The sequence below is a fragment of the Gossypium arboreum genome, chromosome 3 (genome assembly GCF_025698485.1).
Source record: "Gossypium arboreum isolate Shixiya-1 chromosome 3, ASM2569848v2, whole genome shotgun sequence".
In the NCBI taxonomy this organism is placed as follows: Eukaryota; Viridiplantae; Streptophyta; class Magnoliopsida; order Malvales; family Malvaceae; genus Gossypium; species Gossypium arboreum.
Genome location: NC_069072.1, coordinates 118,194,992 through 118,267,080, shown reverse-complemented (window position 1 = coordinate 118,267,080; position 72,089 = coordinate 118,194,992). Strand labels below are relative to the sequence as shown.

The following is a 72,089-nucleotide window of genomic DNA, read 5'->3' as shown; positions in this document are numbered from 1 at the left end:
TCCCATTGCAACCGAAATGTACACAAGATGTAACTAACCACATATATACATATATAAAGCAACATATGCCAAATCAAGTCATATTACATGACTAGTTACGTAACCAAACATATAGGCTTTCATTAGCCAAATGACCTATACATGCCATATAACCAAAATACACAAGTTCAAAAGTACCAAAATGACAACTTGATAGTGTGATGAGATCTCTGACAACTCCCAATCCGAGCAAGCATTGAAAATCACTATAAAACACGGAAAAGTAAACAAAGTAAGCTATAAAGCTTAGTAAGCTCGTATGGCTAATAAATAAAACTTACCATTCATTCATAAATTAAAGAAATAAACATAACATAATACAATCTAACTTGAATCCCAAAAGCCTAGCACATATTCTATAAAAAGGTTATAAATGAACTCAGAATTCTTATAGATTCAATGCTTATACAATTCATGAACATACTTGTACCGGTACATATGAATCTCATATTTTTTCATATTGTAACACCCCTTACCCGTATCTGACACCGGGACAGGGTCCGAGGCATTACCAGACTCAAACATCAACATTCATACAAAACTGGGCCATAGAATTTCGTTCAGTTTAAAACCATTCATAAACATGCATCTCTTCCCTTATACGGTCCCATGAGGCCTAAAACGTACATTGGGTGTGGTTTGAGACTAAACCGAGAACTTTGGAAACTTTTGGGAAACTTAAAAAATTTCCTTGTTTTGGAGAGTCACACGACAGTGTGGGTAGGCCGTGTAGTCACACACGCCCGTGTCTTCAACCCATGTAACTCTCTATTTATGACATCATCAACTAAATAGGGTCACACGGCCAAGTCACACGCCCGTGTGCTTAGGTCGTATGGCGAATTAAATTCCAAAAATCAGGTACAAACTTCACATGGCCTGGGCACATGCCCATGCCCTGAGACAGTGTCCTTCACACGGATGAGGCACACAGCCGTGTCTCTGTCCGTGTGTTTACTACTGGGCATTTTGTTTTACCTAATGAGGGTGCAGAGGACACACGACTGGATCACACATCCATGGAGCAGACTGTGTATCACACACGGTCTAGACGCATGCCCGTGTGCTTACCCGTATGGAAAATTTTGAGACTATTTTCCAAGCCTTTTGCCACCCTCAATAACACATGCACACCTACACATCTCAATGACATCCTACATAGCATAAATGAGCACTTACACATTCACAAACATGGTTCATCCATATCAACTTCTTATCAATTTATACCTGCTTAAGACTACATATTTTATTTAAACTAAGCTTACCAAATCACATGCAATATGAAACATCAATTTACTTCCATTTCATGCATTCATGCCTTAGTTGTTATTAGGTCATTTACTCACATTTCCATCATCAAACATCCATGCCAAATGAATTTAACCACAACATAAGTGACCATAGCACATGTATGCATGTATGAATAAGATTACATCCCCATAATTAATATGGGCCATATCTCATGGCTGTATACAAAATAAATCATTAAATCATTATAAGCCAACACATTTGGCTACATAAATATGACATATAACAAAAAGACCAAGTCCCTGTACATGTCATACTTAAAATACTTAAATTTTACTATACCCAAAAGATTAGTTTGATAGTGTGAATCGAGCTCCAACGTCTATCGATCCCCGAGCTAGCTTGGCAATACTATAAGGAAGTGGAAAAGAAAGGGGAGTAAGCATAAAGCTTAGTAAGTTTGCATGTAAATAATTAACAACATTAATCATGCATTATTATACACATAACACAATAATATTTATCACAAGGTCATCAAGTATCATAGGTACATTTTAAGTCATGCCATTTACATAATGTACAATAAAACTCATGATCATGATTCATTCATTCACTTCTTCCGAGGACTCATCGATTCATAATCTCAATGTTTATGAGCTTTGTGTACGTACCTGTACCCTTTCAACATGATCATACCTTGTCATGTCTTTGACATAATCATTGGATTACCCATTGAACCACTTGGAATACTAAAGGATACTCAGGAACTGTCATACACATGGTAGGATGCCAATGCCATATCCCAGATATGGTCTTACATGGGATCACATTTTGATGCCAATGCCATGTCCTAGACATGGTCTTGCATGGGATCGTAGATCGATGCCAATGCCATGTCCTAGACATGGTCTTACATGGGATCCCATATCGATGCCGATAGCTCAGCTATGGTCTTACACGAAATTACATATTGATGCCAAAGCCATGTCCCAGACATGGTCTTACATTGGATCGCACATAACCCAAATGTCATGACATTTGTATCTCTTAAGGTTGAAACGGGGTTTCGAGATATCAAACTTCGTCGAATTATCATCGAGTCATCATTAATTAAATCCACAAAGACAATTACACAATTCATGCAATATTAAAGCATTAAAAACATAATAATGTAATGTTGCATTATTTACACACGAACTTACCTCAGTACTAAAATATGGCTAACTATTTGATTTAGTCCACAACCTTGTTTTTTCCTCGGTTTAGGTCCGGACACTATTTTTCCTGACCTATAATAGAAAATTTCACTTATTTAATTATTACATTTTTCAAATCAGTCCATAAATCATTCTTTGGTAAAATTACAATTTTGCCCTTAAACTTTCACATAATTACAAATTAGCCCTTAGGCTCGTAAAATGAAATGTGTTCATTTTCTTTGTTATCCAAGCCTAATCGAACTTATAACATGCTCATAGCAGCCCACATTTCTCATTAAAACATATATCTTACTACTCATTTTGCATCTTTTACAACTAGGTCATTTTCATGCATTTCCATAAAAAATAACTTAGTAAAAGATATTAAAAACACATCAAGCTTTCGTATTCCTCCATTAAACATCAAAATACATGCATGACACACATCGGTAAGTTTTTGAACATGAATCCTAACTCAAAATAATGGTAGAAATAGCTAGATCGGTTGATGAGAACTTCAAAAATGTAAAGAACATTAAAAACGAGGCTCTTACAATCAAGCTTGGCAAGTGAAGAAACCCTAGCTATAGAGAGCTTCAAAGTTTCGGACCTAGCTTGAAGAAGATGAGCAAATTTTTGCTTCATTTTTCCCTTTTTTATTCTTTTATTAACCAAATGACCAAAATGCCCTTAAGGCCTTTCTTTTAAATTTTTCCTATTCATGCCCATTTTTGTCTATAATTATAGAAATTGGGCAAATTGCTATTTAAGGACCTTTAATTAATAATCCACTTTCATGCTTAAAGCTTCTAGAACTCACATTTTGCAACTTTTGCAATTTAGTCTTAAATGTCAAATTGGACACTTTATCAATAGAATTTCTTCATGAAACTTTCACACAAGCATGCAATCATATCATAGACCTCATAAGAATCATAAAATAATTATTTCTACTTCGAATTTGTGGTCTCAAAACCACTATTCCAACTAGGCCCTAATTCAGAATGTTACACATATCATCAATATACCCACTGAACCATTTGGAATAATATCGGATACTCGAGAATCTAGAACCCTAAGTGCCAATACATGGTCAAAACCATCTCAATCTCAAATCCTATATAATGTTCACTCTCAAGCTATCACCAGGTCTACTCACACAAGCTGACGGTCAAGATGTAACTACATGATGCTACTCACACAAGCTGACGAGAATTCTCAACACATGTCAGAAAACTCAACCACCGGTAGAACGTATGGACTAGCACCCAAAACACAATAACCTCTAATAACATGTCATTTGTATCCTATCTATTCCTAAGGCTCAACCGGGATTTCACATTGTCAAATCTTCATCGAACATTTTCGTAAGGTCATTTTCATTAACAATACAATTATAAAGTATTTAAAACACAATTACATTAATGCTTATTAACATACGAACTTACCTCGATAACAAAAACATCAGAACAAGATCAACTAGTCCAATACTTTATTTTTCCCCCGATCTAGATCCGTACATTGCTTTTCTTCATCTATATAATCAAATTTAACTCATTCAAAACAAATTCTATTCAATTCAATCCAAAAATATGTTTTTGTAAAAATTACACTTTTCCCCTTAAATTTTGAATTCTTTACAATTTAGTCCCTAGTCCACAAAAATACAAATTCATGCAATTTAACCCACACCCATGCTAGCCGAATTATATATATATCCATAACAGCCCATATTTTTCATTATTTCCCACATTTCATCATGAATTTTTCACATTTTACAAATAAATACCTAATTTGTAATTTCAACCAAAATCACTTAACAAATGTTGTTTTTCTAACAAAACCTTCCATTTTCTCTCGTCAAACATCAAAACACACACATATTCATCAATGGTAAAACCCTATACTTTTAACAGTTTTGCAAATTAGTTCATGGGCTAGCTAGATTAAGTTACAACGACTCCAAAAACATAAAAATCATTAAAAACATGCATGAAAAATAGCTTAGCCGAATCTAAGTTCGGCTGAACATTGGTGAAATGAAGAAGATGACACCTTTTTTTAATTAATTTTACTTTTATTTACTAATTTACTTAATTAACCTTAACTTAAACCTTTGAAAATCACATAAATGATGTCCATATTTTTCCACTAATAATATTAATAGTCTATGTGACACCCCTAATTTGACCCTAGTCGAAAAGTGGTTTCGGGACCACAAAATCGAGTCAAAAAAATAATTAACTGTCATAGTTGATGCTTATTATCTGTATATATGCATGTGTAAAAATTTCATGTTTGAATTTTGTTAATTGTAAGTGAATTTTATTAAATAGGACTTATGTGAGAAAATTTAGAAATGTGCTAGGCAAATGTAAAGTGGCCTATTAATGCATGTTATGAAAATGATGGGTTTGCATGTCAAATTACCCAAAATTAGAGCTAGTGGCCGGCCATGCTATGGGGTGAAACATGTTGGAAACATGTTGTGATAGTGTGTTATGTTAGAAAGAATAAAATAAAAGGTTAGTAATAAAGTAATGAAAAGAGAGGGGTGATGAAAACAAAGTTGTCTCATCCATGCCCCCCCTCCATTGCCGTGAATTGAAGGAAGAAAACAAAAGAAAAGAAAAAAAATGTTCATCTTCTTCTCCTACCTCTCTCAAGCCGAAACTAACCAAGAAATGGAAGAAAGCACACCTAAGGCATTCGGCCATCTTGTGTGGGGAATTAAGGTATGATATCATGTGATTCTTTTGGAAATTTTGTGAAGTTGAGTTTGTTTTGGTGCTCATAACATGACCCATGTGTTAATTTTTGAGTTTTTGTTGCAAGAAACATTTGGTTATGTCCTTATATGTCAAATTGATGATAAATTTTTGATATTTGGTGAATGAATATGGGTTTCGGTCATGGTAGATAACAAAGAATGTGGTTGTTGTTCTTGTTAATTTGGATGAATTTTTGGTGGATAGGTGCTTGAATCAAACAAATGATCATGTGTGTACACTAGGTGCTAGTTGAGAAGAATCGGTCACTATATTGGAGGCCATTACCGAATATGAGTTTAGTTATTGAGAGTGATGAATGTGTTTTGAGTTGATGGAATAAAAGAATGCTTAAAGATGTGTCACAACAAATTATATGTTAAGCTAAGGCTGTTAAATTATCAATCTTTCTTCCTAGCCGAATATGTGTTTATAAAGTTGAGTTGTTAAATAGATTTTGAAGTTAGCCCATGTATTTATTTTTGAATTTAAGAAGAATGATACATTCGACTATGCTTTGATGTGCTTGAATTGTTGTTATGTGAATAAATATTTGTTTGATGATATATATATATATATATATATATATATATATGTATTCGGCAATGGGATAGAATGTGTATTAAGGTAAGTTTCATGGTGATTATGCTTGTGATGTTTGGTTAATATTCGGCATTGAGTAATGTGGGGTAAGGTGATTAATCGGCTATGAAATTAGCTAAATTGAATAGGTATGTTTAATGATATGCTTAGTATAATGTATGATCTTATAACTCGGTTTGGTATTGAGATAAAGGTTAGATGTATGATTGGATTTTGGTATGTGTTAAATTGGTTAATCAAAGATTAAATGATATGTGATTGCCAAATGTGATTATTAAGTGAATAATATTAGTTAAGTACTTAAGCAATCTATTGTTTTACTTAAGCTTAAGAGCAAAGAGGATCAAAGTCGGATAGGGGAAAAGAGAAAGTAAACGAATAGCCGTGGACATCTAATCGTCGACCACTTCCGAGGTAAGTTTTAAGTGATTAAAAGTTGAGTAAATTCAATCATAATAGGACATAATGAGTTGATTTAATAAGATATGATGTGGCCATGATATGTCTTAAACTCAAATGGTAAGTTCATAAGTGTTTGGACTTGAAATTTAAGAGCAAATTGTAATAATTTGCTTTGGACAGCAGAGCAGTAACGTGATTTTAGAAAATCACTATAAATTGTTGGTGTGGAATTATAGGCTGGATAAAATATGTAATCAAAGATTAGTTAGTCTAGTTTCTTATAAAAGAGACCGTGGAAGCAAAGAAATTTCCTATAAAGAGATATTTAAAGTTGTGTGGGATAGTGTCGAATGACTCCAAATCCCCTGCTCGCTTTTTGGAAAATCATTATAATTTGTACAAAAATGGTTATAAGATAACATTTATATTCTTAGACTCCTTAATGAGTCTAGTTTCAAATGAAATCAAATAGAACATTATAAATTCTGTACAATGAAAAATTTGATTCGTAGTGAAGAGTGGTCAGATTAGTCAAACAGTGAAACAGGGGAAACTTTAAGAAAAATCTGGTATTGATTGGCCAAACCTAAAATTCTGGAAATTTTATGGATGGAATATATACGAGTCTATATTCAGGTAAAATTAACGGAAAGTGATTTGGAGTTTTGTAGCTCCAGTTATAAATAATTTAGTGACTATTGCCCAGGAAAACAGCTCGTAGTGAATATGTGATTTTGTTGTAAACATGGATAAAACTTGTTTTAGTTGCTCATAAGCTATTGATTAAACCCATACGTGAATTCTAAATCGTGATATTGTAAAACGATATATGAGTGTTAGACGGATCTTTGATATTAAAATTTGTGAAATTGTAAGTTTATGAGTATTCGAATATGAAATGATAGTATGGCGTGAAATTGAATTATTCATTGGAAAATGATTGATGTAGATTCGGCCAAGACAAAGTGTATACATGATAGTATATGTGGTATGTGAAGTATATTTGGATAATTGTGATGTGAATACATGAAAATTTATATTTTGATTTAGGATTTTATGTGATGAATGTGAATGTGTATATATGAGATAAGGCCGAATGGCCAATGTGATGAATGTGAACATGCATATATGTGATAAGGCCGAATGGCCAATGTGATGAATGTGAGCATGCATATGTGTGATAAGGCCGAATGGCCAACGTGGTGAATATGAACATGCATATATGTGGTAAAGCCGAATGGTCAATGTGAAATATATATATAAGATATGTATATGTGGTAAAGCCGAATGGCTAGTGTGAAATATGTAGGCGATGTGCGTATATTGTGGTCGAACGACCAATGTGAAAGGTGTGTATTATTAGATATTTGATGAGGCAAATGAATTACAAATATGACAATGATGTGAATGTTGTAACATGTGATTAAATGTACATGAAACTTGAAATATATTCCGGTAAGACCCGATGACTACGTGTGGAGATTATGTTCGGGTAAGACCCGATGACTACGTGTGGAGATTTTGTCCGGTAAGACCCGATAACCGTGTGGAGATTTAAATCGAGCTAAAGGTCTCGCCGATAATCCGAGTAGAGGTTAAAGCTATAAGACTTCGTAATAAGAATTGCTTATAAATATATTCAATGCGAAAGGTTAAACAGTATGTACTCCAAGTTTATATGTGAGCTTGATTTGAACTAAATCATAAGGTAGTTATGTGATGCATACGAGAGCAATCTATGAGACTATTCCTATGATTATGTGACATCGGATCGGTGTGAGAGGTTATGTGAAATCATACAATATATTTATGTCACATGAGCTCACTTTTATGTGAAAGTTTATCGCCTATTGTATATGATGAGATGTGCATATTCGGTAAAGGGATGGTATGCAGAAGGAAGAGTGAAATAAAATATATGAACAACTATGTTATAATTTGATTGTTATCTGTTGACACTGCTTAAAACTTACTAAGCATTGTAATGCTTACTCCGCTTACTCTGTTTCCTCTATTTTATAGATCTCATTGCGGCTACTGTGCTCGGGGATAAATCAAGAACTAGTCACACTATCACTATCCACCGCTTGTTCTTGTTATGTTTAGAACTATTTTATGGCATGTATAGAATAGACTAGTGGCGGAAGAATATTTTTGGTTAATGTATATAAGCCATGCGAAAATGGCATCTTTTGAATGTTTACTTAGTGAAGTTTAAATTTTACCTCTGGTTGTGCTTAGTACTTATTTAAATGAACGATCTTTATTTCAAGAAAAAGTTCAAAATTTTACTGTTCTGACATGAGTTACAAGTCCGGTAATGCCCCTTACCTATTCTGGCGACGGTTACGGGATAGGGGTGTTACAGTCTAATTATCAATTAAGGACCTCTACTTTAAAGTTCTATAGCTATTAGACAGCTTTAGCTATTAGAACCCAACTTTTACACTTTATGCGATTTAGTCCTTTTTATCGAATTGAGCAGTCAAATAATAAAATTTCTTAACGTAAATTTTACACAATCATACTATCATGCTGTAGACATTAAAATAATAATAAAATAATTATTTCAACCTCATATTTATGGCCCCAAAACTATTGTTCTGATTTGACTAAAAACGGGCTGTTACATATGTCATCCACATACAATACCAAGAATGTGATAATGCTCCCACTAAATTTCTTGTAAACACATGGCTCATCTTCATTTTTGACAAAATGAAACTCTTTGATTGCATCATTAAAATGAAGATTCCAACTTCGAGAAGGTTGTTTTAATCCATAAATGGATCTTTGTAGCTTGCATATTTTTTAACATCTTTTGAATCTACAAAACCTTCAGGTTGTGTCATGTACACATCCTCTTCAAGTTTTCCATTAAAGAAAGTAGTTTTGACATCCATCTGCTAGATTTCATAATCATGAAATACAACTATTGTGAGAAAGATTCGGATTTATTTAAACATAACAGCAGGAGAAAAAGTTTCATCATAGCTGACACCATGAACTTGGCGAAAACATTTAGTGGCCAATCACCCTTTGTATGTTTGTATATTACCATCTATGTCAATTTTCTTTTTGAAAACCCACTTGCATCCTATGGGTTTAACCCTTTTAGGTGGGTCAACCAAGATCCATACTTGGTTTTCTGACATGTAATCCATTTTAGACCTTATGGCCTCTAACCATTTCTCAAAATCTGGGCTCGTCATCGCTTCTTGATAAGTCTTAGGCTCATATTGATCCATAAGCAGAACATCACCATGTGTTGTAATGAGAAATCCATATCTCTCAGGTGCTTTGCTTTCTCTTAAAGATCTACGTAGTGGTTATGTTTCTACAATAGTTACTAGTTCCTCAATTTCTTGTGGAACCTATTGTTGTTCTATCTCTGGTTCAGTAGTACTTTATGGTTCTCAAATTTTTTCAAGTTCAATATTTCTCTCACTTCCTTTTCTAGAAACAAATTCTGAGCAAAAGACACTTTGTTCTCAATAGGATTGAAGAAATAATATTATAACGCCCCGTACCCGAGACCGTTGCCGGAGTCGAACACGAGGTGTTAACGGACTTAATTCATTTACTTGCACAGTTCATTTTAAAATTTTCAGACAAGTTGGCTAACTGCATCACAGTTACTTTAAAAATCATATCTCGAGTTCCAAAACTCGAAAACCGATTCCATAAATTTTTCCTGAAACTAGACTCATATTTCAATCCACAAATTTTTTTCTAGAATTTTTGGTCGGGCCAATTAGTACATTTTATTAGTTAAATTCTCCCCTGTTTCAGGGTTCGACTACTCTGACCTTCATGCATTACGACTTAGATATCTCCCTGTACAGGGCTTCAATGCTTATGTCCTTTGTTTCTAATGAAATTAGACTCAAAAAGGAATCTGTACATATAAGACATGACTTCTAATTATCTCTAGTTAATTTATAGTGAATTTCCAAAGTCAGAATAGGGAATCCAGAAATCGCTCTGGCCCTATTTTACAAAAACTTAAACATCTCATAAAATATGGCTCATATGGTCGTTCTGTTTCTTTCATATGAAAATAGACTCATCAAAATTCTATTAAATAATTTATTCATTATTTAATTACATTTCTACTATTTTTAGTGATTTTTCAAACTCACATCACTGCTGCTGTTAGCATCTAGTTTAAGGTAAATTTCACCTATTTCATAGTTTTCCATGAGTCAACTAGCCATTTGTCATACATAGCACCAAAATGATTGTGATTAACCATTCCAATGGCTAATCATTACCAAGCATTTCCATACCACTCAATGAACAATATACAAAATGATTATAATGCTATGCTCAAAATATATATAAGCCATTTTCGCATGGCTATCCGAATATATACATTACCAAAAGGTACTTGATTAACAACAAAGGTCAGTCCTATACATGCCATTATCAAAGTTCAACTAAAAGAGTACCAAAAGGGATTTGATAGTGTGGATGACTTCAACTTTGACACTCCCGAGTCCGATAGCTGACGAACAAAATCTATAAAACAGAGAATCAAAGCAACGGAATAAGCATTTTAATGCTTAGTAAGTTTAAGTAATGAAATTATTTACGACTAAAGTATAGCGTTCATATGACTAAATGAATAATTGCATATACGCATATTCCCAAAATCACACTTACTTCACGCTTCAACCAGTATATTCATACACAAGGGATCAAACCTAAATAAGGCCGAAAGTTTGTTAATCAATTGAGCGAATACTATTTAAAAGAAAATCAACTTTCCGATGCATATACGAAACATACCTTATTGTTTGGATTTTATGAGTGTATTAATTGAAATTATTACAGCAAGATCGCTCATTTCCAAACCCAAGTACCTTCGGGATTTAACCGGATATAGCAAATCGCACAAATGCCTTCGGGACTTAGCCCGGATATAGTAACTCGCACAAATGCCTTCGGGACTTAGCCCAGATATAGTCACTAGCACAAAATGCCTTCGGGTCTTAGCCCGGATATCGTCACTAGCACAAATGCCTTCGGGACTTAACCCGGATATAGCCACTAGCAGAAAGTGCCTTCGGGTCTTAGCCTGGATATCATCCGAATAATCATGCACATATATCAATAAATCATAACACATCTATTTTTCATTTTCGTTACTAGAACTCAAACACAAGACACTTATCAACCATTACCATTTTCGGCTCAATAGCCACATACAAAGAGCATGATCTCTTTACACATTCGGCTACTAGTCATAGTATAAACTAATTACCTCGATATATAATTCAAGTAGAATCATTATATCGTCGTTTATTTGTTATGATTATATGTCATGGCTTAATCAAATCGTAAACTAAGTTCCATTACTCCAAAACTTACCTCGGATGTTGTCGAACGACTTCAACGGCTATTCAATTACTTTTTCCTTTCCCTTATCAGATCTAGATCCTCTTTGCTCTTGAGCTTAATTTAAAACAATTGAATTCATTTAATTTCAAATCAAATAGGCGATTTAATATAATACATGTATATTATAAGGTTGAGGTACATATGACTTAATGGTTAACTATCAAACACCATACGCATATATATATATATATATATATATATTTTCTCTAGTCATGCACAACCCAACATCTTACTTAGGCATTAACAATTTTTATAGATATATGCATATCTATGTTAAGGCCGATTATATATTTAATACATTCTACAAATATGGTTATTTGTATTGACTAAATACCATTTTGTCTCAAGTTATTCTTATAAGCACATCCATCCAAATACATTCGTATTTAAACATCATTGCATATACGTATATATACAAGAACCATTCTTAACATACTTACTACTCATTTACAAAACAAAATACTCATATCACATTTATAAAACTACAAGCCGAATATACCTATACTTACCTCACTTAAACATCAACCCTCAATTTCTTTGACAAAGCACATTTTCGAAAATGATAAGGCAATATAACAGCCTTTAATCCAACTTATAATTCATACATATCACATTCCAAGCATTCACTCTATTCTATCACTTAAAATACAAACATTACTCAATAATTTCCTAGTTCAAATTCGGCAATTACACCAATTCACTAGATGATTTATTATTATTATTGTTCATTTATTCAAACTACTTACAAATACCTTAAACTATCTTAATTAACAACCATTTGTAACTTATTCATTAAACATGAAAACAACCATATATCTCTTCCATTTCCTACCATGGCCGAATACTCAAGACACCACACCATTTCAAATTTGGTCATGGGTTAAGCAAAGATCTTAATGACTAACTCAAAAAAAATGCTAAAAATCCAAGAATCATCCTTGAACTTACCTTGATTTAGCTAACCACCATAGCTGAATTTCTCAAAGCTTTTTCTCTTCTAGTTACGGCAATGAGGAGCAAGGATGGAGAAACTTTGGTTTCTCCTCCCATTAACTAGTATTTTATTAACCTTATTCCTTATTTCATTTTGTAACATAAAATTATTAGCATAAAATATTAACACAAAATAATTATAATATATTTTAGTCCATAACATGGCCGGCCACCATCTAGAATTTGGCCAATTTGACATGCAAGTACAAGCATTTTCTAACATGCATCAATAGGCCACTTTAACATTTTCCTAGCACATTTCTAAATTTTCTCACACAAGTCCTATTTAATAAAATTCACTTACAATTAACAAAATTCAAACATGAAATTTTCACACATGCATATATACATATAATAAGCATCAAATATGACGGTTAATTATTTTTATGACTCGGTTTTGTGGTCCCGAAACCACTTTCCGACTAGGGTCACATTAAGGCTGTCACAACTCTCCCCTACTTTAAGAAATTTTCGTCCTCGAAAATCTTACCGATAAATAGGTTTGGGTATCGTTCTTTCATAGAGTTCTCGGTTTCCCAAGTAGCTTCTTCGATCCCGTGTTTGAGCCATAACACCTTTACTAACGGAACCCTTTTATTTCGCAACTCTTTCACTTCACGTGCTAGGATACGAATCGGTTCTTCTTCATAACTCATATCGGACTGAATTTCAACCTCTGATGGATTAATTATGTGCGATGGATCAGATCTATAATGTTGGAGCATCGAAACATGAAAGACATCGTGAATCTTTTCAAGTTCAGGGGGTAAAATCAATCTATACGCAACTGGACCAACTCGTTCGGATATTTCATATGGGCTGATGAACCTCGGACTCAATTTGCCCTTACGACCAAATCTGAGTATCTTTTTCCAAGGTGAAACTTTAAGAAACACTTTATCTCCCACCTGATACTCAATGTCTTTTCGTTTTAAATCCGCGTACGACTTCTGACGATCTGAGGCTGTCTTTAGACTTTCACGGATTACTTTTACTTTCTGTTCAGCATCTTTAATCAAATCAACCTCGAAGATTTTATTTTCACTAAGCTCGGTCCAAAACAACGGTGTACGGCATTTACGACCATACAAAGCCTCGTAGGGTGCCATCTTAATGCTTGACTGAAAACTATTGTTGTAAGCGAATTCAATCAAAGGTAAATACCGCTCCCATGAACCACTAAACTCAAGGATGCAACATCTCAACATATCCTCGAGTATCTGAATTATTCATTCAGATTGACCATCAGTCTGGGGATGGAAAGCGGTGCTAAAATGCAACTTGGTACCCAAAGCTTCTTGCAATTTCTTCCAAAATCGCGAGGTGAATGTCGGATCTCTATCCGACACAATAGAAATGGGTACCCCGTGCAATCTTACAATCTGAGAAACATACAATTCAGCTAGTTTATCCAATGAATAATCCGTACGTACGGGAATAAAATGAGCCGACTTAGTCAGTCTATCAATAACAACCCAAATCGTATCTTTCTTACTTGCCGACAATGGCAACCCAGATACAAAATCCATCATGACTCGATCCCATTTCCATTCAGGTATCATGATCGGCTGAAGTAAACCTGTAGGCACTTAATGTTCCGCTTTCACTTGTTGACATATTAAACACTTCGAAACAAAATTGGAAATGTCTCGTTTAATACCATGCTACCAAAACTGATGTCTCAGATCGTTGTACATTTTCGTACTCCCCGGGTGAATTGACATTCCGCTACAATGAGCTTCGTTCAGAATCATCAAAATAAGTTCTGAATTTCTTGGAACACACAAACGGCTTCTAAACCTCAAACAATCGTCATCGTCAATTTGAAACTCTGATTCCATATTCGAAACACATTCAGCCCGTTTTGCAACCAATTCATCATCAACTTTCTGAGCTTCATGAATTTGATGAATCAACAAGGGTTTGGCCTTTAATTCTGCTACTAACACATTGTCGGATAGAACAGACAAGTATACATTCATTTCTCGTAAAGCAAACAGTGATTTACGACTTAAAGCATCCGCAACCACATTAGCCTTTCCGGGTGATAGTCAATGACGAGCTCAACTCAAGCCAACGTCTTTGTCGCAGATTCAAATCTCTTTGAGTCATCAAATATTTGAGACTTTTGTGATCCGAAAATACATGGCACCTCTCACCAAATAAGTAATGTCGCCATATTTTCAAAGCAAAAACGATGGCAGCTAATTCGAGATCATGGGTTGGATAATTTTTCTCATGTGGCTTCAATTGCCTCGACGCATAAGCTACAACTCGACCTTCTTGCATCAATACACAACCCAACCCAAGTAAGGATGCGTCACTGTAAATGACAAACTCTTTGCTCGATTCAGTTGCACTAGTCTTCGAGCTTCATCAAATAAGCTTTTAGTTGATCGAAACTTTTCGACATTTTTCGTCCATTCAAACTTAACATCTTTCTGAAGTAGTTTCGTCATTGGTGTGGCTATCATCAAGAAACCCTTTACGAACCGTCTGTAGTAACCGGCAAGTCCCAAAAAGCTCCGAACCTCAGTAATATTTCTAGGAGGCTTCCAGTTAAGTATGGCTGAAATTTTGCTCGAATCAACTCGAATACCCGATGCAGATACCACATGACCCAAAAAGCTAACTTCTCTCAACCAGAACTCACATTTACTGAACTTGGCATATAACTGCTTATCTCGTAAAATCTGCAACACTAATCTCAGGTGCTCAGCATGTTCAGTTTCATCTCTTGAATAGACCAAGATGTCATCAATAAACACAACTACAAACCCATCCAAAAACGGTCTGAAGATCCGATTCATCAAATCCATAAATACCGCAGGGGCATTAGTGAGCCCAAACGGCATCACTAAGAACTCGTAGTGACCGTATCTCATTCTGAAAGCAGTTTTGGGTATATCCGAATCTCGAATTCGCAACTGATAATAGCCCGATATCAAATCTATCTTTGAAAACACTGAGGCTCCCTTTAGTTGATCAAACAAATCATCAATACGTGGTAACGAATATTTATTCTTTATTGTCACTTTATTCAGCTGACGATAGTCGATGCACAACCTCATGGTTCCGTCCTTCTTTTTCACAAACAATACTGGTACACCCCAAGGTGAGAAACTTGGTCGAGCGAAACCTCTATCCATCAACTCTTGCAACTGAGCTTTCAATTCCTTTAATTTCGTTGGTGCCATACGATACGGAGCTATCGAAATCGGTGTAGTCCTAGGTACAAGTTCGATACCAAACTCTACCTCCCGAACAGGTGGTAACCCTCGTAATTCTTCGGGAAAAACATTCGGATATTTACATACCACTGGTACCGATTCAAGTTTCTTTTCTGGTTCTTTATTATCAAATACGTATGCAAGATACGCTTCACACCCCTTTCTCACATATTTTTGAGCTAACATCGAGGATATTATTGTTGGCAATCCATTCAAAACAGTAGACTCGACTTGGATTATCTCATTACTTGCACACCTCAAATCAATAATCTTACTTTTGTAATTCACAATTGCATCATGTATGGTCAACCAATCCAAACCAAGAATAACATCAAATTCATCAAACGATAAAAGCATCAAGTCAGCCAGAAAACAGGAGCCTCAGATTATTAAGGGACATTTCTTACACACCTTGTCGACAAGCACATAACGACCCAAGGGATTCGACACTCGAATTACGAACTCGATGAGACTCAACAGTAAAGTCTTCTTTGGATGCTAAGGTCTCACATACATATGAATGAGTAGAACCAGGGTCAATCAATGCAATTACATTAGTATCAAAGAGAGTGAAAGTACCGGTAATAACATCTGGCGAGGAAGCATCCTCGCGTGCGCGTATAGCATAAGCTCTAGCAGGAGCACTAGCCTCAGATCTGGTTGTAGCATCTCTAGATCCTCTCTGACCGCCCCTAGCATTCCCCGTATTTCTGGATGGTCTACCCCGAGCAGTAGTAGCACCTGGTTTCCCACTCTGATTTACATTTCGTTCTAACAGTCTCGGGCAATCCTTGATAAAGTGGTCAGCTGATCCGCACTTATAACAGGAGCGATCATGGAATCTACAACTCCCCGAATGCCATTTACCACAATACTGGCACTCTGTTCTATCTCGACGATCATTTCCAACACTGGCAACCGAAGTGACTCGTGTACTCACAGGGGGTCAATCACGATCTCGTCTAGAAAAGCCCGAAGTGTCTTTAGACCGGCCTAAATCACCTCTAAATTTCTTCGATGACTGTTGAAAGGGCTTTCCCAAAGATCTCTTACGAAACTCCTTTGCTCCCATATCAGCTTTTCTTTTCTCCTTACTGAGCTCTTCGGCTTTGCAAGCTCGCTCGACAAGTACCACAAATTCTCTGATTTCTAAAATGCCAACATACAGTTTTATATCATCGTTCAGTCCATCTTCGAAACGTTTACACATTACAGCTTCTGAAGAAATGAATTCTCGAGCATACCGGCTAAGCCTTACTAACTTTCGTTCATAGTCAGTAACCGACATGGAACCTTGTTTAAGTTCAAGAAATTCTTTCCGTTTTTGATCCATGAATCTCTGGCTAATATACTTTTTTCGAAACTCGGTTTGGAAAACTCCCAAGTTACTTGCTCTCTGGGCACAACAGAAATCAACGTATTCCACCAATAGTAGGCAGAATCACGTAGCAAGGAGATAGTACACTTTAGGCATTCATCGGGTGTGCAAGATAGTTCATCAAGTACCCGAATAGTGTTGTCCAACCAAAATTCAGCTTGCTCGGCATCGTCGCTGTCTATAGCTTTAAATTCAGTAGCCCCGTGTTTTCGGATTCTGTCAACTGGGGGCTTATTTAACCTTATTTGGTCAGTTACCAGAGGTATCGCAGGTGTAGGGGTTGTATTAGTCGGGAATGGGGGTTGTGGAACAGCCGTATTAGTTCGAATATACTGATTGAACCAATCATTCATCACGCTATAAAAAGCATGTCTAGCTTCATCATTCTGATTACTAGCAATAGGTTGAGAGTCCACCGGCGCTGTCCCTTGTGCGGGAGTAGGTGCTACACTCTCAAGATCATCAGCTACCGCTCGGTTGGATCAGGATCCATTACTATAAATAAACACATTTTTAACTGTCAGAAATCACCACACTATCAAATAAACACATAATGGCATGTATAGCTAGACTCGGACGTATTACGGTAGTCCTAGAATCGACTAAACCGTAGCTCTGATACCAACAAAATTGTAACGCCCTGTACCCGAGACCGTTGCCGGAGTCGAACACGAGGTTTTAACGGACTTAATTCATTTACTTGCACAGTTCATTTTAAAATTTCCAGACAAGCTGGCTAACTGCATCACAGTTACTTTAAAAATCATATCTCAAGTTCCAAAACTCGAAAACTGATTCTGTAAATTTTTCCTGAAACTAGACTCATATGTCAATCCAAAAATTGTTTTCTAGAATTTTTGGTCAGGCCAATTAGTACAGTTTATTAGTTAAATTCTCCCCTATTTCAGGGTTCGACTACTCTGACCTTCATGCATTACGACTTATATATCTCCCTGTACAAGGCTTCACTGCTTATACCATTTGTTTCTAATGAAACTAGACTCAGAAAGGAATCTGTACATATAAGGCATGACTTCTACTTATCTCTGGTTAATTTATAGTGAATTTCCAAAGTCAGAACAGGGAATCCAGAAATCGCTCTGCCCCTATTTCACGAAAACTTAAACATCTCATAAAATACGGCTCATATGGTCATTCCGTTTCTTTCATATGAAAATAGACTCATCAAGATTCGATTACATAATTTATTCATTATTTAATTACATTTATACTATTTTTAGTGATTTTTCAAACTCACATTACTGCTTCTGTCAGCATCTAGTTTAAGGTAAATCTCACCTATTTCATAGTTTTCCATGAGTCAACTAGCCATTTGTCATACATAGCACCAAAATGATTGTGATTAACCATTCCAATGGCTAATCATTACCAAGCATTTCCATACCACTCAATGAACAATATACAAAATGATTATAATGCTATGCTCAAAATATGTATAAGCCATTTTCGCATGGCTATCCGAATATATACATTACCAAAAGGTACTTGATTAACAACAAAGGTCAGTCCTATACATGCCATTACCAAAGTTCAACTAAAAGAGTACCAAAAGGGCTTTGATAGTGTGGACGACTTCGACTTTGACACTCCCGAGTCCGATAGCTGACGAACAAAATCTATAAAACAGAGAATCAAAGCAACGGAATAAGCATTTTAATGCTTAGTAAGTTTAAGTAATGAAATTATTTACGACTAAAGTATAGCGTTCATATGACTAAATGAATAATTGCATATACGCATATTCCCAAAATCACACTTACTTCACGCTTCAACCAGTATATTCATACACAAGGGATCAAACCTAACTAAGGCCAGAAGTTTGTTAATCAATTGAGCGAATACTATTTAAAAGAAAATCAACTTTCCGATGCATATACAAAACATACCTTATTGTTTGGATTTTATGAGCGTATTAATTGAAATTATTACAGCAAGATCGCTCATTTCCAAACCCAAGTACCTTCGGGATTTAACCGGATATAGCAAATCGCACAAATGCCTTTGGGACCTAGCCCGAATATAGTAACTCGCACAAATGCCTTCGGGACTTAGCCCAGATATAGTCACTAGCACAAAATGCCTTCGGGTCTTAGCCTGGATATCGTCACTAGCACAAATGCCTTCGGGACTTAACCCGGATATAGCCACTAGCACAAAGTGCCTTCGGGTCTTAGCCCGAATATCATCCGAATAATCATGCACATATATCAATAAATCATAACAAATCTATTTTTCATTTTCGTTACTAGAACTCAAACACAAGACACTTATCAACCATTACCATTTTCGGTTCAATAGCCACATAAAAAGAGCATGATCTCTTTACACATTCGGCTACTAGTCATAGTATAAACTAATTACCTCGATATATAATTCAAGTAGAATTATTATATCGTTGTTTATTTGTTATGATTATATTTCATGGCTTAATCAAATCGTAAACTAAGTTCCATTACTCAAAGACTTACCTTGGATGTTGTCGAACGACTTCAACGGCTATTCGATTACTTTTTCCTTTCCCTTATCAGATCTAGATCCTCTTTGCTCTTGAGCTTAATTTAAAACAATTGAATTCATTTAATTTCAAATCAAATAGGCGATTTAATATAATACATGTATATTATAAGGTTGAGGTACATATGACTTAATGGTTAACTATCAAACACCATACGCATATATATATATATATATATATATATATTTTCTCTAGTCATGCACAACCCAACATCTTACTTAGGCATTAACAATTTTTATAGATATATGCATATCTATGTTAAGGCCGATTATATATTTAATACATTCTACAAATATGGCTATTTGTATTGACTAAATACCATTTTGTCTCAAGTTATTCTTATAAGCACATCCATCCAAATACATTCGTACTTAAACATCATTGCATATACGTATATATACAAGAACCATTCTTAACATACTTACTACTCATTTACAAAACAAAATACTCATATCACATTTATAAAACTACAAGCCGAATATACCTATACTTACCTCACTTAAACATCAACCCTCAATTTCTTTGACAAAGCACATTTCCGAAAATGATAAGGCAATATTACAGCCTTTAATCCAACTTATAATTCATACATATCACATTCCAAGCATTCACTCTATTCTATCACTTAAAATACAAACATTACTCAATAATTTCCTAGTTCAAATTCGGCAATTACACCAATTCACTAGATGATTTATTATTATTATTGTTCATTTATTCAAACTACTTACAAATACCTTAAACTATCTTAATTAACAACCATTTGTAACTTATTCATTAAACATGAAAACAACCATATATCTCTTCCATTTCCTACCATGGCCGAATACTCAAGACACCACACCATTTCAAATTTGGTCATGGGTTAAGCAAAGAACTTAATGACTAACTCAAAAAAAAATGCTAAAAATCCAAGAATCATCCTTGAACTTACCTTGATTTAGCTAACCACCATAGCTGAATTTCTCAAAGCTTTTCTCTTCTAGTTACTGACAATGAGGAGCAAGGATGGAGAAACTTTGGTTTCTCCTCCCATTAACTAGTATTTTATTAACCTTATTCCTTATTTCATTTTGTAACATAAAATTATTAGCATAAAATATTAACACAAAATAATTATAATATGTTTTAGTCCATAACATGGCCGGCTACCATCTAGAATTTGGCCAATTTGACATGCAAGTACAAGCATTTTCTAACATGCATCAATAGGCCACTTTAACATTTGCCTAGCACATTTCTAAATTTTCTCACACAAGTCCTATTTAATAAAATTCACTTACAATTAACAAAATTCAAACATGAAATTTTCACACATGCATATATACATATAATAAGCATCAAATATGACGGTTAATTATTTTTATGACTCGATTTTGTGGTCCCGAAACCACTTTCCGACTAGGGTCACATTAGGGCTGTCATAAATATCATTTAGTTTCCTTAGTATATCCCATAAAGATGCATTTTTCTGACTTGGGTTCAAGCTTAGTAAACGTCTGACATTTAACATATGCTTCACAACCCCAAATCTTCATAAAAGACATACTGAGACGTTTCACAGTCCACAACTCATATGGCATATTTTGCACCGATTTGGATGGAACATGATTCAATGTGAAAGCAATTATCTCAAGTGCATGTCCCTAAAAGGAAGTTGGTAGATCAGCATGACTCATCATTGATCGAATCATGTCTAACAGAGTTCAATTTCTTCTCTCAAAAACTCCATTCCATTGAGGAGTACCAGGAGGAGTAAGTTGTGAGACTATCCCACATTCCTTCGAAAGGTTATCAAACTCTAGGATAAAAATTCTCCACCTTGGTCAGATCAAAGTGTCTTGATAGTTTTTGCTAGTTAATTTTGTACTTCATTTTTTAATTCTTTGAACTTTTCAAGGGCTTCAGAGTTATGGTGCATGAGATAAACATGCCCATATCTACTAAAATCATCAGTGAAAGTAATGAAGTATTGAAATCCACCTCTGGCCTATGTATTCATTGGTCCACATACATCAGTATGTGTTAGGGTCAATAAATCACTAGCTCGCTCACTTTTACCAATAAAAGGAGCTTTAGTCATTTTTCCCAATAAGCAAGATTCACATAATTCAATTTGTTTAAAAACAAATGAATCCAAGAGACCATCTTTATAGAGTTTGGATATGCGTTTCTCACTTATGTGGCCCAAACGGTAATGCCAAAGATAAGTTTGATTTGAGTCATTTATTTTAGATCTTTTACTCTTTATGTTGTAAATGGGATTAACTTAATATAAAATACAGAGGTCGTTTACCAATTGTGCCGAAGCATAGAAAATATTATTGAGATAAAAGGAACAATAATTATTTTTAATTATTATCTCAAAACTAATTTTTTCTAAACAAGAAATTGAAATAATGTTCTTAGTCAAATTGGGCACAAAAAGAAAATCCTCTAAACATAAAACAAGTCTATTAGGGAAAGACAAAGGATATGCTCCTCCAAGTAATGCAGCAACTCTTTCTCCATTTCCAACTTATAGTTCCACATCTCCTCTAGCTAGAGTTTTACTCCTTTGCAGTCCCTGTATAGAAGTACAAATATGAGAACCACAACCAGTATCTAATACCCAAGAAGTAGTAGTTGATAAATCAATATCAATAACATAAATACCTAAAGCAGATGCTCCGTTTGTTTTGGCCTTCTTAACTTCCTCAAGATAGGCAAGGCAGTTCCTTTCCAATGTCTAGTCACACCACAATGGAAGCAATTTCCTTGCTTAGCCACCCCTCCTTTAGGCTTCAGTGCAGCTTTTCCATTTTCAGGTTTGGGCCTACCTTTGCCTTTGGGCTTTGGCTTAGCTTTAGCTTTGCCCTTTCCCTTGTTATTACGGGCTATCAAAATGGGCTTCAGTCCAGCCTTTTTCATGTTACATTCAGCAATTCACAACATGCTAAATAACTATGGCAGAGTTTTGTCAAGTTCATTCATATTGAAATTGAGGACAAACTGGCTACAACTATTAAGAAAAGATTGTAAAATAACATTAGTGGCCAACTTTTGGCTTAGTGGAAATCCAAGTTTAGATAAGCATTTAATATAGCCTATCATTTTAAGAAACATGAGGTCCTATTGGGCTTCCTTCTATCAGCTTACATTGGAAAATAGCCTTAGAGGTATCGAACCTCTCTTCCCATGCTTGTCTCTGATAAAGTTCTTTTAGGTGCTCGATCATATCATAAGCAACCATGTCCTCGTGTTGCTTTTGAAGCTTAGGATTCATAGTGGCAAGCATAAGACATACAAATTTACCATATCATCGAGATGCTTCTTGTAAACATCTCTATCAGCCTTCGAGGCATTACTAGATAGTTTATCAGGAAGCGATTGTTCAATGACATTAATTTTAGTTCTTATTTAAGGACAATTCTCAAGTTATGGAACCACTCAAGGAAGTTTAAACCATTCAATTTGTCCTTCTTAAGGACCAGTCGCAATAAAAGTGAATTTGTGTTTGTAGCCATAATATATCTATAATAATGAAATATGCGAGTGAGTAAATTTACCAAGTTTATACTAATCATTAAAAGGACTCTATTAAATGATGCTCTCACTATTTTATTAAAAATTAATAACCATCATATTTTAATTTTGAAAAGACTTTCTCGGAAGTTTTTTTGTGGGTAAAGATCCATATATCATCTCCTCTTAAGTCAACTTTGGCTTTGCTCTCAAGATTATGGTTATTTAGGTAAGGAAATCTTGCTAATTACATCATATTTAACTCCTAAATATTTGGTGAAAAGCTCTTGTTCTAATAATCTTATGATTTATCCAAATTACTTGCCTCTAGGTTTCTAATCCTATTAGAGTAACCTAGTTGAGTCACTAACCAATGTTTTAACTAGCAAATATCACTTGCTTATTCTTCATGTTTAACCAAGATAGACTTAATATTTTGATTGATGGAATTTTATTAAGGTTGCATCTCACTAATTACTGTCTACTTTAGTTCATTTAGTCCTTTAATTGATCTCATCAATTAATGTTGTTTATTGCTATCAAATTTTAACATACTTAAAATTTGGCATGTTTCAAACATTCATAGAATCTCATACATGAATAAGTAAAGCAATAAATAAATGCAATAGTTATTTCCCATAAACTAAGGTATTTCCTCCTAAGACAAAGGGAGAACCAAAAGGAATCCTAAAGGTGTAAGTTGCTTCACAAGCTTCTCATCCATTTTAGTTGGCCCATCTTTCTTCTCGTCTGGCCTGCAGCAACTAATGCAACTTACAATTTGTAGAAACTTGTTTTACATACGAGGGAGTAAGATGAGAAGAGAAATTCAAGAGAAATGTAGTAAGGCACGACATGCAAGTCGTATTTATAAAATTTACAACCTTCTCAAATGATTATTGGGCTATAACTATACATTTCAAAAACTGTGAATGTCCTACATAGCAAACAGAATACAACGTATTTTATCCAATTTTTTAAAAGTGAATCATTAAAAGTCCCTTCTACTTTTGTTACCTACAATTGAGGTACTTTTTTTCATCCAACCCGAAAAACTCGCGGTACGACCTGCTTGGTGGAAGAAATAATTTGAGAAAAAAAGGGGATTTGTGGTGGATGCGGAGGAAACGTGACAAATATATTGTAATTAAACAATTCCCCTAGAGTTGGAAATTAGAGGTTGTAAGCTTTTATTTTAATTTAAGGTTTCCGTTGTAAGAAGTATTTATTGTTATGTAATAAAGACAATCCTCAAAATTGTTAAGTATAAAAATTTGTGTTAGGTCCAAACCGGTCCATTTGTGGCACTCTATACCTGAATTCGATGATCAAGTTGGGTGAGGATGTTACACCATTCTATAGGATCACCGGTACACCCAATGGCATAGAAAAAAAATAAATATGATGATCACATCTTGGGATCCATGTGCAAGGAATGAACCAGGGTGAAAAGGGTATGATCGATTACCTTTAATCGTCTGAAAAATCAAAGAAATAGATTACGCTGTTGAATGTCGATTCAAAGCCACTACAAAAAGTTTCGACCTCTACATAATCGACTCGGTGTGACAGCAAACGGCAAGCACTCTATAAAACTTTTTTACAGAGAGAAAAATCTCTTGACGACTGCTAGACCTCACACACTTTATTTTTCAGGTATATAGGATTTTTCTTTAAAACCTTATATTTCCTAATTCAGAATAACTGATTTTTTATATGAATCAAATCAAAATAATTAACCGAATATAATAGTTATAATTAACATAATTAAAAAATGCTTGACCAAAAAAATACAATTACAATAATTATAATCATATTTGATCCTAAATTATAATTACAATAATTATAACAAAGATTTTGGTAAATTATTTTAGTTAACTTTTATGCGAATCAAATTCATATATTAATTTAACAATATTTTTCATTATGTGTACAACATACTTGTACATATAATTCCTTCAATATTGAACTGCCCAATTGAATTAATTCTATAATCAATTTAATTCACGTGACAACTAAACTCAATACCAACTATGTTTAGATTCCGTTCGTTTCAACCATAGGATGTGACCCTGTAAGTTGTTGTAACTTTACTAGTAACACTAGAACGATTCTAACATTACAAACAATGAGTTGCATCTAGCAATGCATCATTGCTACCTATGTTACAAGAAGTCATGATTCGATATAACCTCTCTATGATTAACCCTTCATGTATTAAATCCTTTTATCCTTTATATCTAGAGTAGACACAAGTCATGGAATAGTCACACTTGCATATCCCATCTAATGTTTCTTGATATCCTTAGTAGACTATGAAAAACAAGTAAGTATGATATCTCATATTAACTTATTCGAGCATGGTCTTGCATTTCTAGTCTCACTCAATCAAGGTGCCTAGGATATTACTCCCATTATGTAGGAGGGACAAATTCTATATTGATCAACCATATACCACTACATAGATTGTGTTATATCCAACATTAACCTTTATAGAACAACCAGTTATGGTGGACGTTTGGCTGTATCAAATATACGACTCACGATGTTCGGATAATGATGACCCCAAGACTGGGGATCGTATACATAGTAATCACTATGAGTACTATTGCGACTATTACATAATAATAATGATTAACTATTATGTAGGAGGGACAAATTCTATATTGATCAACCATACATAGATTGTGGTATATCCAACATTAGCCTTTATAGAACAACCAGTTATGGTGGACGTTTGGCTGTATCAAATATACGAGTCACGATGTTGGGATAATGATGATCCCAAGATTGGGGATATAGTAATCACTATGAGTACTATTACGACTATTACATAATAATCCAAGAAACATAGTCATAAGGGTTAGTCCAATATGTTGTTCTCTAACACACATACTCATGTATTGATTTTTACATCTCATGTTTATGACAACACTTTGTCATCAATGAACTACACGTTAGTCTTAATGCATTATTGTTGTCCAAACCATTAACAATACTCGACTAAAGACCTTTTAAGAATAATCATATTATTCTCAGGACATTGTTATAAAACAGTGTATTTATATACACAGAAAATAAATTAAAATAATAATGGCTATGCCTTATATTAATAAATGTGGTAAAATAAGTATGTTATTACAATCATCTCATGATTGGTCTTTTGGCATACACTAACACGTTCGCCCTAAGTTCTCTTAACTCCAGGGCCTAGACACGGACTTCTACCTCTCCATTTATCTTTTTTCCCGATCTTTTGTCTTGTTCCTTTCTTATATCATCATTTCCATCCTCTGAGCTTTACCCATCACATCATCCAAGTCCTAAATTTCAATTGTTGCTAACAATATACGAATCTTTTCATTTAAATCCCACTCAAATCGGACACAAAGGTCCTCCTCAATTGGTGCCAACTCTTGAGTGAACTTGCTTAGTCTAACAAATTCTCACTCGTATCCAAATACTTTCATCCGCCCTTACTTAAGGTTCAAGAACTCTCTTATCATCTGCTCAAGGAAAATTCGGTTGATATATTTTTCTCTAAACTTCCACAAAAAGAAATCCTAGTTAATTTGCATACCTGGGGAAATGTTGAGAAGGGTATGCCACCACTGATATGCCTCATTTTCGAGTAGAGACATTGCACAGGGAAAGCTATCAGATGATGTACATTACAATTCTTCGATAACTCATAACACTTAGGATAGCTAGTTTTATGCTACTACAGAATCATCATTCTTTCCTTCCCTAAATTCCTTGGCATTGCACTTCCTAATTTCCTTAACTAGATCACCACTCAATACTGCTGCAACTTGGACGGGAGGAGTAAGAGCTTGTGGTTGGGGCAGATTATTCTGTGGATGTGGTGGCGTTGGTGGTGCAACTTCCATAAAGCAGTCAAACCATTGCCCCATCATTGCTAAAAGAGCCTCCTACGCTTCAACACCTCTAGCCATTCAATTCCTTATAGCAACAAGGTTGCTGGATTGGGAAGGAGAATCGTTACTTTCCATCGTATATAAACTACACATCAAAATTTAGATTTAATAACATCGTGAAGGATTGAGCCAGAAAGATGTAACATGTATATATTGAATTCATGATTTCTAAAGATCGACTAAACTGAAGCTCTAATACCTCTAATTGTAACACACTCACCGATTGGTCAGACGGCCGACCAAGTCGAGGTGTTACTCTGATAGATTTCAGACTTGGTGAACAGTTTATCTAAGTTTTAGAACTTTTCACTCAATGTACTATTCACAGTGCTTCAAACCAAAACAAATACTATTCTTATAACTTTTTTCCTCATTCATATACCCAACATTAAATATATACACATCATAGTTGGCACAAGACTTTCATAAGCTAAGTATATAGATCGCCCCCAATATGTACATGTTTAAACTCAAAATTTTTTAAGCTCACGCAAGATACAAAAAATTCTGGCTTAGTCCCTCACTCTGAGCTCAAACTAGCTTTTGTTACCTGAAAACAAAATAAATCAAGGATCATAGTAAGTTCAAGCAAACTTAGTGAGTTTGCAAGATGCTTACTCGCCCACACATATAGCTTTCGAGGAATATAATTTCACATAAAGACAAATAATACATTAAATAGTTCATGTATGAGTATAAGTAACATGCATACACACACTTTGCTCATATAAATAAACCACCTTTATTTTTGACGGACATACATATTACGAAATATTTAGGTTGATTTGACCAATGCAACTTATACAAGGTGAAAAATCTCAGCGAAGTCATACTTGGCTAATATACACCAGACACATATGCGTGAATTCACATTTGTGGCTTCATGTCTGCGGACACATACTCTTCAGACTCAAGTTTGCGGATTCATACGTACACTTATATATACCAATTTATACTTACAAATATTTCTTGCAGACTCTTGCTCGATGAATATTTCTCGTGCAATCATGCTTGGATAACCTAGACCTGCAGACTTACACCAGGCGATTTCTTCACACGGACTTGTACTTGGCAAACTTATTTCCATTAACTTTCATATAACGGAGTCTCAGTGGACCGAAAGCTTGAAGACAAGACTTACCGACTATCTTACTTACAACATTATCCTTATGGACTTAAACTTGGATGATAATCCGTGAAGATTCAAGCTTGGCATATTATTATGTGTGCAAATTCATTCTAGAATGGTTGCACACTTATGAGCTTAAAGAAAGTGTGAATTATCATGACAGGTGCCAACTAGAATGATTTAAAACCTGAGGGCGTGTCCCTATGGACTGTCGTAATTTATAAACACGAGAACAAGTTTCTACAGACACTAGTCCTCCTGCATTAACATCTCGGCACAACACTAATGCTTTTTTCAATTACTCTTGCCACAACACCTGAACTTCTTTTACCAATCATCCCGCCACAACGCCAAAACTTCTTCTATCAATCATCCACCATAACACCAATACTTTTTCAATTAAATTTTTTCCACAACCCCTATACTTAATTCAATCAACATCCTGCCACAATGCTAGAACTTCATTAATAAATATCCCACCACAACGCCAATACGTCATAACATATCTCATTCTTGGACACAATATTTACTACCAAAATGACATTAGCATGCCTCCCATCCTAAGCTTTACAGCTCGCTAACACAATAGCAATTCATATACCAATCAATACCTTAATGGTTTGAGGTTTACATACATTTTCACATTCAATTATTCATGTGGACAACAATTATACATGTAAGAAAATTCCACTTTAAATCGCTTATTCACACTCAACAAAACAACATCAACAACAACATCAGTAACAACAAAGTTCAACATCACCAAATATTATAACAGAATTTACCAACAACATAATCGAACTATCACAACCCTATAACATGCAAGATGAAAATTGAGAGTTGGAGTTCAGAAACTCACCTAAAAAAAACCTAAATACTAAAACCCCATACATGATTAGCCTTTCCTTTGTTATACTGGCCTCCTCTTTGGCTAGCTAAACAAAATAATCATTCGTCAATCCAAATGGCAACATTCATAAGTGAAACAATCAAAATTCATTAACATGCAAAATATTTTTATAAGCAATCTAAGATTTTATGTTCACAGTCGTTAACTTTATCGTAAGTTTTTTACCTCTTTTCTTCAATCAAAAAGCTACATAAGGGTTAGAAAGATTGCCAGCTCACTAGATTCTTAATGTCTCAAGCTAATACGTCTATTTTTTTTCCTTTTAATCAATTATCAATTCACAAAATTATTGCAATGGCAAATGTGAAGAATATGATTGATATTGTTGTTAGTATCCAATTTCATCAACCATATGATAAAGCAGCAGCATAAGTCAAAAGATCATTAAGGTGTCATCTTCATAAATCTTGAGTGTTGGTTTATCTGATAATTGCCAAATAGCAGCAAAACTATGAGCACTTCACAAAGTCTACCATGGCAGATCACTCTTTTCACTCTAATTTTTTTAAAATATTAGTTAAGTTTTTTTATTTTCTATTTAAAAAAAATAAAAATATATCAATTAAATTCATTCGATAATATTAATTGTTAATAATTATTTTTATTTTGTCATGTATCATGTTAATGTATTGTTTCTTCAGTTTTCTTACTTATACCCCTCTCATTGTCACTCACCAATTCCAACATTCAATATAAAATATAAAATATTAATGCTATAATAATGTTGTTCCCCACTTATACTATCTAGTTCAAATGTAATGGAACTAGAACAGTAATCTAACTTGTCTACCAATTGGTTCACAAGATTCAATAATTCACACTAAATCCCTCATGAACTGAAAGTTTCTTAATTTGATACCTCTGCTTACCATGGAATATAATTCAATATAATCATTTTAATCAATGTCTTCCTTGCAATAAAGACCAATATTTAATTTTAATAGTTTCGGGTGTAACACAAACCTAAACATGTCTTAGTCTAATTAGAAATAAGCAAACTTATTGAAAGACTAGTATGTCATCTATCAAGGCCATTGGAGAGATTCTTTGTCTTGAGCATTGGAGCAGATGATGCTTAGAAGATAGAGATATAAATGTGATTGACTAGACTAACAGTAAATCAGATAGAACCCAAGAAGATAGATCTAAAAGTCATTTATGGATTTATTCACTTGTGATGTTATAGTGTGACATACCTAAATCCTGAGTGGATGACAGACTATGCATGTGTGACTCGTACACATTGATGTAAGTAAAAGCCTGGATTCAAATATATAAGGAATCGAAAGCTGGTGTGTTAGGTGTATAAATTCTGCAATATGTAGCATCATTCACAATAGAAGAATTCATAGCTCGAGAGATGGGTAAATGATATACTCTCATTGGCATTACACGCTAATGAAAAGTAAACGTGGCCATGAGTCGTTCATCTTTTTGATGAATGACTTGATTACTATTTGATAGTAATTGACTTTTCATGAAGGAAGATGTAATGGTTACCATGAGATAAAATAAGATCATATTGGGAGAGAAAATATTATCCGAAAGAGATTAAGGATATCTTATAAGGGTAACACACTTATGGCAAGGTCATTGGATGAATATTGAGTAGATCCTTTTGTAATGCTATGTCGTTAGGGAGAGCTCAGTCATGATACTATAGAAAAACAACTTTGTGACTAAATGAGATTATAATTAATAGGTGCAAAGTCGAAACTTAATTATAAATCAATTAAGTCCTAATTGCATATGTCTAGTTGGTCCCTCCGCTAGCTTGTTGAAACCAAAAATGAATTGTGTGTTTAAATCAAAATGAACAGAATGAATAGAAACAGAGAAATGTGAAACATTCAGGAATGGTTATGGTTTTATCTAAAATGGAGAAATGGAATCATTTGGAAAAGAACGTGGTTTTCTCAAAATGGAAATGAAAATGGGAAATGATACATTTGCAAATGTAAATGAATTAGTTAAAAATGATTGGGAAAATGAGTTTATGTTTTTGAGCTATTTTAAAGCTCTAAAATGAAAATAAATCATTCAATCATGGTGAACAAATTGAATTGTGAAATATAATATATATAAATTTTTTAGAAATTTTACTAAAGCGTAAAATTATTATAATTTTACTAGGGTAAAATTAGAATAAGAAAATTATTTAATATAAATATGTTGAAGTTTATTTTGGGAAATAGAAAAATAGAATTGAGTTGGTTCAAATTAAAAAGTACTGTGTCGAAAAGTCGGGGAAGTACTCATAATTGGACCTGATGTGAGAGAGGCCCAAAATCCCCTCAAGGAATATGAAGGGGAGGCAACCCTAGTAGGAATACTATGGGATGTCATCCACCCTACTCCTACTCTAAGTAGGAAGTTATTTTTCTAGTTGAAATAAACCTCTACAGTTCAACAAGGGTTCTACTCTTCCTATAAATAGATGATACCGGTATGGCTATTAACATGACTTTGAAAGATTGTTACTCTGCTGAAAAAATAGAGAGAATTTATTCTCAACTATTAAATATATTTTTCAAGAATAATGATTCTACCGATTTCTATTAAATATAGAGAGTTTTCATTTTCACCCAAAAATGAAAAGAAATTATTTTCTAGTTTTGTGTCTTGAATTCAATTGGTTCTCGAGCCCACACTCGAAGTAGTTCGTGGTACAGGAATTGTAGAGAAGATCATTTGGTTGAAAGCCAAAAAACATCATGAATCTGCTTTTTTGAAAATACATGTACGATTTCAATCTAAGTTTTATTGCTATAAAAATAACAAATCGGGTCAATTTTCAAAATTTTAATTTTTCATTGTCCAAGAAAACCATTTTCAAATAGAAATTTTTCCAACATTAACCTTGGGAGGCGACATCCACTATACTATTACACCGTTCGAGGTGAATTTTCTTCTGAGGCAGTGGTTCTTCCACGACACGATTGTTATTTCATTTATTTACACATGATTTATTTATCCAGTCAGTGCTAATGATTTTGTTTTGTAGTAGTATATTTCCTACAATTTAGAAGCAATTTTTTTACTACTATTAAACATGTTTGCCATGATGAACAAATACATTTGTAATCTCTCCGAGCACGAGCCTCTTGATAGAACCAACTACCGACACTAGTCTTAAAGGATGGTTATATTTTTCGAGCAACTTGAAGTTGAATACGTCCTCTTCAATCCACCTATAACTGAGGAAGCCGGAGATTCTACTACTGTTACCATATACTCATACATCGATGCCATAACGAAAGCCAAATTTGACACAGAAAACAGAATGGTAAGTTGTCACATGTTAATTCATATGGCTAACAACCTTTTCGATCTGTTTTTTAGGAATAAATCAACCAAGTCCATCTGGGAAACCTTGGAGAAGAAGTATTGAGTTGATGATGTTGGAACCATGAAGTATGTTATTGGAGAGTGGCTCAAATCCCATATAACTTTTGATCAGCCAGTAATGGATCAAGTACATGCCTACGACAAGTTAGTTTCTGAAACCCTAGCAAGAGGGATGCAGATGTGCGAAAATCCCTAAGCAAATGTCTTAATTGAAAAGTTGTCGAAGTCCTGGTCCGACTAGCGGGACATTTCGTTGGAGGAACTGATTTTCCATATGAAGATTGAAGAATCCAATCGTCTTAAAGATAAGGCTTTATTTACTTCAAGTGAATTCATTTAAAAGCTAATCAAGCAGAATATGGTTCTAGTTCCAAGTTTAATAGGTCAAAAATGATTGAAAACTTAAAAAAGATTGGAAAACCCTGGAACAAGAAGGCTATCAACTTCAAGAAATTAGGGATGAATAAAAAATCTAACAAATAAGTGAACTGCGACGTGTGTGGCAAAGTTGGACACAAAGCATACCAATGTTACCAACGCTCTGACAGCCAGAATAAGAACAAACCACAAGCACATCTACTTGAGAATCCATATGACACAATAGTCGAGGTGGTTTCTGAATTGAACCTAGTCGAGAATAATGTTGAATGGATTGTAGACACAGGCACTTCCAAATAGTTTTGCACCAATAGATAAATTTTGATCGAGTTTGGAAGTGTAGCTAAAGGTGAACAAGTCTATATGAGTAATTCTAGTTATTCAGAAGTACTCGGTAAAGGAAATATCTTACTTAAACTTACTTCTAGCAAAATATTAGCATTAAATAATGTTTTTTATGTACCTACCCAGCGTAGTAATTTGACCAGTGGTGGATTATTGAATAAGGCAATCACTAAACTAGTGGGAAAAGTTGTAACATCCCGAAATAGGGCTTAGTCGAAATAGTGGTTTCGGGACCACAAATCTGACATCAAAATATTTATTTTATGATTATTATGAAGCCTAGAATATGAGTGTGTGCATGTGTTAAAGTTTCATGAAGAAATTCTTTGAGTAAGGTGTTCAATTGGAAATTAAGGACTAAATTGAATAAATTGCAAAACTTGATTTCTAGAAGCAATTTGTATGAAATTGCTTTGGGTTATGAATTAGAAGGTATTGGAGAGCAATTTGCCCAGATTCTAAATTTTTGGACAAAAATGGGCTTGCATGGATGAAATTTTAAAGAAAGGGCATAAGGGCATTTTGGTCATTTGGCATTTTAATAAAATAAAATGGGAAAAAGAACCCAAAAATCGGCAATTTTCTTCTCCATGGCTGCTGAAAATTGAAGGGACACCATAGCTAGGGTTTTCAACATTTTCAAGCTTAATAGTAAGTGCTCCCAAGCCCCGTTTTTCATGCTCTTTGTATTTTTGAAATCTCGGCAGCTTGCTCTCTCCATTTCTACCCATATTTCATGCTAGGGTTGATGTTTAAAAATTTACCCATGCATGAGTTATTTGTATTTTGATGGATTATGGAGGAATATGAAAGATGAATATGTGTTAAACATCTTTTCCTAGTTGATTTTCATGAAAAACCTTTATAGGGACCATTTTGCAAATGTTATAAAATGTGTGGTAGAAATGAGAAAAAAAACAATGGGAAATTTGGGCTATCATAAGAAGGAAAAGTGTTCGGATAGGCTTGGGTAAGATAAAAAGTGCATGTGTTTCATTATACGAGCCTAGGGACTAAATTGTAAAAATGTGAAAGGTTAGGGGCAAAATGGTCATTTGGACTGGGGGTAGATATTAAACTTGAAATGCATAACATTGTGAATTAATGACATAATTTTGTTGTTATCGATCCCAAGGAACAAATTTCGAAGGTCGATCGAGGTAAACGCAAGGTTTCGGAATAATCGAAACACAACTCTGAAAAGAATACCAAGTAAGTTCGGATAGCTTAAAGTAAACCCCTAATATGCATAATTGCATGATTTATGAATGCATGATTTTAGCATTTATTATCGACATGAAATATCTTATAAAATGCATATTGGATGGTAACATGTGGAAAATGTCTCGGTTGAGGTTGAAAAAGGGAATTCGATGGATAAACCCTGTTTGACATATGAACTGATATCCTGCATGTGTTGCAATAAGGATTTAGCCCAGACGGGTAATCCATGATCTCAAGTATGAAAAGGATCTAGCCCAGACGGGTGTTCCTTGAATGATCAAGCCTCCCAAAGAATATGTGTGCATTATGGATTTAGTCCAGACGGGTAATCCTATTAGGGTCTGAATTTAGCCTGGACTGGTAATTCAGATCCGAACTCATTAAGGGTGTTTGTCACTATATGGGATTTAGCCTAGACTGGTAATCCTAACATCAACTTATGAGTTTATGATATGGGGGATTTAGCCTAGACTGGTAATCCTGCCATTGGATGTGAGGTTCGCGGGAGTGTATATATGTGAAATGATCATTCATAAGAATTGACGGATAATGGGTATTCCATCGAGATTTTCTAGAAACTCAACAGGATTAATATGATGTATGTCAATTAGATGATGAATGATGAGCTCATCTACATAAATTACATGATGCTTTGTTATGTGACTAACTCATTGATTGAATGCATGTGATAGGGAATCATTTCATAATTGATGATTTCATTATTTAAATATGGATGTATGCTAATTACTCGGTAAGTTTACTTTCTGGTTATTCGAGCTTACTAAGCATGAAAATGCTTACCCCTCTCTTTTTCCCTGTCTCACAGAGCTCGAGGACTTGAAAGGATTGGAAGATGATTGGAGAGTCAACACACTATCAACTAGACAAGCTTTGGTATAAAGACTTTGTTTGTTTTGTTCAATGGCATGTATAGTATTTTTGAGTATTTTGTTATATGTGTCATTTGATTTTCCAAATGAAGGCATGTAAAAATATGTTTATCTCTTTGTATATGGCCACGAAAATTGGCTTAATTGAGGTAGGCTATGACCTAAGAATTTATGCATGGTTTTATTTATAAGTGATGGGTCGTTACCAATTGGCAATAAGTCACATGAACGAGCCAATTTTGGATGAATTAAAGTGACATGGAAACCCATAATAACTAAATGGGAAATAACCTATCATGTATGAAAGCAATGATATGAGGCTTCCATACATCTAGTTTAATCAAGATTATTTACAAATGTATAATTGTGTTTTACTTTGAATTTGGTAACCACTAAGCACAAGTAGTAAAAAGGGGTGACTAAAGGCTTGGAAAGTAGCCTATTAGAGTCCACATGGTTAGACACACGGACGTGTGTCTAGGCCGTATGTGACACACGGTTCCCTCCCATGGGCGTGTACTATGGCCATGTGTCCCCTGCACTTAAAATTTTAGTTCAAAGTTGTGCACAGGTAGGCCACACGGGCGTGTGCCATGGCCGTGTTCAAATGACAGTGTCGTCCATGGGTAGGCAAAACGTGTGTGTGTCCTGGCCGTGTTAACAAGTTAGTGTTGCCCATGGTTGAAGGGCATGGGGTGCCCCAAGCCACAAGGGCCTGTGAGTCTACACGGCCCATCTACACGGGCGTGTGACCCTTTATGTTAAGGAAAATTTTTTGAGGAGACTAAGATTCATCAAACATGCACGAATTTGTCCCGCATTGCCTTTAGGTATGTTATAGGTCTCGAAGGCCTATACAAAGGACGAGATATTCATGATTGAAAAGTTTTAATTTCAAGTGAAATTTTGTGACCCGAGTTAGTATACTGAAAGTGTAAAGTTCCGGTAATACCTCGAGCCCTGTCCAGGTACTGGATACGTGTGAAGGGTGTTACAAAAGTTATTTGAATGGAGGTCTATTTGTGATTGAGACTATGTTTAATGATAATAACACCACTACTTCTACTTATATTGTTGAATTAATTGATATGTGGAATGCTAGATTAAGTCATGTGAATATTCATTCTCTAAAAAAAACTCAGGAAAATGAATCTACTCCCCATTTTAAATTATAGTAGTTTTAACAAATGTGAAATTTGTGTTGAAACCAATCATGCTAGATCTTCCTTTAAAACTCTTTCTTATAGGAAAGTTAAACTTTTAGAGTTAGGTCATACTAATCTAGAAGACTTTAAAAACACAAAGAGTAAGAGTGGAAAACGCTACTACATCACCTTTGTAGATGACTACTTTAGATATATAAAAGTTTATCTCTTAATATCAAAAGATGAAGCTGATAAAGCTTTTCTACTTTATAAAGAAGAAGTGAAAAATCAGCTTGATAGGAGAATAAAATGTCTTAGATCCGATAGATGTGATAAATATGGCACTAATTCCTTAAAAAGGTTTGTGAGAAAGACAACATTATATTTGAATTTTAAACTCCTTATTTTCTATAACAAAATGGCATAGTTGAAAGGAAAACAGAACTCTAAAAGAAATTACTAAAGCTTTACTACTCAGTTCTAGTTTACTTGACAATATGTGGGGAAGGGCCGTACTTTATGCAAACCATATTCTTAATAGAGTGCCTTAGAAAAAATTTGATTGTACACCATATGAACTGTGGAAAGGTTATGTCTCTAATCTGTAATACTTGAAAGTGTGAGGGTGCTTAGTAAAAGAAGGCTTGCTTGCTTTTAAAAGAGTACCATCGGATCTAAATTGTTGATGTTGTATTTGTTGGTTATGCTCTTAATAATGCTACATATAGATTCATGTCTTTACATGATCATTTCATATGTGAATCTAGAAATGTTGTTTTCTTTAAGAATGTTTTCCTCTAAAGAAATCTAGTATAAGTACTGATATACAGTTAGATGAGCATGTTTTTTCTAGTGTACATAATAGAGATATTCTTAATGATGATGTTGAACCTAAGAGGAGCAAAAGACAAAGGACTACCATTAGTTTCAGACCTGATTTCTTCACTTTCTTTGTAACTGAGATTAGTGATTTAGACATGATTATTGATTCTATTACTTATGCCTTTTTGGTATATGAAGATCAAAAAACCTATGATGAAGCCAAAAAATCAATAGATGCTAGTTTTTGGAGAAATGACATCAAGAATGAGCTAGAGTCTACTATGTCTAATCACACTTGGGAACTAGTAGACTTGCCTAGAGGTTTTAGACCTATTAGAATTAAATATGTCTTTAGAAAGAAACTTAGACCAAATGGGTCAATACAAAGGTATAAGGCAAAATTAGTTGTAAAAAGGTTCACTCAAAAATTTGGAATAGATTATTATGATACGTACTTTCCTGTGACTAAGATATCAACCATTCGTGTGTTGTTTTCTTTAGCTTCCTTTCACAATTTGCTAGTAAATTAGATGGATGTAAAGATAAATTTCTTAATTGGTGATTTGGACGAGGAGTTGTACATGGAGCAACCTCTAGGATTTGTAGCACCTGGTATGGAAGATAAAGTTTGCAGATCAAAAAATCTTTGTATGGTCTCAAACAAGCTCCAAAACAATGATATGAGAAATTTCATAAAACTATTTTTAGTTTTGGTTTTATTGTTAATGGTGCAGATGCATATGAGTATTCTAAAATGTTTGGTTTTGATTGAGTCATCATAAGTCTGTATGTGGATGACATGTTACTTTTCAGCAGTAATATAGAAGCAATTAACAGAACCAAAAATTTCTTATCTACCAAGTTTGATGTGACTGATTTAGGAGAGGTAGATGCAATCTTAGGAGTTATATTTACTAAATCAAAAAAGGGATTTGCTTTAAACTAATCTCACTATATTGAGAAAGTGATAAATAAGTTTAATAGCTCTGATGTAATCCCTATGAAAACTCCTTTTGATTCTAGCGTACAACTAATGAAGAATAAAGGAAACAGTGTTTCTCAATCAGAGTATGCTAAAATTATTGGAAGCCTTATGTTCTTGATGAACTACACTCGGCCTGGTATTGCTTATGCAATTAGTAGACTAAGTAGATATTCCCATAATCCTAGCAATGAGTATTGGAATGCTCTAAAGTGTTTGCTTAAATACCTTAAAGGTACAATAACTTGGAAATTGAAATTTTTTTAATACCTTGCATTTATAGATGGATATTTGTGATGTAAACTGGGTAACTGATAACGATGTAGTTAGTTCTAAAAGTGGGTATGTCTTTACTCTGGGTGGAGCAGTTATTTCTTGGAAGTATGTTAAACAGGCGTATATTGCTCGCTCCACGATGGAATCAGAGTTTATAGCTCTTGACTGAGCTAGGTAAGAAGTCGAGTGGCTTAAGAATCTACTTGTAAAGATATATTTACGAGGAAAACCAACATCTCTCGTATCTCTATTATGTAACTCACAAGCTGCAATTTGTGTTGATAAGAGCCAAGCTTACAATGGTAAAAAGAAGCATATTTGAATAAGACATGAATCAGTGAGACATTTAATAAAGAATAGAGTACTTACTTTAGAGTACGTGAGGTCTGGAAGGAACCTAACTGATCTACTAACCAAAGGGTTAAGTAGGAAAATGGTTCTTAATTCATTGAGGGGGATCGATTTCAAACCTAGTTGTTGAGGAATTCATGGTGGATCCCCAACTTAGTTTTCCAAGTTTAATGTGGTCAAACGAAACCATGAAAAGACTCATAGTGTACATTTTACCTATCCCTCTAACGAACGATGTACATGCATAACGTTGAGTTCCTACTTTTGATGAATTAATAGCCCCGAGTTTTGGTGGTCCTATTGAGATGGACTTGATGAATTCACCAACATGTGAGGTTGAGTTTCTTACTCATAATGAGTTCATGTCCCAGAGTTTGGGTGGTCCTACTGAAACATAGTTGATGAATTCACCAACTTTAAAATTTAGAGGATGAGCTTAATAAATGCTCTTAATGATTTCATAGACTTGATTCGGGTAGTCTATATTGAGATAGACTTGATGAAATCACCTACATAAGTGTGAAGAATTAGCCACCTTCTATGAAAGACATTGGGTAGTCTTTCTAGTGCACTTACTAGAACCTTAAGGTATATTGGCTAAAACTTGTTGATTTATCACTGAACATAAATTTGATCTAAGATAAGTAGTGTGCCATAAGTTAATACTTATCTTAACAAGTTCAAGATTCGTTCACTTGTTAAAAAGAAGAATCACTCATTTTACTATGTATTACTTCAAATCCACAAGATATTAGTGCTTAAGCGACTAATTTCGTTGTTTCTCTTCCCACGTTTTACCTTTTCTCATGTTTACAAAATTTTCAATTCTTTTGCATTAGTGGGGGAATGTTTGTATTGCAAAATGGCATATCCCACATTGGTTGAGGAAATACTTATAAAAGAGTTTAAATATAGTCTTGCCTTTTACCCTCATTGAGTAATTAGGGCTAAAAGCCCAACACACGTGCGTCACTACCCGCCCAGTCAGCCCGCGTCCGTGTTAACATGTACCTAGGCGTTTCTAATCGTTGACTTATGGTTACTTCTGATCGTTGGACCAACCCTGTAAATTACCATTTTTCTCCTTCAAAATGTCCTATAAATTGCTCAAATATTCTCCTTATTGTATACAATAATACTCAACAACAACCTATCTTTTCTCCCATAGCCCACATGTTTCTTTTTAGTATATTTTTCGATCATTTTTTTAGCTCTATTTTCCAGTTATTTTTCTATTTTTTTGAAAAGACCAACATCAATTTTGTTTCATCCTCTTTATTCAGGTGTACAAATATTGAAGAGTGTGCTAACCTTGGGGGGCGACGTCCAATATATGATTACACTAATTTGGGCGAATTTGCTTCTAAGGCATTGGTTCTTCAATGACATAATTATTATTTAATTTATTTACACATGATTTATTTATCTAATCAGTGCTAACGATTTTGCTTTGCTGTAGTATATTTCCTACAATCATAAATAAAGATTGTTTTTTTTTTCTTCTTTCCTTACCTTTCTTAGTCTTACATTTTATTTTCGTTCTATTTATCGTTGCAACGAACTCTGAGTTTAATAAATTCTCTGTACTGCAAACTAATATTTTTCATAAACAATTCAAAAAATTAGCATGATATATAAGTGCATTACCATGCGGGCTATTTAAAAATATAACTTTCTAGTTAGTATTTCCCTTAGGAAAACGACTTGTCTCTTTTTGAAAATTTGATGGTTAAATTTGACTCTTTTTAAAATGTTGAAGATCATATTTATTTAAAAAAGAGTAATAGCTAAATTAACAAAAAATAAATGTTAAAGGTTAAATTTATCATTATACAAAAAAATCGATCTTTTAAAGGATTTATTTGGAAAAATATAATTATGTCTTTTACCATTCTAAAATTAAAAACAAAATTATTTAAAAATAAAAAAAAAGCACTACTCATGCAGCCACCTATATGTTTTAACGATGGATGTTGATGAAACAAAATCCCAGCCACGTCCGCAATTTCAAACAAATGAGGGGAGGAACCCTTTTTATGGCTATAATCCCAAAATCAGAAAATCAAATTTAAGCGGGAATTATAATAACCATAACTAATTTTAATTCGCAGTTAGAGAATGCCAGGCTGGCACTTCCTTAACTAACAATAACGACAACCGGCTTTTCGCTGGCATCATTAACCGCGGTTAACTAACCCTCGTTTCTCTACCCCAATGATTTATCCTTCTTCTACAACCTCCCTCTCCCTATATAAACCCCCTCCCGATAACTTCGAATCCCATATCCACAGCGGCGTCTTGATACACGCCCCTTCTTACTTTTATCATTCAATAATTTTCATCAACGAAGAAAAATGAGAGAGTGTATTTCGATTCACATTGGCCAGGCCGGAATTCAGGTCGGAAATGCTTGTTGGGAACTTTACTGTCTCGAGCATGGCATTCAGGTGATTTTTCGTTATTCTTGAATTATTAGATTCATCTCCTCGATGCTAGATTTTTCTTTCTTCATTTTTTTTTTGGTTTACTGTGAATTTGCTCGATTTTATCTTATTTGGTTGCGGTTAATTAGTATTCTTCTCTTCTAAATTGTAATTGAACTTATGAATTTAACTGATTTGAACCAATTTTAATATTAGATTAACGGTTTCCATTACCTTGGATAATTTAGGCGAGATTCGGTTCCTAGATGTTGATTATGTTTCGTTGCATTTCTGTTTGTCTTATTTGTTTATATCTTTTAACAGTTTGATTTTGTTCGATTATATTTGAATTTATTGCGGTGAATCGAAACGCTGTTGTTGTAAATTGTAAAATTATGATGGAACTTATTAAATCAACAGATTTGACCAATTGAAATGATTTCTGTTTGCAGCTGAATGATTTCTGTTTTTTTAGGTCGTGATTTTTTTTTTTCTGTTTTTGAAATGTATCTTTTCAGCCTGATGGACAAATGCCTAGTGACAAGACTGTTGGTGGAGGAGACGATGCTTTCAACACCTTTTTCAGCGAAACCGGTGCCGGAAAACACGTCCCTCGAGCTATATTTGTTGATCTGGAGCCTACTGTTATCGATGAAGTGAGGACTGGAACATACCGCCAACTGTTCCACCCTGAGCAACTCATCAGCGGTAAAGAAGACGCTGCAAACAATTTTGCTCGTGGCCATTATACAATTGGAAAAGAGATTGTTGACCTCTGCTTGGATCGTATCCGAAAGCTTGCTGATAATTGTACTGGGCTCCAAGGGTTCTTGGTTTTCAGTGCTGTTGGAGGTGGTACTGGTTCAGGTCTTGGGTCTCTTCTCCTTGAGCGTCTCTCTGTTGACTATGGAAAGAAGTCGAAGCTTGGTTTCACTGTCTATCCTTCACCTCAGGTTTCTACATCTGTTGTAGAGCCTTACAACAGTGTGCTGTCCACACATTCACTCCTTGAGCACACTGATGTTTCTGTGCTTCTCGACAATGAAGCGATATATGACATCTGCAGGCGTTCCCTTGACATTGAACGGCCCACTTATACCAATCTTAACCGCCTCGTCTCTCAGGTAATAATAAGAATTATTGCACAACTTCTAGTCTTTTATGTTATAAATGTGAAGAAATTTGTTCATTGATCGTGCTGTTTGGCTTTAATGTTTTCAGGTTATATCATCTCTTACCGCCTCTTTGAGGTTTGATGGAGCCCTGAATGTGGATGTGACCGAGTTCCAGACAAACCTGGTCCCTTATCCCAGGATCCATTTTATGCTTTCCTCCTATGCTCCTGTTATTTCAGCTGCAAAAGCTTACCATGAGCAATTATCTGTGGCTGAGATCACCAACACTGCTTTTGAACCCTCTTCCATGATGGCCAAATGTGATCCACGCCACGGAAAGTACATGGCTTGCTGTCTCATGTACCGAGGTGATGTTGTGCCCAAAGATGTGAATGCAGCTGTGGCTACCATCAAGACCAAGCGCACAATCCAATTTGTCGATTGGTGCCCCACCGGATTTAAGTGTGGTATCAACTACCAGCCACCAACTGTTGTTCCGGGTGGAGACCTTGCCAAGGTTCAGAGGGCAGTATGCATGATCTCTAACTCAACCAGTGTTGCGGAAGTGTTCTCTCGCATTGACCACAAATTCGATCTCATGTATGCCAAACGTGCCTTCGTGCACTGGTATGTTGGTGAAGGCATGGAGGAAGGAGAGTTCTCAGAGGCTCGTGAGGACCTTGCTGCCCTGGAAAAAGATTATGAGGAAGTTGGAGCTGACTCTGCTGAAGGAGATGAGGAGGATGAGGGAGATGAGTACTGAGCGAAGGTCAGGGACGACTACACCTTTACGACTATGATGTTGCTTTAGATTTCCATGTTTTTTTTTTTTTTTTTGGGTTTTGGCAACTTTGGTTGATATTTCCAGTTCATGGTATTTTCAATAAACAAGTTTATCAAGGCTTTTACTATGCCAGGAACTCCATTGATTGAATGTGGAATGTTGATTTCCTGATTGGGTATGGGATTCCAACTTTGATAAAAATGTATATGTATTTTATTTAAATAGTTTATATATATAAGGCTTTAGTAAAACATATTTTAATTTAGTTATAAAACATATTAGTATAAAAATAATTTTAATCTAGTTATATAATCAGTAAAACCAGCAGAGGGGTCTGTTGGGCATGATATGTTTTTCGAATCCATGACTTCCCCAGTCAAAGTATATGCAAAGATTATATATATATATATATATATATATATATATATAATATAATATAGCAAGCAACCAATTGATATAGCAAAATGTAGAAGAGCACAACCATTTCAGATTGAACTCCGAGGAACTTACACCCGAATCCCAAAGAAAGTTTATTGTTTGTGGACATTTTATTACAATGCTGTCATGAGCTTTTGCCGCCTTCATTTCATAAAACTGACTTTAGTTTGAACCGCCGAGACTCCTCTCGATTTCCATTCTCTTCTTCATCAGTAAGGCATACTTGAAAGCCATATTCTGGTCTCCTGCAGGCGCTGCGAGATTGGTACAAAAGGTTCTCCTGCAACAGCTTGTCCTGGAACAAAGATGAGATTGGCTTATTACCTTTTGTGTGGCAAGACCAACCATGAGCAGCCCTCAATGCAGCTCCTGTGGAAATCATATCCGTCACTGTTGAAATAATGAAGTACAAGGTAATCAGTTAACTCAGATATTGGACTTATATGTCCTACGCATCTATGGTGTTGGGTTTTGAATCACAAACAAGATCAAAAGAACTAAAATTTGTGTTGAAAGATGAAAGACAGAAGCAAAAAATCAAATGAAGAAAAGATTAACTTCATTACTTGAATAAGCAATATGCCATATACATAAGTAGTTCAAATTACATTGGTAAAAAACAAAACTTGCTTGTGCAAGTAACTAAGCTGTAAAATCAGCTTAATGATAACCTAAAACCTCTAAAAACTGCTAAGTACTTGGCTAACCTTAACTAATCAAAAGGTTGCTATCAAATCAAATACAAGTCGAATGTTACAAAAGTTCAAAGACTGAAATACACCATGGACATTTGCATGTTGCATGGATGCTGCTTCATTTCTGCTTGGACACTTGTATGCTGCTGATATGTTGCCAACTTTCAACACTCCTCCTTGGCTACAAAGCAACAGACTCCAATTTCTTTCTTCAAATACTCGAACCTTGTGGTAGCCAATGGCTTAGTCAAAATGCCTGGGAATTGAGCCTCCGAGCAGCAATGGGCCAAGTTGATTTCCTTTGACAACTTTGCCTCCCTCACAAAATGGTACTTGATCTTGAAATGCTTATTCTTGCCATGAAACACAAGATTTTTGGCAATTGCAACAGCTGACTGATTGTCAAGTTTGATCTATGTTGCTTCCAGTTGATCAGCATTCAAATCTCTTAAAAGTTTCCTAAGCCAAATGGCTTGATTAACAGCAGTAGCAGCTGCAATATACTCTGCCTCTGCAATGGATTGAGCCATTATCTGTTGCTTCTTAGAACTCCAACTAAAAACTCCTAAACTTAGAGTGAAAAAGTAGCCTGATGTGCTCTTCATATCATCAATTGAACCAGCCCAATCATTGTTTGAATAGCCAATCAGCTTTAGTTCTTTATCTCTTTCAAAGTTTACACCATAGCCTAAGGTCCCTTTAACATGCCTTAAGACTCTTTTAGCGGCCTTGAAATGAGCTACATTGCAGCAATGCATGAACTTCAATAGAAGGCTAACAGCATACATGATGTCTGGCCATGTTGCTGTCAAGTAGAGTAGGTAATCAATCAGACTTCTGTAGCTCTTTTCATCCACACAATCATGTACACTATTGTTTTGAGAGTTTTTCTCGTAGTACCATAGGAGTGCTAGCAGGCTTGCTGTTTGCCATGCAAAATTTGCTTAGAATCTTCAATGCAAAAGCTTACTGGCTTATAAAAATACCATGTTCATTCTGATTCACTTCCATACCAAGGAAGTAGGTTATCAAGCCTAAATTAGTCATCTCGAAAACATCGTGCATATGTTTCTTGAATTCTTCAATCAACTCACCCTTGCAACCAATAAGTCATCTATATAATGAGACACAATCAGTAAGATTTCTTTCTCAGCCTTTTTCACATAAAGTGTAGGTTCACTAATACTCTTCTCGAACCCCAGCCTTGACAAGTATGCATCAATCCTGTCATACTAGGCCCTTGGAGCTTGTTTTAGGCCAACAGTGCCTTCTTGAGTTTGTAGACCTTGTGCTCTTCACTAAGGACCTTGAAACCATCAGGTTTTTCAAAAAAGATCTTTTCCTTGAGAAATCCATTCAGAAAAGTTGATTTAACATCCAGCTAATGCACTTTCCACTACTTCTGAGCAGCCAAGGCAAACAACAATCTTATGGTGTCCAACCTTGCAACTAGTGCAAAGGTTTCGAAGAAATCGATGTCATGTTGCTGACTGTACCCTTTCACAACCAGCCTAGCCTTGTGCTTGTTCAGTGACCCATCAGCATTGTGTTTGGTCCTAAAACACCTATGTGTCATTCTTGTAGATCATCCTCAATTTAGCTTCCATTGCTTCTTTCCAACAGCCCTCCTTTGCAGCCTCATCAAAGCAGGAAGGCTCAACAATGGTCATATCACACCTCTCATATATGTCCATTAAGGTTCTAATGCCTCTGAGAGGTGCATCATCATAATCATCTTCTGTTTCAGCTTCAATCTCAACATGCTTCAGATCGAGATCATGCTAGTCTTGCTCAGACAAGCTTGCACCTGTTCCATCCCATTCTCAATAGCTTCCTTCATTGAACTTCACATCTCTACTCAAAAAAATCTTCTTAGTAGATGGATGAAAGACCCTGTACCATTTTTTCACATTGCTGTAGCCAACAAAGACTTCAGGTACGGACTTTTTTTTCTAGCTTGGTCCTCTTTTCAACTGGCACCAATGTATAGCATAAACAACCAAACACTTTCAAGTGTGAGACAATTGGTTTTTGACCAAACCAAGCTTCAAAAGGTGTTTTACCGTTGACTGCATTAGTTGGCAGCCTGTTTAGCAAATAGAAAAAGGTATTTATTGCCTCAGCCCAAAAATTGTTAGGCATTTTTCCTTTAAAAAAAAGTCACCTAGCCATATCAAAAACAGTCTTGTTCTTCCTCTCACAAACACCATTCTGTTGTGGTGTGTAGATGGTGGTCAATTGATGTTGAATTCCAACTTCATCAGAAATCTTTTGGAACCTTTGAGATACATACTCAGTCCTATTGTCTGACCTCAAAGTCTTCAATTTGCAATTGGTTTGATTCAAAGCCAATGCCTTGAACTTGCAAAAGAAGTAAGCCACATCTGACTTTTGTTTTAGAAAGCTTACCCAACAGGATCTAGTGCAATCATCTATAAACAAAGCAAAGTACCTACTGCCATTCAATGAGGAGGTCTTCATAGGTCTACAAATGTCTGTATGGACCACTTGAAGCCTCTTTTGAGCTCTCCAAGCTTTGTTGACAGGAAAAGGCAGTCTGGTCTGCTTGCCAAGCTGACAAACCTCATACACATCATTCTCAGGCTCGATCTTGGACATGTCTTCAACTAAATTCATCTTGTGCAGCAAACCAAGTGAGTTATAGTTCTCATACCCCAGCCTTTTGTGCCACAAACATGATTCATCAATCAAAGTTGTATGTGCCTTTGCTTCTAACTGATTCACATCCAAAATGAAGGATCTATTATGCATGGCTACTGTCACCAGCACTTGATCAGAAGGATCTTTGATTGTACAAGTCTTTCCTTCAAAAATAAAGGAGTAACCCTTCTTCAAGAACTAACCAACACTAAGTAGGTTCTGGTCACTATCAGGTACAAAGAGAACTTTTGAGATAGTTTTGTTACCTGACTGAGTGCAAATCATAGCCTTGCCCTTGCCTTTGGCCTCGATGAACTCACTATTTCCATTTCTGAATTTGGACACAAAGCTGGTGTCTAGCTCCCTGAACATGCCTTTATCTAAAGCCCTATGATGAGTGCAGCCATTGTCTATCAGCCAATTCTTGCTAACTTTGCTTGAACTTGCAAAGCAAGAGGCAGTAAAAACTTACTCCTCTTGAACTTGGATATCTTCAGCAGCCTTAGCTTGATTTTGCTGCTGTGGTTGTGTTTTTGCCTTGTTTTTGCAAACTTTCTCAATGTGGCCAAGTTGTTTGCAGCTTATACATTGAATGTCAGGCCTGTACCAGCAATATTTTTCCAAATGAGTGGATTTCTTGTAGTAAGTGCATGGTGGAAACTTCTTTTTGGCAACATCCTTCTTCTCTTTCTCTTTCTTTTCTAGCCAAAGCTTCTTTCCCTTGTAACCTGAGCTCGAACTTGAGCTCTCTCTGCTCCTGGCCTAAAAGACTTCCTCAGAATGCTCCTCTATTCTATTTTCTCTTCTTTTCTCTTATGCATAGAGAGCATTTATTAGCTCTGTCAAGGGTATAATTGATAGGCCCATCAAGTCTTCCAAAGAAGAAATTTTTTACTCATACTTCTCTGGTAGATGACTTTTTCAACTACCCTATTGTCACTAAACTCATCTCCAAGTAGTCTTAAGTTGTTGACTGTGGCCATAATCCTGTCAGCATACTGCTTGATGGTTTCAAACTCTTTCATCCTCGAATTCTCAAAGTCCCTTCTCAAATTTATCAACTGCTGCTACATGGTCTTGTCTAACCCTTGAAACTCTTCCTTGAGTCTGTCCCAGGCCTGCTTTGGAGAGCCACAAGCCATTATCCTTGTAAAAATAACATTTGAAACTCCATTTTGAAGACATGACATAGCCTTATACTTTTTGGCAGTGTCCTCATTATGCAGCCTGATTTGAGCTATGGTCGGATTAGCTCTCAAAGGTAGTGGCTCTATATCAGCAAGAACAACACTCCACAAATTATGAGCTTGCAGATATGTCTTCATTTCCACAGCCCAAATATTATGGTATTCACCAACAAAGACAGGTGGTGGTGGCGGTGGTGAAAAGCTCATCCTTTTGCAGCAACTGAACAAGCCAACAAAGATAGCTTCTATTTCTTTTCTTACAAGCACGAGTTACTCAAAGAATCAACACAAACAACTAACACATAGTAAAGGCCCTCAAAGATGACAGGCTCTTGATACCATTTGTTGGGTTTTGAATCACAAACAATATCAAAAAAACTAAAATTTATGCTGAAAGATGAAAAACAGAAGCAAAAAATCAGATGAAGAAAAGATTAACTTCATTACTTGAATAAGCAATATGCCATATACATAAGTAGTTCAAATTAAATAGGTAAAAAAAAAAAAACTTGCTTGTACAAGTAACTTATAACACCCATCACCCGAGTCCGAGGCCAGGACTGGGCACGAGACATTACCTGACTTAAACTCATGCATACGATCATTTTCGAGTTATAAAAACAACATCAAATTTAAAACTTTTCGCTCTTAATCTAATAATTCTTAATATGGGCCTACAAGGCCCAAATCATCCTTGGGAAACTATCCGGGATTAAATCAAACATCTTAAAAGACTTTAAAAAAAATGTAACTTGAGATAGGGGCACACGCCCATGTGGAAAGATGACACGCCCATGTGGCCATTTTGATTAGGCCGTGCTGAAGGCCCGTGTGGTTTACACGGCCTAAGAACAAGGGGACATGCCCATGCCCCAAGCCCGTGTGAATTAAATTCAAAATTTGAACCTATAGGGGTTTTCATACGGCTAAGCATACACCCCTTGTCTACAGCCCGTGTCCTTCACACGGCCATGACATACCCATGTTGCAGCCCGTGTGTAAAAATCTTGACATTCTATTTCTGACATCAACAACAAATTAGAGGCACACGGCCAAGGCACGCGCCCGTGACCAAAGGCTGTGTCCTCCATATGGTTGAGACACACGGCCGTGTCTCTGCTCGTGTGTTTACTACCATGCATACTGGCTTGCAAATTCGAGGTGTAGGGGACACACGGTTGAACAACACACCTATGGGGATGTCCGTGTGTCACACACGGCCTAGGCATACGCTCGTGTGTCTAGCCGTGTGGACAAAAATAAGCTATCTACCAAGACTTTTTGCCACCCTTACTAACACCTACCTATAAAGTAATACATACCACAAATTAACACAGCAACACAAAGCCAATTCAACCACAACAAGATATCTAATACAACCACATTACACTTTAACAATCTAACAAGAACTTGATTAGTCATGCGACTTACTCATCTATGAAATCATCATCATTTGCACTTATCAATAACCAATATTAGCCACCATCCATGGCATTATACAAAATGACTAAAGAGCTATGACAAGTCACTCGTTTGGCCCAAAACAATGTGACCATTACAAAAAAAACTAGTTCCTATACAGGTTATAATCAAAATGATAAAAGTAGCTATACCAATTGCTTCAGGGATTGTGTGACTAGTTTCTCCGACGTAAGGCGATGATCCACGAGCTACTTTGGCAATACTATAAGAAAATGGAAAGGAAAAGAGGTAAGCATAAAGCTTAGTAAGTCGCATACAAATAATGAGTAACTATAAGCTACAAGGCCCGTGTGGTTTACACTGCCTAAGCACAAGGGGACATGCCCATGCCCCGAGCCCGTGTGAATTAAATTCAAAATTTAAACCAACAGGGGTTTTCACACGGCTGAGCACACACCTGTGTCTACAGCCCGTGTCCCTCACACGGCCATGACACGCCTATGTTGCAACACGTGTGTAAAAAACTTGACATTCTGTTTTTGACATCAGCAACAAATTAGAGGCACACGGTCTAGGCACACGCTCGTGGCCAAAGGTCGTGTCCTCCACATGGCTGAGACACACGGCCGTGTCTCTACCCGTGTGTTTACTACCATGTATAGTGACTTGAAAATTCGAGGTGCAGGGGACACACGGTCAAACAAGACGCCCATGGGGCTGTTTGTGTGTCACACACAGCCTAGGCACACGCCCGTGTGGACAAAAATAGGCTATCTACCCAACTTTTTTGCCACCCTTACTAACACCTACCTACAAAGCAATACGTACTAACAATTCACACGGCAACACAAAGCCAATTCAACCACAACAAGATATCTAATACAACCATATTACACTTTAACAATCTAACAAGAACTTGATTCGTCATGCGATTTACTCACCTATGAAATCATCATCATTTGCACTTATCAATAACCAATATTAGCCACCATCCATGGCATTATACAAAATGACTAAAGAGCTATGACAAGCCACTCATTTAGCCCAAAACAATGTGACCATTACAAAAAGACTGGTTCCTATACATGCCATATTCAAAATGATAAAACTAGATATACCAATTGCTTTAGGGATAGTGTGACTGGCTTCTCCAACATAAGGTGATGATCCATGAGCTACTTTGGCAGTACTATAAGAAAATGGAAAGGAAAAGAGGTAAGCATAAAGCTTAGTAAGTCGCATGCAAATAATGAGTAACTATAAGCTACCACAAGGGATCATACTCCTAACATATCTCGTTTTGCGTATGAAAGTAAGGATTCACAAACACTACTTACTCATATTATTTTCTTACCAATCATACAACATTAGTTTGAATTCACATTTCATAATTCATGTAAAATACACAAGTAGTCATATGCATAACTTACTCACTTTCCTCATTTACTAAACATACAACGTAAATGAAACTCGTACGTTGTAATTCTCATTTAGGTACCTGTACCACTCACCACATGGTCATAAGCTCTATCATTTCGATATAAAACATAAATCTCCTATTGAACCATTTGGAATACTACAGGATATTCAATAGCCCCAAACATGGGATAAGATGCCGACGCCATGTCCCAGACATGGTCTCACACTAGCTAGCACATCAAAGTCGATGCCATGTCCCAGACAGGTCTTACACTGACTTTCATATATGGAGGCCGATACCGTGTCTGAAATAGTTCTTACACTGGCTCTCATCTATCGGTGTCGATGCCATGTCCTAGACAGGTCTTACACTGACACACAACAAGAAGACGCATGTCCCAGATAGGTCTTACACTAGCTTGTATATCTCGAGGCTGATGCATGTCCTAGACATGTATTACACTAGCTCTCGTCTCAATTTCGATGCATGTCCCAAACATGTCTTACACTGGTTCTCGTAATGTGGCCAATGCATGTCCCAGACATGTCTTACACTAGCACACATATCACCCAATGTCATGGCATGAATATCCAATTCCATTCCTATTGTTCAACCGAGAGTCTTTATTTCATTAATTTCTCAACATGCATACTTATATTCACAAGCAAAAAAATTTATGCAATATCAATTCAATCAAACATCATAACAATATAGTTGTATTATTAGCATACAACTGACCTCGGATTACAAAATGTTGGCGAATAATCGGTTTTAATCTACTTGCTCGGCCTTCCCCCGGTCTAGGTTCAGATTTTGTATTTCTTGATCTAAAATAATAAAAATTCATCCATTTAATCACTAGATAAATTTATACAATCCAAAAATTCACATTTTTGGCAAAATAACCATTTTGCCCCTAAACTTTCACAAAATGACTATTTTACCCCTAGTCTCGAAAATTGATTTTTATCGAATTTCTTCATGCCTTAAGCCTAGCTGAACCCTTTTTACTCTTATAGAAACCCAAAATTTCCATTACTTCACCACATTACTATCTATTTTACAATCTTTACAAAATGGTCCTATTAGGGTTTTCATGAGAAGTTCTTTCACAAAAGTTGTTTATTTCACAACCATAACTCATATTCTTCCATAAAATTTTAGTTAACAACATATATGATTTCATGGCAAGACCCTAGACCCTCAACCATTTTGCACAATAGTCCCCTCATTAGTTAGCTCATGCTACAAGGTTTCAAAAGTACCAAAATCATCAAAAATAACTACCTAAATCACTTACTTGAGAGAGGAATAAGTGGCTGAAAGTTTCAAGCTTCCAAAACCCTTAATTTTTTGGTATTTTAAGTGGAGAATAAGGTGGTAAAAAAATATGATAGCTTTTCTCTTTATTTTATTTATTTATCAATTAAGTCTCCAACACCCACCTAACCTTGACAATTTGGTCAAATCTTGTCCCTATGGTTGGCAAAGCTTTGTTTAAGGGTCTAATTACACTTTAAAGACCTCCAATTATGGCTCTCTAGCTATTTAACAGCTTTGTCTAGTAAATCACAACTTTTTCCCTTTATGCGATTTAGTCCTTTTTTGCAATTAGGCTCACAATGTTAAAATTCATTCACAAAAATTTTCATACAATCATATAATCATACTACGACACCAAAAAATAATAATAAAAATAATTTCTTGACTTTGAATTTTTTGTCCCGAAACCACTATTCCGATTAAGCCCAAAATTGGGTTGTTACATAACTAAGCTGTAAAATCAGTTTAATGATAACCTAAAACCTACTAAAAATTGCTAAGTACTTGGCTAACCTTAGCTAATCAAAAGGTTGCTATCAAATCAAATACAAGTCACATGTTACAAAATTTCAAAGACTGAAATACACCATGGACATTTGCGTGCTGCATGTATGCTGCTTCATTTCTACTTGGACACTTGCATGCTACTGATATGTTGCCAACTTTCAACATATGGTCTAAACCAAAATATAACAAAAGAAACTGATAAAAGGTTCAAATTACAATATAAATTCATTGTCAACCCAGAGTGAATGACAACATACTAGACCATCCATTGGTATAATCATCACAACCAAAAATGGATGTAATTAACCCGAGAATGTGTTTGTTTTCTATTGATTTACCAATAACAATAATTTTATTTGGAGAAGGCATTATGATTCTTTCTGCATGAGCATAAATAGCAAGAATTTAGCCCTCCATCAGTGCACAAATCTACAAGTAAAAATCTATTGCTTTTCAACAAAGTGGCACGGTAAAAACTCTAAACCCATGTTGCTTGGACTTGTCAGTATTTTTGAAGTATTTGTGTTTAACACCGATGTCTACATTTTCAGACATGGGTATCTGAGACACTCCAAATATAAGGAAAAACTTGGAGAAACCCATGGCAGACGCATGTCCATATCTAATACTTGAAAAGTTCAAGTAACATAGGTAAAATGTCATCAGTATATAACATCACATCTATTTTATGTATGATTAACCTAGAAGGTTTATCAAAATTTTCCTCTTCTTTTATGTTCTAGCCATCAAGTGTTCAAAAGTGAAGTTTTCAAAACAGGTAGCGATATTAGCCAACTGAATGTGCAAAAGAGGCTTTTAGATAATTACTCAAGGCTTGGGAAACTTAAACAAATTGAAGATTGATTGACACTTAAGTTATTACTACATTGAATTGTTAAAATTTTAAATAACATCTAATGTAAAATTAGAACTGTAAATCAAGATTTATCATGTCAAATCATCACGAATAAATAAATAACAGAACTAGATGTGGAAGTGTAACTGAATCCATGAATTCCTTGAAGTTTTTTTTTAGATATTGGGGATTTGATCTTCCAAATTAGCACACAAGAAATTGAGAGAATATTTTCCCTTTCCTAATGATGGGATATTAGAAAAGATATCTTATTGTGTAATTTTAAGACCATAACCCTAATATTTATAACCTTGGCATATTAGTTCTAATTCCTAATTAGCCCATCATTAATTAGAATTTGATTAGAACTCAATTACTAGAGTATCTACACATATTTGACCCATACTTTAGTTAATAATTAAAGCCCAATAAAACTTTAACCAAATTATATCACTTTTAATTTGGGCTAACCTATCATGATAGTAAATAATAACATGTAATTACCCTTACTATATATGTGATGTCCATATTTTCCAACATGAATTTCTTGATTGTTATATGTTCATACGAATTACAATATTTAATTGGTTAAAGTGCATGCTAATCAATGATCATCATGTATTAGTAGTAAAATAACTATGCAAATAAACTAACTATTCAACAGGTGATCTCCTCACTAACATGGAAAAAGAAAAGGCTCAAAACCCACCAAGCACAGGAGAAAGAAATTCATCTTCCTTCCTTATAACAGAAACCGATCTTCCCATCTATTATAGGAAATTGGAATGAGAAATAAAGAAAAAATAACTTTGACATCAAGAAATGTCAGTAGGAAGACATATGTTAAGAATTGGCTTACATGCAGTTAAGGTTTTTCTGTTTTTGTAGTTGCAGCACGATAGCATGTTGTCTTTTGTTGTTTTTATTGCTTAGTTACATTTGAATTAAGTTAGTAAGATTTTTGTTGTGATTAGATGTTGATTAACTTGAGTAAATCAGCTTAGCTATGTGTACAAGTTTAGTTTTATGAGTTTCAAGAAGTATCAGTGGTGTTAGGTAAGTATTAGGTGATAGTTTTCTTTTCACTCAAGCTAATTGCTTGTTTATATGTAAGCTTCAATTGAAATATATTGATGATGAACTTTTTATCCATTTTTCATCTCTATTTTTGTGCTAAAACAAGTACTTGTTCTTCTTTTGTTATTCAAAAACACCAGTAATTGGTATCAAGAGCCTGTTTCTTAGAGGGCCATTTTTTCTTTTTTGTTTTCAAGTCAATATGTCTTCATCTAGTTTCTCTCCAACTCCACCACCAGTGTTTAATGGTGAAAGCTACCATATTTTGGTAGTAAAAATGAAGACATACCTATAAGCATTTTACTTATGGGAGGTAGTGAATGCTGATCTTAAACTACCATCTTTGAGAGCTAACCCCACGATAGCTCAGATCAGACAACACTCTGATGATAGAGCTAAGAGATACAAGGCAATGTCCTACCTTCAAAATAGTATGTCAGACTTGATTTTTACAAGGATTATGGCTTGTGATACTCCGAAGTAGGCTTGCGACAAGCCTAAAGAGGAGTTTCAAGGCACTGAGAAAACAAGATAGCAATAACTTATCAATTTGAAGAGTGACTTTGGAAACTTGAAGATAAAGGAGACTGAAATACCTAAGCAATGCTTAGACAGGATCATGACTATTGTGATCAATATAAGACTACTTGGAGACTAATTCAGTGAAAGCAGAATAGTAGAAAAGGTTGTCGTAACCTTACCTAAAAGATATGAAGCTAAGATATCTTCCTTGGAAGACTCGAAAGATTTGTCAATAATCTCTTTTACTGAGCTAATTCATGCTCTCTATTCTTAGGAAAAAAAGAAGAGCCAACAAACAGGAGGAGCATCATGAAGGTAAATTTCAAGCCAAAAGCAAAATAAGTTTGAGCTTCTCTAGTTACAAATGGAAGAAGAGTTAGGTTGACAAAAAAAAGAAGTCTAAAAAAAGAAAAAATACCCATCATGCTCTTATTGTAAAAAGACTACTCATTTAGAAGCATATTGTTGGTTCGGGCCTAATGTGCAATGCTAAGCTTGTAAGTAGTTAGGCCATGTTGAAAAAGTTTGCAAAAACAGAGGCCAAAAAAAGTAACAAAAACCACAACAACTGATCACTCAAGCTAAAATAGCTTAAGAAAGCCATGCTCAGGAGGAGCAAGTGTTTGCAGTTTCTTGTTCTGCAATCAAGAGAAGAACATATAATGGTGGTTGATTGATAGTGGTTGTACCAATCACATGACTCCTAATGCTAGTATCTTCAAGTGGATTGACAAAAACTTCAACTCTAAGGTGAAAGTTGGAAATAGATACTACATCAAAGTAAAAGGACAAGGACATGTGTTGATTGACACTCCTTCAGGTTTTAAACTTGTCTCAAATGTTTTTTTAGCACATAAAATAGATAGAAATCTATTAAGTATTAATCAGTTACTTGAGAAAAGGTGTTTGAATGTGTTTAAGATCAAAGAATGTTTGATTTTTTATCCAAGTGGATGTAAACTTATGTTCGTGGCCATGACTAATAGGAGCTTTGTTATTGACTAGAATAAAGCAACTACTAGTGCTTATACAACTACATTAGATAAGTCTAAATTGTGGCATAGGAAGATGGATCATGTCAATTGTATATCCTTACTCCATTTATATAAGGAGGATTTGGTTGACAATTTTACAAAAATGGTTTAACAACATGGTGTTTGTAAAGTGTGCCAATTGCGAAAGCAAGCTAGGCTCTTATTTCCAACAAACAAGGCTGAAAAACTGCAATTAGTTCACACTGATGTGTGTGGTCCAATAAGGACTCAATCTTTGAATGGCAATAGGTATTTCATCCTTTTCATTGATGATTATTCCAAGTTTTGTTGGGTTTTTTTCCTTAAGATGAAGTCAGTAGTTGTGACACCCCAAACTCGAATGAGACGAACTGGATCGAAGCGTTACATTAACCATCTAAGTGACCTCTGGCTAACAACCACCCAAGACACACCCCGACCTTATAATACCTCAAACTTATCTAAATATTAGTTATCTATTAATGCGGAAGCGAATTATGAGCCAATTTTAAACTTTTCCTAGGTAATTTAACCTAAGGGAAATTTCGTCATTTTACCACCTATGGTAAAACTAATCCAATTTTAGATCTAAATATTTACTGACCTTGTAACAACCTATTTTTCAGTGAAATTGGAACAGTGGTTTCGAGACCACAAATCCGACTCAAAATATAATTTTATTTTATTTTATGGTCTGTAATATGATGACATGACATGTGAAAATTCTGACATGAAAATTTTATCGATTTAGTGCCTAATTACAAGAAGGAATAAATCGCATAAAATATGAAAGTTGAATTCTAGTAGCTATAAGGATCAAATAGCTATGGAATTCAAAACTAGAGGTCCTTATTTGGAATTAGACCATTAAAAAAAAGTATGTAGATTTTTCATGGTGACTCATCAATGGAAATATAGAAAAAGGACTAAATTGGAATTTAAAATAATTAAATTAATTAAAAGATGATAAAAGAAAATATCATCTTATTATTGTCATCTTCAACCTTAAAAATACATAGAAACCCTAAGTGAAAGAAAAGAAACTTTCAAGGCCTAATTGGGTAAGTTCTCTTGTCTCATTTTTAGTAATTTTAGTATTTTTGAAACCGAGATCGCTTAATCTCTCTATTTGAGCGATTAATTTGAAAAGCTATCAAGGTATAAAAATGGGTCATGGATGTATTATGCAGGAAATTAGAAATTTATGGTAGAAAATGAAATATTATTGATAGATAAACAACTTTTACAAAGTGATTTTGTTGAAAACTTAATTTAGGGACTAAAATGTAAACTTGTAAAATTGAAGGAAAAATTTTGAAATTTTATGTATACATGTGCTGTAAAATTTGTAATGGGGCTTTGGTTAGGCTTGGAATAGGGAGTAATTTGCACAAATTTCATTTTTCGGGTCTAGGGGCAAAATCAAAATTTATAGAAAAATTAGGGGCAAAATGGTAATTTTTCCTAGGACAAAAATTGAGTCCATTTAAAGATGAAATATATGAAATTGATGGTTAAATTCATTTATATAGATCTAGAAAACACAAACTCGAGGGCCCAATCAAGGGACGTTATGAATGATTTTGGAGTTTGAATAGTAACTTGCATGACTTATGTGTAAATGTTTCTAAAAGTTCTGGTAATGCTCTGAAACCATGTTTTGATGATGGATACGGGCTAGGGGTGTTACAGACCTTTTTTGGTCAAAATTTTGCAATCCAAAAAATTTCAACTTAAATTGAGTTCGTTTGCGATGTCTAATTCAAGTTTTACTATTATGAACTAAATTATAACAAATACAATATATCAGAATCTATTCCAAATTACCAATTAAATGTGTTTCTAACGAATTTTAATGTGTTTCTAACGAATTTTACCCGTTACGAGACTAATCCTAAAATTTTACCAAGTTTCCTTATCATCTAGGGCTCTAATTAGACTAATCAATTTTTAGGACTGAATAGTAACTTTAACAGATTAGAATATTAATTTAAAAAGACAAAAATTCAAATCCCAAAAAACCCACACGACCATGTATCGTAGCCCGTGTGTCATTAAATGCTCGTGTTCGTGTTGTGAAAAACTTTGTGGCATATCATACACGCTGTAACACCCCAAACCCGTGACCGTCACCGGATTCGACCACGAGGTGTTACCGGGCTTACTTCCCTTATTTCCCTCTTGGAAATTATGAAATTTTTGTTTCAGGCAGGCTAGCTAACTGCGTCACTGTTACCTTAAAAATCATATCTCGAGTTCCAGAACTCGAAAACCAATTCCGTAAATTTTCCCTAAAACTATACTCATATATCCATTCATGGATTTATTTCTAGAATTTTTGGTTGGGCCAATTGGTACAGTTTATTAGTTAAAGTCACCCATGTTACAGGGGTCGACTACACTGACCTTCGCACGTTACAACTTGAATATCTCTCTGTACAGGGCTTTAATACTGGTACCGTTTGTTTCTAATGAAACTATACTCAAAGTGGAATCTACACATATAAGTCATGACTTCTATTATTTCTGGATAATTTACAGTAAATTTTCAAAGTCGAGACAGGGGATCCAGAAACTGTTCTGGCCCTGTCTCACGAGAACTTTAATATCTCTCAGTATACTGCTCATATGGTTGTTTCGTTTCGTCCATATGAAAATAGATTCATCAAGGTTAAATTTCATAATTTATTCACTATTTAATTCTACTTCTACTATTTTTAGTGATTTTTCAATCTCATATCACTGCTGCTGTCCGCAACAGTTACTGCAGTAGACTATGCCACTTTCATAAATCTTTCCTTGACCTTACTAATCATCCATCATACATGACACAAATTATGGCCACCTTATCAAAATTAAAGTTTCTAAGACTCGTGGCTATAGGTTCTAGCATCCCACTCAACGACCACATAGGACATTTTCACATGGCTTAAAGTTTACAACCCATAATTCAACAAAACATAATAGCCTATACAGGCCAAATGTTCTCCTAGTTCAACTACGAAGACAATACCAAAAGATTTCCAGCCGGTGTGATGACTTCAATGACGGTTCCGAGCACGCAAAACAATACGAGTCCAAGAGACCTAAAAGGGGTGACAAGAAAACACCGAGTGAGTTTATAACTCAAGAAGTCATAAGCATTCAACCACCATCCATTAATAAAGTTATCACAACATGAAACAATAAACGAGGCTAGGTACTCATCCATACCGAAACTATACCATAATTCCTCGGACCTTTCGGTTCAATCTCATACCAAGTCATACATCCACATTTCATATTCTACACGATAAGATATTTGAGGCATTTTCACACACTAACTCATTTTCACCACAATCACACAATTGCAATCATCACATAGATTTAAAGCTTACCAAGCTCAACCCCGAGCATGAACATATTGCCTATTCGTCATGAGCTCAAGGTACTTACCCGATCCGCTGTCCGAGATTAACTCGATAATGTCGCACACTCAGTGCCAATTGTAATGCAAGAGCATATAGTGAATCCGCACACTTAGTGCTATAAAATCAGCTCGCACACATAGTGCTATATAATCAAATTCGCACACTTAGTGCTGTACAATTTTAAACCCGCACACGTAGTGCCAATCTTGTCACCGTGTCCATTTATACCGCACACTTAGTGCCAATCTTGTCACCGTGTCCATTTATACCCGCACACTTAGTGCCGAGACCAATACTTTATGCAATTTACCACCTTTATACATTCAACGATGGCATCATTCCATACACATACATTTCCATTTACACATCAATTCATTAAACACAATTGCATATATATTATGATCATTTAAATCAATACCAAATATATGCTTAATGACTTACCTCGGATGTTGTCGAATGTCTTCAACGGCTATTCAATTACTTTTTCTTTCCCCTTGTCCAACTTTGATCCTCTAAGCTCTTGGGCTAATTCAAACAAATTTATCTTATTAAAGTCCCATCATGCTAGCTTATGGTCGAATACCCATATCAAATAAGCAATTTACCTTAACTCAGAACCCACATAGCCAAGTTACACATATAACCCTTATGACCGAATATGAATATCACCAAAATCTCTATGACTTAACCTTCAGCCTTCATAGCCGAATATATATATAGCTTATCAAATAGACATTTATTCACCTTCCTTAACACATATTAATCAATTAGTCCATGCATTATCCCTTGACACACCTGGTCATTAAAGCAATAACCTATTAACATCCAAGCATATTATACTAAAATTTCTTCTAAGGTCAATTCATGTACCATCCTTAATACTCATACAATTATTTTATTTTAAATAATTTACACACACCATTTACCTAACATCAATTAACTAGACACTTTAAGGATTTCTTCTTTGACTATACACACATTCGGCAACTATCCATACACACACAGTTTCGATTTTTTCCTATCACCCAAACCATCTACATGAACACTTAACTAACTCAAACTTCACCCATCCACAAATACTCATTACAACACAAAGACAACAATCCTTTTCCTCAATTTCTTCCATGGCCGATTACCCAATATTACCACACAACCAAGATTTTGACATGGCTAAGTAGGAAATTTTAGTAGCTAGCTTAAAGTATGCTAACCTTTCAAGAACTAACATGAACTCACTTACCTTAATTCAAGCTCAAGGGTGACCAAACCTTCTCTTGCTTTCTTCTTCAATTCGCCAAGCATGTTCAAAGATGAACACTTTTTTTTTCTTTTCTTTGTTCACTTCACGGCAATTGGGGGAGGCATCCACACACTTTTTTTGCTATCATCATTTTCCTTTTTTCCCTTTCTTTATTACTAGATTTTATTCTATTGTTTTCTACATACCCCACTAACATAACATGTTGGAAACATGTTTCCTTGCCCATAATTTTGTCATGGCGGCCACTATCCTTGTCAAATGGATTATTTGACATGCAACTCCATTTATTTTACTTCATTCCTTTATTAACCTCTTAAAATTAGCCACATATAATTGAATCCTTTCACATGAGTCCCTTTTCTTTCAATTCACATTCAAATTAACTAAATCAAAGAATTAAAAATTCACACATGCATTTTCACATATTTAGACAGTAACTATCATACTCAAATGATTTAGTGACTCGGTTTAGCGGTCCCGAAACCGCTTTCCGACTAGGGTCACTTTAAGGATGTCACACACGCCCATGTGGAAATTCCACAAGCCCGTGTGCAACCCCTCACACGCCCGTGTGGACAAGCACACACTCGTGTGAAAACCACTGCACCTATTTTTGTAAAAAACTCGATTTAAAACCCCATTTTTCATATTTTAAAGATCAATTAAACTCAATTTAACTACAGTTAATTAACATAAATATACACACAACTTTAATTGAATTTATTAACATTAATTAAGCCTCAATTAAATAGAATTAAGCAATTATATTCATGCACATCAAACACCAAATAAATCAAACAAGTGGCATACCTTAGTCGCTAGTAAACCACTCCATGGAAGCTTCATTTAAACAATTGTTAGTATAAATTTCGTGCTTTGCACACTATGTTATCAATCACCATGTTATCAAGCAACAATACACAGTAAATCAATCAATAATTAAACTCAAACATGCCTCAAAATTATTATAAAATCATTCAAAATAAATGTTCATTATCCAAAGTCCATTTACAACCAAAAATCAAACTGTTTCCTGGGAGTTCCACAATGCCCGAAAATCTCTAAAATGCATAATAAAGTCTATACAAAGCCTAAATCTCTTGAAACTCTCTTGCTCAACTCCTCAGCTCCTCAATCCCTTTGAATATCTATACAAATATGAGGGTGTAAGCTTTAAAAAGTTCAATGAATGTTAATAAAAATAATAAGTAAATTAACATCCAATTCATGCTTATTTCACAACCAATCATTCACCAATTGTCAGCGAAAAATAATTAAACATGTCAATTTAATTTTCATAAGCATTTTCAATACCAAAAATCAATCATTCATGGCTTTTAATCATCAATTGATATAGCAACAATCATACATAAATATATTGGCATTCATTTCTCATGGCTTAATCGGGTGATCATACATCGGATAAATGGATCTCTGAACTCCCAAAAAAATAAAATACAGTCCATCGAGTTGAGCAAGCCAAAGCACGCACTCCCTTATAGTGCCTCAAATAACTCATTGAGTAGAGACTTATGTTCAACACTCCCTTATCTACTCCAACAAATCAGTCCACCTAGAGCCATATGCTCAAAATGTCATAAATAAAGGTGAATACCCACAAATCCTATGGCATGCCAACTATATCCAATGGATCCACCATGCATGTTGCCAATATATTCAATCAAACATAGCATAGAAATCAATCATTAGTGTGCTCAATTTAATGTGGTAAGATGCTTATGTGTAACATGTAACATAACATTTAATATCCAATTAAATCAAGCAATTCATTTGCCAATTTTCCATAATTAATTACCAATTGAAACATCAACATATCATGATAAATAATTTCAGTACACATGCTTAAAATCATCTTTAATTTAATTTAATTAAATAGCACAACACCACCCAAAAATTCACTTACCATTTTTTTCAATACAAATTCAATTTTTTGCACATTTAATACAAATCTTGCAAAATCAACCATTCATCCATAATTAATTAATTTTAATCATTAATCAATGTACTAATTAAACACAATTGAGGGTTAATTTACACAATTTCCCTTAGAAACACTCACCTCACAATTTTATTCTATTACAACAAGTGATCAACTAGGCAATTTCGAGCTTCAATTCTGGTTTATGTTGGTCCTCTTCAAGATTCGGAGCTTCAACAGAGGTAAAGTAGACATTATCACCTTTCCAAAGCTATATAAAACACAATTTTTAATTAACTATGCTAATAGAAATTCACTCACTAAGATACCTTACTGAATTTGTAATATCAAGTCGAAAACTTGATTCCTCACAAAATCGACCTCTCCAACCCACCTAATCACTTCCAAACATCAATAATAAAACAATTACACATAAATGAAGCATCAATTTCACATTTACACAATTGCACAAAAATCTAGAAAATTAATTCAAGAAGATGATGAAATTTGGATTTCTTCAAATTACCTCACAAATCATGTTTAATCTTGATAAATAAGACCAAAAACCTTCTAATAGATCCATTTTGAGTTGGAACATCCATTGATTTGTGGATTTCCTTTCAAAATTCAAGATCCGCCATTAAAACACCTTAAGCTTTTGAAGAAGATTACATTGATAAAAAAAATCCTTTAATTGACTCTCAAATCATGTAAAAATGTTTCTAATCTTCATAAAAACAAGTTTAGGAATAATAATTACCTTTGATTCGTTCTAAATCGTTTGATTGAAAATCTTGATTCAAGAATTTTGAGAAATTTTAGAATATTTTTTGCTACTTTTGAGAATAATTTTGAATGAATTGAGAGAGTATTTTGAGAAGGGAAATTGTTGGATCTATTTTCTAATTATAGATCTTTAAAACAATGCAAAGAAAATAAAATTTATAGCTCTCTAATATGATGTAAATCATGTGAAAAGTAATATGATGTAAATTGTGTGAAAAGTAGGCTAGATGCATTATTTTTAAAGCTGAAACAATCCACCAAAATTTAAAAATTAGAAAATTTGCCTAATAGCTACTTCTACATTTCTCTTGTTTTACCATTTAATCATTTCCTCCAAAATTCTAAATTTTAAGGTTTATTTTTCAAATAAATACTCTAAATTTTCCATTGTTTTACAATTAAACCCAATTTAATTAATATTTAAATTTAGCTCAAATTAACTCCTAATAAAATTATTTTAAAATTCTTTTTGACCCAAATTAATTATTTTCACTAATAATTATTTAATTACTTTATAATTAATTTTCCAAAATATTTTTATTTCAGATTATTGTTTAATCAATTTTAGATGAAATTAACCTCCTAAATTAAATTAAAAATTACTAGAAACCCCATAAATTCCTAGTTTTACACTTAGAACCCGAAAAATATACTTCAAAACTTCTAGACCCGATTTAGGGATATTACAGTGGTTGCTTCTGTATTTTGGAAGTTTAAAGTAGCAGTTGAAACTCAATCAAGTTGCAAGCTTACAATTGTAAGGTCACAAAATGGGACATTATACACTTCTGATTTGTTTTAAAAGTATTGTGAAGAGTCAAGGGTTGAGCATCAACTCACCAACACCTACATACATCAGAAAAATGGTGTGAGTGAAAGAAAGAATCGAACCCTGATGGATATGGCCAGATGTCTCATGTTTGAAAGAACTTTACCAAAAAATTTCTAGGTTGAAACAATAAACACTACTGTCTATCTTGCATATAGACTACCAACCAAAGCCTTGTTGGACAAAACTCCATTTGAAGCCTGGTTTAGACTCAAACCCTCAGTTGCACACTTAGAAATCTTTGGTTGCATCTGTTATGTACAAGTTCTTGCTGTTAAAAAGGAAAAATTGGAAAAGAAGGCTCAACCAAGCATTTTTGTGGGATATAAAAATGTCAAAAAGAGCTACAAAATACTTGATCCATCAGCTTACAAGGTGTTTGTAAGCAAGGATGTAGTGTTTGATAAGAAGTTAACATGAAACTAGGATAAAGCTGAGCTAGAAAATGTTATTGAACATTTAGTAACTGGGTCAAATGAAGTTGATTAGTTTCAGCAAGAAATGGATTTTGATGATTTTCCTGTTAGAGGAACCAGATTAATTAGTGAGGTGTATGAAAGGGTTGAGATGCTATTGAGCCAATCAATTATGAAGAAGCAGAAGTATTACAAGTCTAGAAGGAAGCAATGTTGGATAAAATGAAAATGAAGATTGAAAATTGGGAGCTGGTTAAAAGGCCATGTAACACCCCTTACCCATTCCCGAGACCGGGACTAGGCACGAGGCATTACTAGACAAATACTCGAATATTTTCGGGAAATATGGGTTATAAAATTTCGTTCCAATTTGAACCCAATCAAACAACATCTTAGTGTCCCTATTATGGGCCTACAAAGCCTAAAACATACATTGAAAATGGTCCAGGACTAAACCGAGAACTTAAGAAAGTTTCTGGAAAATTTTCTGGGCTAAGCCTCACACGCCAGTGTGGAGGCAATGCACATGCCCGTGTGCATTAGGACACATTCGTGTCCTCTACCCATGTGGAATTTATTAAATTTACTTCTCATTTCAAACCTACGGGGGGTTTTCACACGGCCAAGCACACGCCCGTGTCCTTCACATGGCCTAGACACACCCGTGTCCAAAAACTCGAGCATTCTATTTATGACGTCAGCATACATTTAGGGGCACACGGCCAAGACGCTCGTGTGCTAGGCCATGCCCTCTAAGCGGTTGAGACACACAACTGTGCCTCTACCCGTGTGTTTACTACCATGCAGTCTGAGATAAAAATTTTAGGTGCAGGGGACACACGGACAGACTACACGCCCATAGGGCTATCTGTGTGTCACACATGGCCTAGACACATGCCTGTGTGTCTACCTTTGTGGACCTTGTTGGGCTATTTTCCAAGCCTTTGGTCACCCTCTAATGTTCATACCCATTTATAGTTTTCCATAACACTTAACATGGTCTAAATATACTCTTAAATGACCTTAATATACCTCATTGCATGTAAACCTCATCTCATCAATTTTATACATGCTCGGTTATCCCCTTTATATCAAGGATTTCTATGACTTGTAACTCAACTAAGCTTGGCTCGTTGTCTTAACTCATTGCCAAATTGTGGCCTAACCACCCCATGTGATTTGGTCATATTACACATGACTAATTGTAATATACCATATTTAATCATCACAAGAACATTGAAACATAATCATGCACAATTTGGTAGGTTGTAACCTACACCAAAATGAGCCAATTCCCATGGCCATATACAAGTGAATATGTATACTTTTATAAGCCTTCATATTGGCTAATCAAATGACATATAAAACAAAATAACAAAAGCCCTATACATGCCATTGAACAAAATAAAAGTATCTATATACCAAAGCTAGACAAGATGATAGTGTGTTGATTCTCCAACTTTCTTCCAACCTCTACGAGTCCTCGAGCTCTGTAAGACAGGGAAAAGAGAAGGGTAAGCACTTACATGCTTAGTAAGCCCGAATAACTGGAAAGTAAACTTATTGATTAATTAGCATACATCTATATTAGGCAGTAAACCTAACAAGCATGAAATAGTTTCCCTATTACATGCACTCAATCATCAAGTTAGTCCCATAATAGTACACCATGTAATTTGTCTCAGATAATCTCATCATCCAACAATTTCATTTTTACATCTCATGTTAATCCCGTTGAGTTTCTCAGAAATCTCGATGGACTTTCCATTTACCGTCAAGTCATAAGAGCGATCATCTCAAGTACGCACTCCCGCGAACCTCACATCTTACGGCGGGATTACCAGTCCAAGCTAAATCTCTTATAACGACAAACACCCTTGATGAGCTCGGATCTGAATTACCAGTCCAGGCTAAATTCAGACCCTAATCGGATTACCCGTCCGGGCTAAATTCACAATGCACACATATTCTTCGGGAGGTTCGATCACTCTAGGAACACCCGTTCGGGCTAGCTCCTTTCTATATTTGAGATCAACAGATTACTCGTCCAGGCTAAATCCTTTTCCGCAACACATGCAGGATCTCGAGTCATGTAAGCCATGGTTTATCCATCGAATTTCCCTTTTTACTTCAATTGGGACATGTATTATCAAGTCATTATTATTAACATATTTCATGGATTTTCATGCCATCATTATAACCAATTATCATACATTCATAACATATACAATTAGGCATATTAATAGTTTACTTAAAGTTATTCGAACTTACTTGGTATTTGTGTCGGTTCCACGTTTCGGTTATTCCGAAACCTTTTATTTCCCTCGATCGACCTCCGAAATTTGTTCCTCGGGGCCTATAACAATAAAAATGAATTATTAATACCTCACATTATACTTTTCGAGTCTAAATTTCACCCATAGACAAAATGACCGTTTTACCCCTAACTTTTCACATTATATACGATTTAGTCCCTAGGCTCGTATGATGAAATGTATGAATTTTCTATATTACCCAAGCCTAGCCGAATGTTCTTTCCTCTTATGGAAGCCCACATTTTCCTATTATTTCACATTTCTACCACATATTTTACACCTTTTGCAAAAAGGTTTTTTTAAGGGTTTTCCATGAAAATCACCTAGAAAAAGATGTTTAACACACATCCAACTTTCATATTCCTCCATAAAACATCAAAGAATAAACATGTCACACATGGTTCACTTTGCAAACATGAACCCTAACTCAAAATATGGTAAGAAATGGAGAGAGTAAGCTACCGGGATTTCAAAAATACGAAGAACATTAAAAACGGGGCTAAGGAGCACTTACTATTGAGCTTGAAAAGTGAAGAAACCCTAGCTATGGTGGCTCTCAAATTTTGGTAGCAAGGTGGAGAAGATGAGCTGATTTTTGGCTAATTTTCCCATTTTATTTCATTAAATAGCCAAATGACCAAAATGCCCTTAAGCCATTTCTTTAAAATTTTGTCTATACATGCCCATTTTTGTCCAAAAACTTAGAAATTAGGCAAATTGATCTTTAAGGAGTTCTAATTAATAATTTAAAGAAATTTCATGCAAATTGCTTCTAGAATCCAAGTTTTGCACTTTGTTCAATTTGGTCATTATTTTCCAATTAGACACTTTATTCATAGAATTTCTTCATGAAACTTTAACACATGCATATTTTCATATTCTAGACCTCATAATAATAATAAAAATTATTTCAACGTCAGATTTGTGGTCCCAAAACCACTGTTCTGACTATTTCGGGATGTTATATTTCTCCCCCCTTAGGGACTTTCGTCCTCGAAAGTCTTACCAATAAACAAGTTTGGATATTGAATTCTCATGGTTTCTTCTGGCTCCCATGTAGCCTCTTCCACACCATGTCGATGCCATAAGACTTTTACGAAAGCCACATATTTATTTCTCAACTGTTTAACCTCACGAGCCAAAATCTAGACTGGTTCCTTACCATAGATCATGTTCAGTCTAATTTCAGTCTCCATCGGTGAAATCACATAAGAGGGGTCTGATCAATATCGCCTTAACATAGATACATGGATCACATCATAAATCTTTTCCAGTTCTGGTGGCAATGCCAAGTGATAGGCTAATGGTCCAACTCTTTTAGTGATCTCGTATGGTCCGATAAATCGCCGACTCAGTTTGCCTTTCTAGCCAGATCTCAATACCTTTTTCCATGGAGATACTTTCAAGAATACTTTATCTCCGACTTGGAACTTAATCTCTTTTCTTTTTAAATCAGCATATGACTTTTGCCTATCTGATGCCGCTTTTAAACAATCACGTATCACTTTAACCTTTTCTTTAGTTTCTTTGATTAGATCAACTCTGTGAATCTGACTCTCCTTGAGTTCTATCCGATACAATAGAGTTCGGCACTCTCTGCCATACAAGGCCTTATAAGGTTTCATCTTCAAACTCGTTTGAAAACTGTTGTTGTAGGTGAACTCTACCAATGGCAACTATTTTTCCCAACTACCCTGAAATTCGAGGATGCAACATCGCAACATATCCTCAAGAATTTGAATCGTCCGCTCAAATAGACCATAAGTCTACGGGTGAAAAGCTGTACTAAAGCTCAACTTTGTACCCAAGGCTTCTTGTAACTTCTTCTAGAATCTCGAAGTGAATCTCTGGTCTCTATCTGAAATAATTGATAGTGGTACCTTGTGTAATCTCACGATCTCAGATAGATACAAGTCGACCAACTTGTCAAGAGAGTAATCTGTCCTCACCGGGATAAAATGAGCTGACTTTGTCAACTTATCCACCACAACCCATATAGCATATTTCTTTTTCAGGATCAATGGTAATTCAGTAACGAAGTCCATAGTAATTCTATCCCACTTCCATTCGAGGACCATCACAGGCTATAGTAAACCTGAAGGTACTTGATGTTCCACCTTGACTTGCTGGCATATTAAGCATTTTGATACATTTTCTTTAAAGCATTGTACATTTTCTTTAAATCATTGTACATTTTGGTATTTCCAGGATGAATATACAAACGGCTATCATATGCCTCTTGTAAGATTTTCTGAATTACTTTATCGTTCCTCGGTACACAAACTTTGTCTCTGAACATCAAACATCCATCAGATCTGATCTGAAAATCTGATTCGATACCCGCCTCACATTGAGTTATTTTACCTTGAAAGTCACTATCATTAGTCTGAGCATCATGAATTTCCTGAAGAAATGTCGGCCTAACCCTTAACTCTGCCAAGACTGAACCATCATCAAACAACACCAATTGAGCGTTCATGGCCCTCAATGAAAATAAAGATTTTCTACTTAACGCGTCAACAATCACATTCGCCTTTCCCGGGTGATAATCGATAATTAACTCGTAATCTTTAATTAATTCTAACCATCTTCGCTGTCTCAGATTCAATTCTTTTTGAGTCATCAAATACTTCAAACTCTTGTGGTCTGTGAATATACGACAAGTCTCACCATATAAGTAATGCCTCCAGATTTTCAAGGAAAAAACAATGGCGGCAAGCTCTAAGTCATTCGTTGGATAATTTTTCTCGTGTGGCTTCAACTGCTGTGAAGCATAGGCTATCACCTTGCCATCTTGCATAAGTACACAACCCAGTCCATTTAAGGATGCATCACTATAGGCCACAAACTCTTTTCTCGGTTCAGGCAATACTAAAATTGGAGCTTCAGTTAGTAATGCTTTCAACTTTTCAAAACTCCGCTGACACTTCTCTGTCCATTCAAACTTAACGTCTTTCTGTAGCAACCTCGTCATTGGAGTCACTATCATGGAGAATCCTTTCCCAAATCTTCGGTAGTAACCGGCTAAGCCTAAAAAGCTTCTAATCTTGATTATATTTTTAGATGGTATCCATTCAACAATAGCAGAAATCTTACTTGGGTCAACTCGGATGCCATCACCCGAAATAATATGACCCAAAAGCCCTACTTCTTGGAGCCAAAATTCACTCTTTCTAAACTTAGCATACAATTATTTTTCCTGTAAAGTCTGCAACACAGTCCTCAGATGCTTCTCATGCTCTGTCTCATCCTTGGAATAAATCAAAATGTCGTCAATGAACATAACGACGAACTTGTCCAAGTATGGCCAGAATATCCTATTCATTAGGTCCATAAATACGGTCGGTGCATTCGTTAACCCAAACGGTATGACAAGAAATTCATAGTAGCCATACCTTATTCTGAAAGCTGTCTTAGGCACATCTGACCTCTTAACTCACAACTGATAGTAGTCAGACCTTAGGTCTATCTTAGAGAATACAGTGGCTCCCCTCATCTGGTTGAACAAATCATCAATCCTTGGCAAAGGATACTGATTCTTAATAGTTACCTTGTTCAGTTGCTGATAATCAATACATAGCCTCATCGAACCATATTTCTTCTTTACAAATAATACAGGAGCACCCTAAGGAGAAAAGCTTGGCTTTGCAAATCCTTTATCCGTCAATTCTTGCAACTGTGCTTTTAATTCTTTCAACTCAGTTGGTACCATCCTGTATGGAGCAATAGAAATAGGGGCTGTTCCTAGTACTAATTCAATACCAAACTCTATCTCTTATCAGGAGGTAGTCCAGGTAATTCTTTTGGGAACACGTCTAGATATTCACATACTATTGGTATGGACTCAATCTTCAACTCCGTTTCCTTAGTGTTCAATACAAAAGCAAGGTAGGCTTTGTACCCCTTTCTGATATGTCTTTGAGCAGCTATTGATATAATTACAACTAGCGGAGTATCCAACTCTCTTGAATCAACCCGTAGAATCTCACCATCTGGGCACTTTAGTTCAATATACTTACTACCACAGTTTACAATTACATCATGCAAGGCTAACCAATCCATGCCAAGTATTACATCAAACTCATCAAATGGCAATAACATAAGGTTAGTCGAAAAATAATGACCCTGAATCGTCAAAGGACAATTCTTACAGACCTTTATCAACCAAGACTGACTTTCTTAATGGGTTCAACACTCTGATAATAAATTCCGTAGGCTCAATGGATATATTCATACTAGACACCAATCTCATGCAAATGTATTAAAATGTCAATCTCGGATCAATTAAGGCTACAACACAATTATTAAAAAGAGAAAAGGTACCCGTGATAACGTCAAGAGAAGAGGCTTCCTCTCGAGCGCGTATTGCATACGTTCTTTTCGGGGCTCGAGCCTCTGATTTTGCAGTGTCTTTGGCCGTAACTCGACTGCCACTAGCACTTCTAGGATATCTGATCGCGTGATTTGTAACAAGTAATAAATATTTATAATGAAGATCAAACGTAGACTAACTATTATCACGACGAAAAGGCAAGCGTACCTATCGAACAATAGTATAGTAATGGCAAGACCGGTATATCGTATCCAAGGAAACCAAAAGTACTAGTAATAACTATCTTTTTATTATTTAACCTAGAAATAAAAAGGGG

At 35.1% G+C, this 72,089-nt stretch overlaps 2 protein-coding genes across 2 annotated transcripts; one reads left to right on the top strand and one right to left on the bottom strand.

The window, feature by feature from the left end:
* Positions 1-41,253: 41,253 nt before the first annotated feature.
* LOC108476092 (tubulin alpha-1 chain) lies at positions 41,254-43,614 on the top strand. Its single transcript, XM_017778170.2, has 3 exons — positions 41,254-41,488; positions 41,983-42,588; positions 42,686-43,614. Exons 1-3 carry the CDS (start codon positions 41,396-41,398, stop codon positions 43,340-43,342), a joined length of 1,356 nt encoding a protein of 451 aa, XP_017633659.1. The 5' UTR covers positions 41,254-41,395; the 3' UTR covers positions 43,343-43,614.
* A 3,042-nt stretch (positions 43,615-46,656) lies between these two features.
* On the bottom strand, positions 46,657-48,551 carry LOC108474994 (uncharacterized). Its single transcript, XM_017777016.1, has 4 exons — positions 48,244-48,551; positions 47,630-47,914; positions 47,424-47,545; positions 46,657-47,321 (listed from the first exon to the last, which is right to left on the bottom strand). Exons 1-4 carry the CDS (start codon positions 48,549-48,551, stop codon positions 46,657-46,659), a joined length of 1,380 nt encoding a protein of 459 aa, XP_017632505.1.
* Positions 48,552-72,089: the final 23,538 nt, after the last annotated feature.

Coding starts and splice junctions, on each gene's coding strand:
- LOC108476092 (XM_017778170.2), top strand. CDS start 41,396: ATGAGAGAGTGTATTTCGATTCACATTGGCCAGGCCGGAATTCAGGTC. Junction 41,489..41,982: donor GTCTCGAGCATGGCATTCAG/GTGATTTTTCGT, acceptor GTATCTTTTCAG/CCTGATGGACAAATGCCTAG. Junction 42,589..42,685: donor TTAACCGCCTCGTCTCTCAG/GTAATAATAAGA, acceptor TAATGTTTTCAG/GTTATATCATCTCTTACCGC.
- LOC108474994 (XM_017777016.1), bottom strand. CDS start 48,551: ATGAGCTTTTCACCACCGCCACCACCACCTGTCTTTGTTGGTGAATAC. Junction 47,915..48,243: donor CTCAAGGAAGAGTTTCAAGG/GTTAGACAAGAC, acceptor CTTTTAGGCCAG/GAGCAGAGAGAGCTCAAGTT. Junction 47,546..47,629: donor GATATCCAAGTTCAAGAGGA/GTAAGTTTTTAC, acceptor CACTCATCATAG/GGCTTTAGATAAAGGCATGT.